This window comes from Furipterus horrens, unplaced genomic scaffold (genome assembly GCF_987537825.1).
Source record: "Furipterus horrens unplaced genomic scaffold, mFurHor1.1.pri manual_scaffold_5, whole genome shotgun sequence".
In the NCBI taxonomy this organism is placed as follows: domain Eukaryota; kingdom Metazoa; phylum Chordata; class Mammalia; order Chiroptera; family Furipteridae; genus Furipterus; species Furipterus horrens.
Genome location: NW_028327175.1, coordinates 64,620,672 through 64,692,760, shown reverse-complemented (window position 1 = coordinate 64,692,760; position 72,089 = coordinate 64,620,672). Strand labels below are relative to the sequence as shown.

At 38.6% G+C, this 72,089-nt stretch overlaps 1 protein-coding gene across 2 annotated transcripts; it reads left to right on the top strand.

The window, feature by feature from the left end:
• The first annotated feature begins 25,255 nt into the window (after window positions 1-25,255).
• On the top strand, window positions 25,256-61,694 carry PCSK1 (proprotein convertase subtilisin/kexin type 1). Of its 2 annotated transcripts, none has more exons than XM_090276510.1 (14): window positions 25,256-25,646; window positions 28,999-29,103; window positions 32,542-32,652; window positions 33,715-33,861; window positions 35,132-35,208; window positions 41,555-41,643; window positions 44,229-44,401; window positions 45,402-45,614; window positions 48,116-48,216; window positions 55,775-56,008; window positions 57,210-57,367; window positions 58,317-58,450; window positions 60,384-60,545; window positions 61,073-61,694. In XM_090276510.1, the coding sequence occupies exons 1-14, from the start codon at window positions 25,467-25,469 to the stop codon at window positions 61,478-61,480; spliced, it is 2,292 nt and encodes a 763-aa protein (XP_090132636.1). In that variant the 5' UTR covers window positions 25,256-25,466; the 3' UTR covers window positions 61,481-61,694. The 2 variants fall into 2 exon arrangements, with proteins under 2 accessions (XP_090132636.1, XP_090132637.1); XM_090276511.1 differs by lacking the exon at window positions 25,256-25,646 and adding an exon at window positions 26,077-26,181.
• The last annotated feature ends 10,395 nt before the right edge of the window (window positions 61,695-72,089 follow it).

Sequence of the window (72,089 nt, the reverse complement as noted above, 5' to 3'; positions counted from 1 at the left end):
CCTCGGACTCTGCCTGTCTTTTTGGTCAAATTTCAGTCATTCGGAATCCAGGATTGCCTTTTTTTTTGCCATATTCTTGTATCACTATTTAACATGTATTATTGCTATAGGCCTATATTATTAATATGTATTATTATTTAACAAATACCTTTATTTAAATTGACTCACTTTTAAGCCTAAAATTATTAAGAAAGGATAACTTATATCACTATCACAAATGGAAACTTAGTGTCAATTGTCATAAATAGATGATATCAATAAAATAAATGCTCTGCTCTGTTGCTTGCCAAAGTCTCTGAGCCAAATGCCTGCTTTCACTTTATTGGCAAATGAGATTATCAGGAGTTTTAAAAGCATTGCAGCCCCAAACTGAGCCATTCTTCTTGATGGTTATTGCAAGGCTAAAACAGAGAATACATATCTCTTTGAGATTCAATAGGTTGGTGAATCACCTAAAATCATTTCAGTTCCCATTGGTGAAGGGCTTAGAAATAGGGGGATTTTTCAAAGAAACATTGTCTGTCTGGTTTACTAGGGAAGGGGGCTGATCTTTCAGTGTTTGTATGTTCCATTAGGCTCATCCCAGAGCTAGATATAGGGTAGATAATCTTGTATTTGCCAGCTTGATGTCTACAACCATGACTGCAACCCTGTATCTGCCAAACAGCCACAAAATTACTTCTTTTGGTTATAAGAATTTGGGCTTTTTTTTTTTTTTTTTTTGCAATGTAGCATTTTTAAAGAAAAAAATAAGTTGGACCTAGGTTCAAATCTAAGCTTAGGAACTTACTAGTTTCAGACCTTGACTAGGTTATTTCACCTCTCTGGCTTTGGTTTCCTCATCTGTCATATGGGTCTGCTAATACCTTTCTCATAGAGATGGTGTCAGGATTAATGAGGTAATGTGATATGAATGTCATGTACTACAAACTCAATAATTTGGAGCTATTTTTGAGGATAACACATAGTTAGGCTGTAATAGCTCTAAGGCCTTATACTACAATTGAGAAAGAAAAAATATATTTAGAGAGTTAGACAGTTAAAAATTCATTTCTATATATACAAATTAAAGAGAAGTCTTGAGGAAATCATGCAGACATTCCTGATCAAAATTCCTGCTCATTACAGTTGACCAATGCCAGTTTGTATTGGTTTGTTTTTGTCTTGATCCATTTGGATGATTTTCTAAATTCTTTCTTTTGCAGAATGGATACAGCTGTAGTATAGAGCAAGAGATGTGCCACTTTGCCCATCCTTGCTTCAAAGATCTTTCTGCATATTGAAGGATTACTTTTAGAGTTAAGGTTTTTACCTAATGCCAACTCATGTTTCTGATTAGATCAATATACCAAAACTTTCAAATGAGTCTAGTTACCTAAAAGGTCAATGAATCATACCCCGTGTATACTTTGGAAATAATTACTCATGCAGACCTCAGCTGCACATTGCCAACTGGGAGCAGCTCAAACCATCACATTAATAGAAAAACACACTTGAATCTCCTCCAACGTTGCTTTTCAGTGATCCCCAAAATACTTTGTGTAGCTAGATTGATGCATTGTTGTGATAAACCCAGGATTGCCATTTTCCTTTTTATATTGTTCCATCTTGATTTCATAAAGAAATTTAATTCTCTTAAATAGAATTAAAATTCACTGTTTCCCTTACTCACAGACCTCTCTGGAAGCATTCTGTTAAGTAACAAAATAAAATTAATTTGGAAAATAATTTTGTAGACCAGTTATAAATCTTATTGTTTATATATTTTTCTTAAATGCAATTTACCTGAGTCAATGCTAATAGGATTCAAAATTGAATTGATGTATACTCATAATGGTGAAAATTAACAGAAAAACAAATATTCAATTGGTATCTTTTAATAGCTGTTTCTGCTATTTTCAGACTCAGAAACAATGACTTTGAGGACCTACTTCTCATAATACCTTGCAGGCCCATTTCTCTATATCCAATCTTTCTTAACTTAAAGTGGTTTTTTTTTCCTTATAATTGTTGGGAGTCATATTTGTTGTTTGGCTGAAGTATTCCTTAGTTACTTGGAATTTCTCTAGCAGGATTTTTAGAAAGGCACAAATTGTTTTTACTTTCTTTCATTTATTCATCATTTAACAGACATTTATTAAAACCAGGTAGTGGTCAGCTCTGGTTAGATTCTTGGAGGCAATATGTGGGTGGTAGGTGGTGCACAAAGCTGTGTAAGTCTAGATACTTCTAGGGATTTGCAACTTAAGAGTATACTGAATTCATAAAAGCAGTTAAAAACATACCACTGAAGTAAGCAATAGATGCACTAGAATGCTGTAGGGAAATTATAGAATAATCAGAGAAGAGGACATAGGTCAGATTTTGGTGAATGGACAGAATGTCAGTAAATGCAGATGATGTAGAAGGAATGCCTCAGGAGAGGCTTTTCTTAATACAAACTCATTCAATTTAGTTTGATGTAACCATCATTTATTGAGCAACTGCTAAGGATTAGGTACCTGGAACTCTGGGAGTTCACTGTCTATAAAATGATCAGGCTAGCCCTAACTAGTGTGGCTTAGTTGGTTGGGCATTGTCCTACAGGGCAAAGGGTCACTGGTTCAATTCCCAAATAGGGCACATGCCTGACTTTTGGGTTTAGTCCCCAGTTGGGGTGCATGTGAAATGCAACTGGTCAATGTTTCTCTCTCACATCAATGTCTCTCTCCCTTCCTCTCTCTCTCTCCCTTCCCCCTCTCTAAAAATAGATAAAGTCTTTACAAAATGAAAATAAAAATAAACAATGACAAGTCTAGGAGGTCTGACATGCAAAACAATAGAAGTTCTAGAAAGAGAGAACAAGTAATACTGATGGCAAGGAAATGAGGTTCTAACTGTCCTTCTGGTTTCCTGATGGGGGAAAATAGACCTGCACCAGGGTATTTTAGAACACTGTGGAAATTTTGAGAGCTCCAGAATAAAATAAAGAAATCAGGAATCATAACGACTTTGGACTTCTCAACAAAATTTCTGGCAGCAGTAAGACCTTGGAGCAATGTTTGCAATATTCCACGGAACATTATTTTTCCAGTGTGAACTTACACATCCAAGTAAATTCTTAGTTAAATGTGAGTGTAGATCTAAAGCACATTCAAATATGTGCCCTTTTTCAGGATTCTATTAAAAGAAGTGCTCTATAAAAACAAAGGGAAATAGAAAGAGGGTAAAAGATCTAAGGTCCAGGGAATTGGTTCCAACTCAAAAGGGTGGTGGAGAGAATGACTGATGTAATGAAGATCTCACAGATGTGCCAGGCATAAAATGAATCCTGTCTAGTAGGGCAGGATGGAAGGCTCTGGGAGAATGTCACCAGGAAGATGAGACTGGTGGATTAGATGACGCATTTGAACATAACAAGAGGAGACTCAGACAAAAGGGTGAGAATTTAGAGATGAATTGTTGAGAAGTATACAGAAAGCTAAGCCAGAGACTTCCGGCCAAGATGGAGGCCTAGATAGACATGCAGCATCTCCCTCCACAACTACGAAGGAATACAACTACCTCAAAACTAGAGACAACCAGAAGTTCCAGAAAATCAAGCTGCATGGAAGTCCAATAAACAAAGATATAAAGAGGAAAGGTAGGAGGGGTGGAGCCAGGGTGGAGAGGATGTGGTGTGGTAGCTGTGGCAGCTGCGGCAGCAGCAGGCCGGCAGAAAGTGCAGTCACACATTTTAAAAGACCAGGAGAAACACCTGGGTAATGTTCCCAGCTCCTGACCAGACTGTGCAGCTCATGGTCCCCGTGCCACGGAAATCTAAACCTCATTGCTTCTGACTGTGTACACCAGTGGGGGTTGGGGCGGAGGAAGAAACTGCCTGTCTCTCAGCAGAGTTCGCTTGTTTAAAGGGTCCCCATAGTCCTAGAATGTCCGCAGACCCACACACTCTAAAAACAATGGCCAGGGCAAAAACTAGAGAGGCACCAGTCCCATACAAAGTGGGAGAAGTGCCTGGAAAAGGGGCAAGTGCTGAGAAAGTGACATTGTTCCCTCTCATACCCCTCCCCCACATACAGTGCCACAACATGGTGAAACAAGTCACTCTCTACTGATGAGGAAACCTAAGGCTCCGCCCTTATGATGTAACAGAAGCTCTACCTAAGACACAGAGGCAAACAAACACAGGAGCCTGTCAAGATGATGAGACAGAGAAGTATGGCCCAAAAGGGGGAACAGATCAAAGTTCCAGTGGGAGAACTAAGCGACAAGGAAATATAATACCCAAGCTAACAAATGAGGAAGGAGATAGCCAACCTAACAGATGCATAGTTCAAAACACTGGTGATAAAGATGATCACAGGCTTGAGAAATATGCTTAAGTATGACAAACGCATAAGGGAAGAAGTAAAGGCTATGCTAAATGAAACGAAGGAAAATCCACACAAAACCAATGGTGAAGGGAAGGAAACTGAGGCTCAAATCAGTGATTTGGTACATAAGGAGGAAAACAACAGTCAAGCAGTACAGAGTGAGGAAACAAGAATTGAAAAAAGTGAGAGACTTAGGAACTTCTGGGACAACTTCAAACATGCCAACATCCAAATCATATGGGTGCCAGAAGGAGAAGAGCAAGAGTAGGAAATTGAAAACTTACGTGAGAAAATAATGAAGAAAAACTCCCCATATTTGGTGAAGGAAATAGACATACAAGTCCAGGAAGCACAGGGAGTCCCAAACAAGCTAGACCCAAGGAGGACCACATCAAGATACATCATAATTAAAATGCCAACGTTTCAAGATAAAGAGAGACTCTTAAGAGCAGCAAGAGAAAAGCAAAGAGTTAACTACAAAGAGGTGCCTATACGACTAACAGCTGATTTCTCAAAAGAAACTTTGCAGGCAAGAAAGGACTGGCAAGAAGTATTCAAGGTGATGAAAAGCAAGGACTTACAACCAAGATTACTCTCGCCAGCAAAGCTATCATTTAGAATTGAAAGGCAGATAAAGTGTTTCCCAGACAAGGTAAAGCTAAAGGAGTTCATTATCACCAAGCTATTATTATATGAAATGTCAAAGGGAATTACTTAAGAAAAAGAAGATCAAAATTATAAACATTAAAATGACAACAAACTCACAACTGTCCACAACTGAATCTAAACAATAAGAACAAAATTCAACTAAGCAAACCAGAATAGGAACAGAATCATAGGTATGGGGATCATCTGGAGGGTTATCGGCTGGGAGGGGGAAGGAGGAGAAATGGGGAAATGGTGCAGGGATTAAGAAGCATAACTGGTAAATACAAAATAGACAGGGGAAAGTTAAGAATAATATAGGAAAGGGTGAAGCCAAAGATCATATATGCATGACCCATGGACATGAACTAAAGTGAGCGGGATTGCTAGAGGGAAGGGGGGTACTGGGCAGAGGGTAGCAAAGGGGAAAAAAATGAAACTACTGTAACAACATAATTAATAAAATATATTTTAAAAAAAGCTAAGTCAAGAACACACATGATTAAGTGTATAAGAAGGGAAAAGCAATCATAGTAGACAACATGCCTCAGGTGTTATTAGACTTCATGCCAACACCGAATACATGCTTGAGTAGAACTGTGATATAAATGCATGAAGAGACAGAAGTTATTGTGTATGGTTGGAGTGCAATGGTGGTTAAAGAGAGCTTGATGCTTTTAGGCTAGATAACTCCTAACACTGAAGAGCATCAAGGGAAAGGAAAATAAGTATTTAGAGATGTAGAAATAAAATGAGGGTAAAACAATGAAAGCTAAGAAAGTAGAAAGGGTTATCTGGGAGGAGGTGGAAATGGGATAGACTGAGGAGGGCAGAGAACATTTTATTTTTCATATACTGAGCAGAAGTACTTGATCTAATTATGTGTATAACTTTATACAAATAAACACCACATATTTTGAAAAGTACTATTTTTTTCTCACAATTTATCCAGAGAGCCTGGGTCTAGAGAATGCTTACATTTTTTTAATGGCATATGACCCAATGAAACAGCAAACAGAAATGCCTCTGAGGGTTCTGCTGGTCTACCTTTTTTGATCAGTGATGTGGCCTTTGTGCCCCAGTGTCTTAGACCAGAGTCCTCCGTCGTGTGAATATGACAACCTGAACAAGCTCTGGATGTTTAGAGATTTTAAGTTGATTTTTCCAAAGGAACTACACCCACCAAGAGTTTCAAGAGTTTAAATACTGACAGAAACACATCCCAATATCCACAGCTTGTTCTGATCTGAAAAAGAAGCAAGTAGCAGAAGCATCTGTAACAGTCACTAGTGTGCATGTAGACTGTCTTGTTAGTAGCTGGCACAGTGCTTGATACTTGGTAAAAGCATCAAAACATTTGTTAAATGGATGAATGAATGAAATATAGCAAATTATGTTTTGTGTTTTAAAAATATTTTATTGTTTATGCTATTAAGGTTGTCCCCATTTCCCCGCCCCATTGTCCCTCTTCACCTAGCCCGCCCCTCACTACAATAGTCAATTCCCACCCCGCTGTCCGTGTCCATGGGTGCTTCATATATATCCTTTATCTAATCCCTTTGCCTTCTTTCAATCAATCCCTGCCTGCAAGTTACTTTTTGGACAGCTGATAGGATAGTCTGTATATGCCAGAGTGAAAAATTTCATTACTTGCTTTGACTTCTTTAAACCTATCAAGGCAAGGACTTTAAGTCAAAAGCCCAAGGGACATAATTAGAAACATTTCATGCACAAATTTCCTGTTCCATTTTGAGTTAAACCTAGGGCTTTAAGATTTATAGCCTATCCACCTCTTAAAACACTTTCTGCAACACATCCAGTGTGGCAATGAGTAGAGCAATAATTTTCAAAATGGCTTTCTTTATAAGGGCTCTTCAATTCCATGAAAATGCTCAGGACTGATGTCCTGAGCTGATTCCTGGTCCCTCATCTCGGCTCAGCCAGAATGGCCCCAGTTTTATGTTTTGTTTTTTCTTCTTTATATATATATATATATATATATATATATATATATATATATATATATATATATAAGAATTCCATTCAAAATGACATCTCTACCACTTAAAATGTTTACACTTGATCTTAGCCAAAAGGCTGACAAGCAATCCATCAATTAAAATGTTTAAAAACCACTGATGTAGAAATGTGATATTCTAGCAGAGTAGGGTTCTATTTCTTGCTGCATCTTTTCTGGAGAGATTAGAAAGAAAATGCTGTCCATGTGGACAGCATTTCAGCCAATTTAATTTAGGCTCAAAGGACAGGCCTCCTCAGCTGACATCTGAGTTTTATAAACGTGTGCATAAGTGTGCATGAGTGCATGCACACACACCTGAGTAAGCATCCAAGAGTAAACCACATCTTCCCTTTTCTATAAATCTTATTTCTATCATCAATCCACACTTCCTTCTAAAATCAGAAAACTTGATCAAATTTTCCCATGTAAACTCTGAAATTATCACTCAATGATTTTAATTTCAAACTCCGGTAACTTTAAGATTCTTCCATTCTATATATCCTCCCCTGAATGGCATTTAAATTTGAAAGAAGGCTTGTGCCGTGTGTGTTTACCATTTATAGTAAAGAGGCACCCTTTGTACCCTTCTATTTAAATGGCCTTTCCTGCCCTTTGAAAATTGGCTCTTATGCCCACTACTTCTGCTATTCTCTGTGGTCCTAACACGAATTCAAGCTTTTAATAGTTCATTGGTGTTTTCCCAGCCACTTCCAAGCCCCCTTGGAGCTGAACACTTTCAGCTATCACCATATTGCTAAAACCCGAGAGAAGCTCAAAGGGGTGTGTCATGCTTTCTCATGTCTTGGCTCATTTTACATCTCCTCAGCACTTCCCTGTGAAACCCATACCCAAGTTAGCTTATTAAGTCTATAAAATAGGCTGCAGTTAGATCTGTTTATGGAGAGTTACTAAATGCACATAAGTGAAAGATTCCCACAGCTGAGGTGTAGAATAAGGTAAATCACAAGTATGTCACAATAAAGCATCTCTGGACTCAGAACCTGGACAAAGCTAGGTGTCAGGATTACTGTGTTGCAGAATTATTACTTTACCTGGTAGAATAGGTTGTTTCTAGGGGTCGGAACAACCTGGAAAGCAGAAAAGAAAATAAGCCCCCACTTTTAGCCCTGGGCCTCTCAGACTTGTCAGATTTCTCACCTGCTCAAGTTGCTAACCACTGTCTTGTGGAGGGGGAGGGGCAGAAGAGGAGTGCCAGAGACTATGTGTGGTCAGAAGCATCTTTGTCAATATTGTTCTCTTACCAGTTTTGATACTTGATAGAGCTTATGAATAGAACTCATTTGGTGTCATTGGAGTTCTATTTCTGTCATTTTTAAAAATCCTCACCCGAGGATATGATATGTTTATGCATTTGAGAGAGAGAGAAAAACATCAGTTGGTTGTCTCCCGTATGTGCCCTGACCAGGACTGAACCTGCAACCTAGGTATGTGCCCTGACTCGGAATCAAACCCACCACCTTTTTGGTGCATGGGATGATGCTTCAACCAACTGAACTACCCAGCTAGGGCTATTTCTGTCATTTTTGAACCCACTTACAATCTTCTCAAATCTGGGCTAAAGACACTTTGACCTTGAGCAAATTGCTTAATCTCTCTGACATTCAGTTTCCTCTTTTATAAAATGGATAATAATAGTAGCTTTCTTACAGATTTTTTCTGGGGAGATTATATGAAAAAATTATTAGTGTACTTAGCAAAAGGGTGAGGACAGAGAAAGTACCTCGTACCTACTACTATTAATGTATTAACCTGTCGTTTTCCACATAAAAATTCATATATTTCCATGTCACTAACTATTCCATGTATTTGCATAATTTTTTTGATTAAATAGCTTTGTATTGCCATATGTTATATATCTGGGGACATTTAGATTATGTCTATTTGCTTGGCTATTATACTTCCAGGTAAAATTAACTAATTAAATATGTATCTACATTCACTCCCAATACCCCTCATAAACTCCTGTAAGATAATTTTTTAAAGGCATAGACTCATAAAATGGGGAGAACAGCAGTGGAAACAATAGCAATGAAATTACGGAAGAAGAAAAGGAAATGATTTAGCAGACCCAAGAAAACTGAATCTTAAACTAGCAGCAGGAAAAGCTAAGAACTAATCTTTTCAGCAGCTCATAAATTCCCCTAAGGCTAGGAATTGGCAGTACCAAATCACTCTGCAAATTGGGATGAAAGAGATGCTAAAATAAAAAGATTACTGGAAAGGCTGCTACAGAAGCAACCATACCTCTAGATCTCATCACTTTCTGCTCTCTTGAAGCCACACCTGTTTGTCAGCCTGGCCAATGACTGAAACCTTCCCTGGAGAGAGTAAAAAAGGGGAGGTTTCATATGGAGTGAAGTAAGACAGAATGGATGCTGGGTCCACAATGGTTCTTTTCTCTCTGGCAGCCCTCCCCTCTGCCTCCATATTGGAGGTTGGGGAGTATTCTCTGTGGGACCTGACTAACCTAGGAAGAAAGACTTAAAGATTCTGGAATTGGAGTTTTCTCAACTCAGCTACACAGCTAGACCATTCTACAGCAAAGTGTATAGTTGTCAGTCCCCCGTCAAAATGATCAGAACTCCAGTCAGCCTCTCCTTGCCTCACTCTTAAATGAGGTCCAGGAACCAAGAATCACCAGAGATGGGAACTGAAACCAAACAGGAAAAACAACAAGTTGGGCTGCCCAGGGGTAGAAGAACTTCAAAAAAGCAAAAAACAGGTATGGATATTCTCAAAGACATGAGAAAATATTGCAACCATGAGAGAAGAGCAGAAACAAATAAAAAGAAACATTCATAAAAAAAAAAATCTCTTGGAAATTAACACAGTGATGGCAAAAATGAAAATGAAAAACTTAGTAGAAGGGCTGGAATATAAATTAAGAAAAATTTCCCAGAAATAATAGCAAAAAAAAAAAAAAAAAAAAAAAAAAGGATTGCAAACGAGAGAGAAAAGATCATTTTTTAGCTATTATAGACAAGGCTTTGGTGGAAATATGTGAAAGAGATTTTAAATTATTAAACCAGCAGGTTTTGCAAAATGAGATAAAATCAGAAGAGAATTCCATTTCTAAGAGGTCTTTAAACTTTAAAATAGGAAACAAAAAATTTTTTCCTAAGTGCCAGAACACCTAGGCAGACAGTAAGTACTAGAACTACATTAGTGAGTGATCTTGTAAATTAAGTGAGTTTTATGCCTAGCACCAACAAAGTGAAAAAGTAGTTACAGGACACTTACTGGCAAATCATGACCTCAATGCACTATTTTCCATGAGACCTGAAAAGGCCTAAACCAGAAATGCAGACCAGTGCAGACACATCCTCTTTATGTAAATCTTTCCAGCTAGTCTTTACAAGCTCCAGAAAGGGTGAGGCGGGGTGAATGAACTGTCAACTCCTGTGGCTGCTTCTATGTCTACTCTGATTCAGCCAAGAGAAATTATTGACCAGCAGACTTAATTGCTTCTTACTTTCATTTTTTATATTACTGAGATTCATTTGGAATGTCCTTGAAGTTCTATATGTTAAGTGTTGAGAGTATTTTGACAAGATCAAGAATCCGCTAGCAAAGTGCAATGGAAAATTGAGACAATTAAAAAGAGATCTTAGGCCCTGGGTGGGTAGCTCAGTCGGTTAGAGCATTGTCCGATACACTGGGGCTGTGGGTTCAATCCCTGGTCAAGGTACATACAAGAAACTCTCTCCCTTCCCCTCTCTCTAAAATCAATAAATAAAAAGTTGAAAAAAAAGAAGTATTAGACCTTATAACTCACTTCTCCTAACATAGGCATGAATTAAGACTAAAATGTTAAAACGTTCCATTTCATTTTACATCAAGTCTTAATCTATACCTATGCCTTGCAGAGGGATATAGAGAGCAGGCAATTGTCAAGTTAATTTGATTCAAGTATATTAGTAGTTATTTCATCCCTTGGTGCTCAGTAGAACCACCTAAATATATTCCATGCCATAGCAATTCAATCATAATTTCTGGGTGTAGGGCCATGGCATCAGTATTGTTTAAAAGCTACTCACATCATTCTAATATGCAACAAGAATTGACAACTGCTCATAATCAAATCTATGATTTGGACTAGATAACACTTTGAATTGACTATATTTCCTTAAAAGCTAGTAATTGCAAAATATCTACTTTCTTTGAAGCTAGGTAGACATAGTGCCCAAATAGATGACTGTGCCATGTTAAAGTGGTTTCTTATTTGGCACTTGGCTCTCTTGTCTAGTTTCCCAGCACCTAGGTATAATAAGTTGGGGGTTGGAGTGGGCACTGAGGACTGATAACATCTTTCTTGAAGTACCTAGTTGACTTGAAGCAAAAGACTGATATGAGTATGATTTCTCTTGGAATGTATGGATAATAATCCTATATCTAGTTAGGCATCAATACAGGAAAGACTTTAAAACTTACTGTCAGGGCATTAAATTTGGCTTCTACATTAATAAGCTCTGGAACCATCCCTGGCCAGTGTGGCTCAGTGGGATGGGCATCATCCAGCAAAATGAAAGGTCACTGGTTCTACTCATGGTCAGGTCACATGCCTGGGTTATGGGTTCAGTCCCCATTTGGGGCACATAAAAAAAGCAACCAATCGATGTTCCTCTCTCATATCGATGTTTCTCTGCCTCTCTTTCTCTCTCCCTTCTCCTCTCTATAAAACAACAACAAAAAAATAAGCTCTGGAAACAAACACGGGCTATTGGACTCTTGTGAGAGGGCCATAGCTCTACAGCAATGTGTGAACAAATTTTCACTTCAAAAAAAATGATTGTCTTCCTAATTGGCTCCAGGAAAGCTTTATATATATATCTTTTTTTTCTTCTTTCTTTCCTTTCATTAATTACTCTGTATTTTTCCTTCATGCTCAGTGGCATTTTTTAAAAGAGATAGTAGGGCTTGCCTAATAGTGGAAAATAACATCAGGCAGTCTATTTGAAATGCTAAGATGAAGAAGAAAAGGATAGAGAAGTGGTTGGGGGAGAAGAAGGAGAAAGAAATGAGAAGATGGATAAAAGGATGATGATGACAATGACAACAACAAAAAAGGAAGAAGGAAGAGGAGGATGGTGAGGAAAAGGAGAGACAGTAGCAGAATAGGGTAGAAGCCAACAATAGTTAAGAGCCTTTTGCAGTTTCCTATGACCGCCAAGGGTATTTGTTAAAGTCTGCAGATTCTTATGCTCCATAGTATCCCAGAATCATAATGGGAAGAGGGATGCTTAGAAATCCGAGTTTTAAACAAGCACCCCAGGTGAGTTTTATGCATAATAAACCATTTGGAAATTATTGGCCTACAATATGCTAGGTGCTAAAGCCAGAGGTGCTATCTAATGTAACTCATTTATTTTTCAGGCTATCAGTCTTACCAAAGCAGCAAAGGGTAATAATATTTTAAGATAACAAAAACCCAGGGACCTAGCACTTCTGGGATTAATCTCAAACCACAGGCAGTTCTCTTTGCTGCAAAGCCAAGAAAGTGACAAGAGAAGACAAACCAATAATCATGACTGCTAACCTTTTCTGAGTACTCAATGTGCGCCAAGTCCTGTTCTCACTGATTTACATGATTTAGTCACCTTCAGTTCTCATAAATAGTAGTTAATATTATTTCCCCTGCTTCACAGATGAAAAAAACTGAAGCTTCAGCTTAAGTAAATTGTGCTAATTAACAACAACTGCTCCAACTATTCAATGTCAAACTATTCCATTGCATGGCAAACAGAGATGGAAGCATTGCTGGCCTGGGTCCCAGCTTTAGTTCTGTCACATTAATTATGCAAACTTGGATGGCCTCACCTGCCTGGATTTAGGTTAGTTGTCTGTGAAACAGGATTCATAATAATGGTGTAATTAGAAACCAGTATATACGAAATCCTTGTGAAAAGTGTAAAGTACGGTATAACTATCACTTATCATCATACTCCTGCCAGAATCATGGTGCACATGGGCTGAATCTAAACATTCCCATATAAAGTTAGGAACTGGAAATGAAGCAGTTGTGTTACTATTCAACCACACAGGTAGAATCTACAGGCTGGTTCTAATACCACAAGGACAAGGTGGAAGTAATTTTTTTTTAAGTGCCCCCTTTGACTATTTTCTCTGTGTGCCTCCAGACCTGACCACCACTTCAGATGTTGACCGGTGGACACACTGACTCATGCTTTTATGTAATACTTTTTCATCATACTTACTGATAATGATATTGAGTCAACATAGTACCTTATTTTCTTTAAGGTGTCATTCTTAGAGAATGTGTTTAGTGGGAGCAACCCTCTAGGCCTTCTTATTACCCTTAACTCAGGCATCATTTCTCCTCCACCATGAAATCAAATCCAACTGTTCAAATTGTTCAGTCAGCTGCATGAGCCATGGGTACATTTCTTTGCTATTCTGCATTTCAGTGAACCGGAGTTAATCAAATCTGTCCTGCTTCACTCAGCAGGCTTATGGGTAAAGTCAATCAAGAATATACAAGAGTATGATAGAAAGATAAAAGAGGAAGGGGAGCACATTGGAAACTAGTGAGTAGGCAAAGAGGAGAGAGAAATATGAGAATTGGGTGTCAGAACTAAACAGATTTAAGCTCCGAAACCATCACCCCATCCAACATGCCTCCACAACCACAGAACTTCTCCCCCTTAAACAACAATTTTGTAACAAACTGTGGTATATCCAGGGTACTATTTTCTCAATAAAGATAATGGTCATTTACTTGCATTAGACAATGTAGGTATATTTTATATAATAACTGCATCAGGCGAGTTATTATTATAGCCTTATTTTATAAATGAGGAAGCTAAAGCAAAGAAGAGTTGAAATTATGTCTAAATCTGCCAGCTAATAGGTGGCAGAACTGGGATTCAAACCCTGGTAGTTTAGCTCTAGAATCTGCTCTTATCTCTGTGCTCACTGCTTTTTAAAATAGTGTCCAGGTTTTTATAGGACATCTCCTGATTGTAAGTGTTAGAAACCAATTTAGGATTTTTAAAGTAATGTGCTGTGGATTGAGTCTGCTTTCGTGGATTTGTTTTCTCTTTCCAGTTAGTGGTGATCAAAGAAGCCCAGGAGGGCAAATCAGAGATAATGAACTGAGAACACAACTGCCCTTGCTAGGATAGGCAGTAGCTTAAGATCCTCTACCCCTCCCAGCATTGGCTGTAGGACTGGTCATCTTCAGGCTTTCTTTCTGGCAGGACCACTGAAGGATAAACAACAATAGAATGATCTAACTTCCCTTTGTTCTCCAGTAAATTCTGGAGTTAATCTGCTTATTGCTTATTGTTTAAATAAACTAATCCTTGAAGAACTGTATTGAAACTGTAGTAAACAGGCAAGAGAAAGCAGGCTTCAAATAACTGTCTCTCACTGTCATTTAAAGAGTGGGTCAACCTTGATCTCTGATATGACAAACAAGAAATAGAATCAGTAAGGCTGAAAAGCAATCTCCCGACATGTGAAATACTAAGTAGCAAGGGTCAAGAACACAAATGTCCATGAAAGTAAATTTTTTGCTTTCCCCAAAAATATAAATCTGGATATTATCAATATACTGCATTGCCCTCATGACTTCAACAACTATTTTTTAATAAAATTTTTCTTTCTCAAATAGTAACTTTATAATCAAGAATGACCTCGCCAATGCCACCTTATCCAAGTGATTGGATCACTAGTAATGAGATATGTCAATACCCATACTGCCTCAATCAAGGCAGTAAAAATGGCACACAATTACTTCCTGCTTAAAAAAAAAAGAAAAGAAAAAAAAATGCTTAGCTCCAATCTAATCATTAGAAAAATTGAAGAGGGTCTGTAGAATAGTTACTATTATAGTATCAATATTAGTGTCCTGGTTTAGCTAGCTGTACTATAGATAGACACAATGTAAACCTTTGGGAAAGCTGAGTGAAGAGTATACAAAAGCTCTGTGTACTGTTTTTGCAACTTTTTGTACTCTAATATTACTTCAAAATAAAAAGCTAGAAAAAGAAATTAACTTTTCATTTCATAGCCCTACACCCTAATTCTTCTTTAAACAATTTTCAAGGAATTAAAGCAATTACACACTTTCTATTAATTTCTCTGAATTCACTAATTCAATATTGATATTTGTGTTTAAATGTTGAATGCTATGTAAATGCATGGACTACAGGAGAAATAATATTCAGAATGGGCAAATATAGATTGTCAATGCCTCTGGATCTGCTAATGGGCATGGTGATTATTGTTTATATTTCTAAACACTTTGCTTCCTTTATTATGGGACCTCCTCCCCATCCTTCCTTGGGGAATTGCTCTTTCCTTGTTGAAAACACTGAAATAATGATGGGTGAAAGTCATAGGAAAGCTAATGTCCTTCCTCCTTTTTCAAACACCAGGTTAACCACATAGCCTACATCTGGCCAATAATAATACAAAAACTTCTGGCTACAGTGATTAGTCCAGGGTGAACATATTTGTCAAGTCTTGCACCTGGGTTTTTTTTCTCTGGGATCTTCATATTGAACATGGAAAGAAAGTTCGTTATTCTCTTTGCCTTATAAACTGGAAAGCAGTGATCCCAGAAGTACCAATAGTTATGTACTTCATCCTATGGAAGAGCCTGAGAAATGAGATGCAAAGATGTAGAAGCTGAAAAGTGAGGGGGGAGGGAGGGAGAGGGGGAGAGAGGGAGGGAGAGAGGAAGAGAGGGAGAGAACACAAGAACACTTGCTAATGCTATTTAAGTTAAGTCTCTGGTCCAAGCTCCTTGGCCAGATCTATACTTCTTTTTTCATGCTATAATTACATAAAACAGTAAACTTCCTATTTCTTGCTTAAGCTAGTTTTTGTCAGAACACAGCTCTTTGTCTTTTAAAACCAAATAATTTTGATTCATATATATATTATATATACTAATATATATATATGTATATATATATTACTGTTTATATTACTACTTCTTGGGGCTGATTCAAAAGGAGGGGACAAGTAATACAGGTAAATTTTAATTTAAAAATAAAGTTATTCTAAAAGGGAGATACTTGAGTCAGTGTCAAAAATCTCCGAAGAATTTTAGAAAGCAGAATAAGGATCAGTGCTGAAAGACTGGAGATGGTCCAAATTTTTCAGAAAAGAAGATATATTCTATGAACTAGATTAGTGGACTACCATCAACTTCAGAATGTAGTATAAACATTTTTGGTTTGCATTACTGACAAAATAAGTATTGATTCCTGACACCCACCCTGACACAAAGCAAGTCGTACTATTGCCAGCAAGAGTCAGTCCTATAGCCCCTACATATCTGGACTTCAGCATATCATGTGATTTAGTCTTTCTGCTATCTTTGAACAGTCACTGGTAAATTAGTAACTGTTTCTAAAGCATAATGATTATTAAATCAATTAACTTGTAGGGAAGTTTCTGGTGGCTCTATATTCTGTCTTTGTAAACCTTTTAAGTAATAGCCTGAATAAAGACGTGATTGAAAAGCTGATTGCATTTGAATATAGCATGATCCTAGGAGCAAATTTTTCATTGATGAAATCAAGATCCTGGAAATCCTGAGAGGCTGAAATTCATCAGGGGAAAAAAATTAGTTTTACACTTAGTCTCCTGCCTCCATACACACAGATAAGCAAAAAATAAAAACAGTGTTAAGGCAGGGGAAAATGTGACTTAATAGCAGCATGTGTGATTACAAATAAAGATTCTAGTAAACTATTACTTAAATAAGAAAAAAATTAATCTAACTCAATTTTAGTCTACAGTGGCAGGATAGTTTCCAAAAGGCGGTAAAATTCTTGCTCTCATCAGCACAGGTTTGGCCAACTATACTGCACTTACATCTAGGTACTATATTTAAGTGTATGTTTAAAAAACATCCTATGTAGGTAAGAGTAACCAGGATGCAATTATTTTTTGAAAATGAAGATTTAACCTAGAGTAGAAAAGTTAGGGAAGACAATCTGTCTTCAAAGTCTGAAGAGCTGTCCTACAGAAACAGGATTGAGATTTATCAGTATGGCGCTATGGGACAAAATTAACATGCTTGATGAGAGGTGGGTAATGAAGGAAGATTTATGTCATAATAAGGAAGGACTTTGTAATTATTTAACCCAATCAAAACCAAAGAACAGGCTGTTTGGAGAGACCCTGAGTTACCTAACCACTTGATAGTAATATTCCCAAGGAGTATCCTGTATTTAGGGAGATGTTAACTAGATCAAAGCTTCTCAAACTTTAATGGCATACAAATCACCAGGGACTCATTAAAAATGCAGATCCTAATTTAGTAGCTCTGGGCTGGGGGATGACAGACTGAATTTCTAACACACTCCAAAGTGATACCTATCATGCTGGTATGTGGACCTACTACAAGAAGCAAGGACAGGATAGTTCTTAAAGTCTCTAATGAAAGTCACTAATTCTCATGGAAAAATACACTCCAGGAACAGAGAAAGCAGTTATACATTGGGTTTTCCATACAAAAATGGCAGTGTTTGAGAGCATAGAGGAAGCAGGAGCATTGCCTGAAAATAGAAGCTGGGATAACCCAAACCTCATTCAGTAAATGCGCATTTTAAAGTAACCTGTACTACAAAACTGGAAGTATCACACTCCCTGACTTCAGACTATATTACCAATCTACAGTAATCAAAAGAGTATGATGTTGGCAGAAAACCAGACACACAGACCAATGGAACAGAATTGACAGCTCAAATATAAACCCACACATATACTGGCAGCTAATTTTCAACAAAGGAACCACAAACATACAGTAGAGAAAAAAAAGTCTCTTCAATAAATAGTGTTGGGAAAATTGGAGAGCCATATGCAAAAGAACAAAACTAGACTGCTGATACCAAGCACAAAAATTGACTAAAAATGGATTGAAGATTTGAATGTAAGACTTGAAACGATAAGATTCATAGAAGAAAATATAGGCACTAAACTTATGGACCTTGTCTCAGAGGGAACTTTGTGAACTTGACCCCAAAGGCAAGGGCAGTAAAAGCAAAAATAAATAAATGGGACTACATCAACATAAAAAAGTTTCAGCACAGCAAAAGAAAACATCAGCAAAACAAAAAGGCAACCTACCAAATGGAGGAAGATATTTGTAAATAATGTCTCCGACAAAGGGTTAATAGCCAAAATATATAAAGAACTTATAAAACTCAACAAGACAAAAAAACAAGCAGATTAAAAATGGTCAGAAGATCAAATGGACACTTTTCCAAGGAAGACATATAAATGGCCAACAGATACATGAAAAAAATGTTCAACATTACTAGCTATAAGGAAAATTAAATCGAAACTATAATGAGATACTACCTCCCACCTATTAGAATGCCTGTTGTCAATAATACAAGAAGTAACTAGTGTTGGAGAGGATATGGAGAAAAAGGAGGAACCTTCATACACTGCTTGTAGGAATGTAAGCTCACACATCCACTATAAAAAGCAGCACGGAGGTTCCTCAATAAATTAAGAATAGAGATACCATAGGCTGGTTTGGCTCAGTGGATTGAGCGTCGGCCTGCCAGCTAAGTGTCGCTGGTTCGATCTTCCAGTCAGGGCACATCAGAGAAGGAAAACTCTGACTCCAAAAAAAAAAACCTCCACTGCCTTGCGGCATACCTCTTCAGGGGAAAGGCTAAGGGAGTAAACCCCGACAGAAAATCCGGAGCCGGAGTCCCTAAGGCGGTTTGACGTTGTAGTCAACACCGGCAACTCCTGCGGCGCACCTGAAGCCAAGCTGTATTGACTCCGTCTTTCCCTTGGACCCTTCAGCTGCGAAGAGAGGGGGGGGTCTGCTGCATGGGCAACAGCAGACCCTCCATATTACCCTGCCCAGGCTCTGTAGCTTCAGCTTCACTGGAGAGGACACTCCAGCGTCATCACAAGATGTCGATTCAACACGGGAGGAGACAGATACCGGGTCACTACCGAGTCGGACTGCACAGCCATTCTCGGCGGTGCAGATAGACTCTTAAGAAGCTACACCATTGTCTCTCGAGACGGATGGCTGCCGATGCGATGCAAGAGATACCATATGACTCAGCAATCCCTCTTCTGGATATCTACCTGAAGAATTTGAAGACACTTACTCATAAAGATATATGTACTCCAATATTCATTGCAGCATTATTTACAATAGCCAAAACATGGAAACAACCCAAGCGTCCTTGGACAGATGATTGGATAAAGCAGCTACTGTACAATGGAATACTACTCAGCCATAAAAAGATGACATGTTGCCATTTCTACAACATGTATGGATTTTGTGAGTATCATGCTAAGTGAAGTAAGTCAGATAGAAAAGGGCAAGAACTGTATGATTTCACTCATATGTAAGCTATAAAATAAAAAGCATTAAACAAAAGTTTTTCTACAGCAAAGGAAAACATCAACAAAATAATGACAATCCACAGAATGGGAGAACATATTTACTGACATCTGACAAGAGGTTAATACCCACAATTTATAAAGAACTTACAAAACTCAACACCAAAAAAAACTGAACAACCCAATTAAAAAAAAAAAAGGTCAAATGACTTGAATAGATACTTCTCCAAAGACATACTGATGGCCAATAGACATGTGAAAAGATGCTCAACCCTACTAACCATCAGAGAAGTGCAAGATAAAACCACAACGAGATACCATCTCACACCTGTCAGAATGGCTATCATCAATAAATCAACAAACAAAAGTGCTGGGGAGGATGTGGAGAAAGCAGAACCCTTTGCACTATTGGCAGGAATGCAGATTGGTGCAGCCACTGTGGAAAGCAGTAGAGATATCTCAAAAAATTAAAAACAGATCTGTCTTTTGACCCAGTGACCCCACTTCTGGGGATTTATCTGAAGGACAAATCCCAAAACACTAATTTGAAAAAACATAAGCATTCCTATGTTCACTGCAGGACAAATCCCTAAACACTGATTTGAAAGAACATAAGCACCCCTGTGTTCATTGCAGCATTATTTACAATTGCCAAGGTATGGAAGCAGCCCAACTTTCCATCAGTATATGAGTAGATAAAACAACTGTGGGACATTTACACAATGAAATACTAGTCAAATGTAAAACATAAGAAAATTTCACCATTTGCAACAGTATGGATGGGCCTGGAGAACATTATGCTAAGTGAAATAAGCCAGTCAGAGAAAGACAAATATCATATGATTTCACTGATATGTGGAATCCAATGAACAAACTAAACTCAACAAGCAAAAGAGAGACAGACTCATAGATGGAGAGCAGGCTGACAGCTAAAGTCAGGGGAAGATTAGGGGGTGGAGGGATTGAGCAAAAAGAATTCATGGATTTCGAGAACAGTGTGGTGATTAAGGGGACTAAATGGTAATGAAAAAATAATAATTAAAAACAATGACAAACAAACAAACAAAAAAAACCCAAAGCCACAAACAAATCAACCAAACAAAAATAAGCTGTTCTAAAGGAAGAAAAATTGTTTATAGATACTCGTATATGACTACATTTAACTATCAGTTATCATTAGAAATGACTTATTATTTTCAATAATTGTAATTAATAACACTAATTTCTTCAGTTCTAATAATTCAATTATATATTAAAGTCAAGACTTTAGGTGTTTGTCCAGTTCATTCACAAAAGTCCTTTATGATTAGTTTTCCACCTCAGAGCCTTTCAGTGTATGGACTTTGCTTTATTGTTTATTCTCTTACCTCCATTTCTATAGAACAGAGATTTCCTAACTGGTGGAATTATAGATGTTCCTCAAGATATTTCATCTTCTCATCCTTTGGGAAGGCCAGGCAAGTTGCTTGATCCCGCACTCCTGGGAAGAAGATCCAACCAGATTATCAATTAGCCAATTATAATTAGTGACACCATCCTGAGCAGTGTGGCTGAGTTTGTTGGGCATCAACCTGCAAAGCAAACAGCCACTGGTTTGATTTCCAGTCAGCATGGTGGGTTCGGTCCCTGGTTGGGGCGCATTCAAGAGGAAACAATCAATGTTTTCCTCTCACTTCGATATTTCTCTTTTTTTCTTTCTCTCTCTTTCTTTCTCTCTCTCTAAAAATAAATAAATAAATACTCTTAAAAAATAAAAATTAGCGACAGTTGGCTCAGTCAAGCTGTATGAGTGTTTATCACCTTGATATCTACTTCAGCAACTTGCTACAAGCATGTCCTTTTCCACCATGGGAAAAGGATCTGAAGACCTGCTGGAGGAGTTCATATTCTAAGTGCTTAATTAACATAGCATACTTATCAAATTTGGCCACAAGAGAATAGGCAATGAGAAGGTCAGCCATGTATTTTTAGGTTGTGGCCCCAATATCAGTCTTTCCATACATTAAGCATGCTTATCTATTTGTGGCAAAGTAGGTGCATGGCAACATCTCTAAAAGGCATGTGTGTGTATTTTTCAAGAATTTCAATACAGGTTTTAATACTTGACATACAAAACTTAGGTGGATTTTTAACCTATAGCATCCTATTATGACATTTCAATGGTAAATAGTAAGAAAATAAAAGGAAGAGTTGCTACATTTAAAATCAAATGTTGCAAATGTTTTGAAGGTTGTAAAAGTTGTTTCAAAATATTTACTCTCTATTTCTGCAAAGAAAATTTTTCATTGACAGCAGCTATCAAGAATTTGAAAAGATAATAATTAAAATGGTTTGATTAAAAATGGCACCTAGGTTTTCAAACATAAAACCTGAGGCAAAAAGTTACATGGGTAGAAGTATATTCATATTTCTCAATTTAAAGTAATCTATATTCAATTTAAATATATTTCCCCAAATATTATATTTTATTTTCTTACCAAAATTGGTTTATATAAAGACAATGTAATAAATCTCTTTATCAAGCCCCATACAAGTGTCCTCAAATCCCCACCCCCAGCATGCCATACAAATATTGTTATTTTCTATGTTGGGAAACACTGCTGTAGGTAAATTTGTCTCTATAATATGTTCTGTTATTGAATATCTTCTAGTTTAATTACAGACTAATTAACTACAGATTTGTCTTAATATATAGTTACCATTACCCAAAAGAAACAGGTAAGTCTGCACAACTAGAAAATGTTAAATGTATGGTATTTCCTCACTCTTTTACCTTTTGAAAATCTTGGAATATTATTCTGAAGGGCTAGCAAAGTTCTTTTTCTTGACCTTCATGGTTACACAGTGTTCACTTTTTGTGATAATTATTGAGCACACTGTTTTGTGTACTTGTTACTTTATTTCACAGTAACAAAAGGTTTAAAATTGTTTTTAAGACTAAAGAAGATCTGTAGATATCTAAACATATTCATACTTAGTGCTCCTACTAGCCTTGCTCCTGTTATTTTCTAAGACATGACACTCCTGGATAATTCGTGATAGAGATACAGTCTTCTTCAGTTTCTGAATTATCCTGTTTTATATATATATATTCACCCCCGCAATAGGTGAAAATCTGCAAAGTAGAAACCTTACATTGATTTTAGTATTGATATATATTTTAAGGCTTTATAAACCCTTCCCTCACATTTATAAGCTGTTCCCAGTCCCTTATTAATCTTTCCCATTTCCTTATTAACCTATTCCACACTTTTATAAACAATACTTATGTTCTTAAACATATTCTACACTCTTAAACCTACATAACTTTAACAACATACCTATATAGGACCACAAAATCCTGTGATACAGCGGAAAAATCTGCGATAAATAATTAAATATAATATTTTTAAAAATCCTACTATACATTGAAGCTGCAATATGTGAACTGCAATATAGAGAGGGACTACTGTATATATACGTGTGTGTGTGTGTGTGTTTATAAATCAGATGAATCAAATGCTATTAAAAGTAACGTAAGAGTGATAATTGGCTCTTTTAATTCATGATATTAAAAAAAACCCTGATGGGCTTGGAAGTTATCACTCTGATCCGCGCAGCAGGATGGGGCTAGCTAGCCATTTATATGACAAAGTTAAGATGTGGTCTACATCTATATATGTATCCCTAGCCTTAGTGAACATTTGGTTCTTCCACATCCCAGAAATTGTGGCAAATACAGTCCATCAGATAAAATTCAGACCATTTCAGAATACATTACTGATATATATTGTTTGGATGGGGGCATTACCTTCCTACTGTAGTTTAACTTATTAAGTACATCAACCAGATGTTTATTCCAGGCTTGCATGGTGCTCCATTTAGGACAAATGTTTCAATAATGCAACACTGGACTCATTGCCAACACTCTGCCAAACTGATTTTCGTGAACAATAATAGGAAAGAGACAAACATATTTCTGTTCTGACCATGCCTACCACTATTTAACATTTGCCACCAGTTTCTTTCGTTTGCTAGCATACATCATCGGTCTACTGTGAGAATGAAACATCCTAGAGGGCTTGGGGCCACCATTCAGGCAGAGGCATGAAGGGAAAAAGAGGATAGTTCACTCAGCCATCAACACTTACACATGTGAATTTACAGAGCAGACAGAAGAGCTATCAATCTGAATCCATTTCACAACATCTCATGTGAGAGTTGCTCTTACTGTTGTGATGCTCTTAACTGCATCACGGGGCTTGTTAATACTGGCATTTGTTTTTGTTAAGAAGCATTATGTGTAAAGAAATTCTCAATGTCACCCACATCTCTGTAAACATGGAGGCAAATGAATAATTAGCACTACTGAACCTCATTCTCCACTAAATGTAGTTTCATTTGCTTCCTGTAAAGGATATCTTTTGCTTCCTTTCTCCACAAGTTAATATGCTTTCTTCCTAATCTCATCCCCTTTCTTTCTCTAAAATAGGCTGCGCCCCCCGGCGGTTGGGAGCTTAGAAGAAAAAAAGAAAGAAAAAATATTTCGCACAAGAGAGTTGAATCCCTGCAATTTTACTTTTGGGCCGAGTCCAACACGTTCTTGTGAGTTCCCTGTAAGTAGTCACGATCGTGAACCTAAATCAGACTTCTCCCTGCGGTCAATTTCTTGTTTTCTATTTAAAAGAGGAGAAAGGCACAGGACAAAAGAAGCACAGCTTGGTTCTGGCCAGTTGCAGAGGGGCAGCAGTCCTTGGGACTCAGAAGTAAGGGCAGCTCAGACCACATGCGCGTCTGGCGCTGTCCATTCCTCGGTGCTGAATACTACACACTGGGGCTTTTCCCGCCACGTTCAACCCCTCAGCATCGGAACAGGCTCCAACAAGATAGACTAAACTCATTTCCCTGGTGTGGGAGGTTCATTTAGACATCTGCTTAGTCTCTTTCCACGGAAAACTTCATTCCACAAAGACATTGTGTATTTTATGGGAAAGCAATGGCATAGCTTCAGTTCAACATCAAAATGAAGAGCTCTAATGTAGGAAAAATGGAAAGTTCAGAGTTAATGAAATCTGCTTTTTCTCTCCTCGAGTCAACACAACAGCATTTGGGTCCCTAGACACCCTGATTGATGAATGAAGAAAATAATTTTGTTTTAAAAAAATCATGTACTTAATCTTTTTTTTTCTGATAAGCGTTGTAAAGTGGGTGATACTGGGCTCTTCAACGTCTGGAATAGAATTTTAGATACTGTTTGGCTGAGATTTAGACAGAGGAAAGAAGAAAGTAAACTTGTTAATTAAGGTGGTTTCAATGGTTTAACGTACATTTTTAAAGATGTTGCTCTAACATTGTCTTCCAGATGTGCTCATTTTCGTAGGCAATTTAGATCACAATCTGGGGAGTAGAAGCTTCCCTCCTACTGTTCTCCAGCCTCTGTCCGATTTGAAAGATTTAAGAGCCCTTCTCTTTATAGCAGGTGCTGATTGACATCCCCAGGGCCATTATAAGAATCTTTCTCCCTCCTTTCCTCTACACAATAGATAATCAAGTAAATATAAAGAAAATGAACAGAAGAGAGGGAAAGTGTGCTGCACAGCCAACTTTTGGTTCTTGGTGGTTATATTCAAATGGGGGAACTTCTCTTTGAGACGTGAAGGTGTTTCTCACAGCTACAGAATTTACAATCATACAGGGACAGAGTTAACTGATCCAAGCAAACGGTTCCTTCCTTTTCATAATCCCTCGCTGCTTATTTTAGCCGCTTCTCCACCCCACTAGGAATACCATCCAGATCTTAGTCCAGGTAGATCTGACGTCAAGAGATGGCTTTCGTAGATTTGACGTATAAACACTCATTTCCATTCCAGCTGGGAAGGGCTGGGGCTCCACTCAGCCGGGAGACGGAAGAACTGCACTTAGTGCTTGCCACCGCCCAGTCTCTCCTCGCGTCCCTCCTATCTCCTTGCAGAGCAACCAGAGCGAGAAGTGGTCCAGAGCCCGAGGGTGGAAAGAGCGAATCTTTCTGGCTTTTTTCCTACCTTGCTTCTTTCCCCCCTCTGCTTTCCACTTCTGTGCAAGCGAGTGTGTGAGCCATGGAGCTAAGAGCCTGGACTCTGCAGTGTACTGCTTTCGTTCTCTTTTGCACTTGGTGTGCACTGAACGGTGTAAAAGCGAAGAGGCAGTTTGTGAACGAATGGGCAGCGGAGATCCCTGGGGGACCAGAAGCAGCCTCGGCCATAGCCGAGGAGCTAGGCTATGACCTTTTGGGTCAGGTAAGAGTTTGCACTTTCAAGAAACTTTCTGGGGCCCAAGGGGACTGGCGGGACTGGAGCGCGATCTCCCAAGTGTGAGCTCTAGGTTGCACTCTCCCGAGCCGTGTGGCAAAGAGCAGGAGCTTCTCCAGCTCTCGCCCCTGCGGGCTTGGAGAGAGAAGGTTTGCATTATTTATTGTTTGGGCCGGGCGCAGCCAGGCTGAACCGAGCCGTTGCAGCTGGGTAGAGCTTATTCTTGCTGTTGTCCGCTCTGGAATTGAAATCCGTTCCCACACGGTTTGAAGAAAAATCCCTCCATGCTTATTCACCGAACTTGAGAGGCACGCAGGCTGCTACCAACCAGGTGCCCCCGGGAGAGGCAGTGCGCTCTGTCCCCTGGGACTCAGCCAGTCTGCGTCAGGAGCTGTCTGTTTCCTTCTTTTCAATATGGCAGCATCAGACCCGCGTCCTGATGGAAGGGACTAAACAGGCTTGGAGGTGTCCGCGGGAAGCCTTTGGGGGCGCGTCCAGGGCATTGGGAAAGCAGCAACTGCCGGTACTAGCGACCCAGAGGCTGGGGGCCGCGGGCGGGGTCTGGGGGACCGGCGGGAGAAGAGGTGGGTAAAAGACGTGAACCAACTCTTCCCGCCCCTATCGGGAGCTTGGGTTTTCACCAAAAACTTGAAGAGTCCGAGCTTCACAACTTTGGTTGGTCAGCACACCCCCCCCCCCCCCACCGGCAGGGTCAAACTGCAGAATTGACTGTGGGGAAAGGATTTCTTTCTTTATTGTTTCTCAGAGAAATGCATAATAGCTTCCCTAAGGGTTTCAGTTTGTGAGGGAAACTATTGCCTCCGAGAGAGGGCTGGATTAATAGATAGCTGGGGGATGGGCGGGGGCTTTAAGGCATCGATCAGGGGTAGGCTGCTTAGCGGGGGCAATTCCGGGGGATCCCAGGGGTTGTCAATTTTAATGTAAGTTTTATTTTTCCTTTGCTTAGAATCAAGCCTTCACCCCTGGCCTTGGAAGTTGAAGCGGGGGAGGAGGGAGTTGTAAAACATTTTGGCGCGGGTTTTTTTTCTTCTCCTTCTTTCGTTTTTTGGAGGTGGTGGTTGAGACTCGGCTGAAGTCACAGATGAGTAATCTGTGTGGGCGTTGGCTGTGCCATAGATTGAATCCGCTGGGGAATACGCTTTCCGTTTGCCAGAGGCTTCATTCTCTAACTTTATGAGTCAAACTGTCTTTGAAATACCCAGCAGGGAAGCCAGTACACAGATTGATCTCTCCATGTCCCAGGAGCAGACCAAGACTTTTGCTTTTGCTCAGACCTTATTCTGTGCCAGGCTCCGTGCTAGAGGCTGAGGACTAATTGGAGGAAAGGACGCTTTCAAAAAATCAAGAAATCTAGAGGAGACTGGTTTAGAAACAAATGGTTGTAATTGCATGTAATTGGTGTTAGTAATAGTTGTACTCAGAGTCTCAATATTTGTTGATTGAAGGATTGAAGATGGAAGGCAATTGGGGAGGGGTGAAAGAAAACAGTGCAAAGGAGGAAACATTTGCACAGTGTTAAGGAAGGAGAGTCAAAGGTTGATACGAGAACAAGATGAAATTGGAGAAGGCACTCCAGACATAGAAAACAGCTTGTGGGAAACAGGGAGTACAAAGAAAGCTGCCTAGTAGTAAATTGGAAACTGCAAGGAATTGTGAGTATCTAATGAAAGTGTATAGTGGGTGAAATTGTACTGGAGTGTACAGGGGCTTCATGGAAATCGTGTGTGTTCTGTGGACGGGTTGGGTTGGGGGAGATTAGGGATTTAATTCTATATCCTTTGAACAGCTAAACAGCACTGGTAACTGTGTAGAAGGAGACTGTGGGAGGATCAAAGATAAATCCCACTTCCTTTCCTCTCCTATTAGCCCCAGGCATACATCCAAACCTGGACCATTCATTGCAGGAATTGCCTTTCAAAATCAGTATTCATGGTAGGATTTTCAAGGAACGGATGGCATAGTCACAGGCATTCCTTATACTTCATTTGCATATGCTAAATGTTCTCTAACCATTTCTATTTAAAATGACATTACTAACAAATTTAAAAAGAACAATTCTTAATTAAAAAAAAACTAATAATGCTTTCCTGGATCTGCTTATTTCTCCCTTTGCTTATGCTAACTCAACATCACTATCCTGAACTCTTTAAGGCCTCAGGATAAAGCTAGGATTGGCGGGGATGAAAACCAGTTTGACAGCAGGAACAGAGCTAAAGCACTGGTGATCTTTTTTATAGCTACTGTTTTTTGTTTTTTGTTTTCCTCCCCAAATCAGCCCAGGCTTATACAGATTCACTCCTTGAGGTTCAGGCTTTGAGCAGAGCCTAAGGATCTCTGTTTTAAAATTCTCTCGGTAATGAGAACCACCAATTTAAAGAATATAATCTTCTGAAATAACCCATTGTCAATTGTTTGTCTTTTAATTTAAAAAGAAATACAGGGCATCTGAAGAATCTCATAGCTTCAAATTAAGTACTATTTTGAATAAAGGGTTGCTAGCTTAAAAGAATAACAAATATAGTTCTAAATAGATCAGAGGAACTGATAGTCACCCAGAAAAAGTTTTTTTGTTCTTTTGTTTTGTTTTGTTTATTTAGTTGATGGGGGTGGGGGAGACATCGATTTGTTGTTCTACTTATTTATGCATTCATTGGTTGATTCTTGTATGTGTCCTGACTACGCATGGAACCCATAACCTTGGCATATTGGATGATGTTCCAACCAACTAAGCTACTTGGCAAGGGCCACCCAAGGAAGTTTACACCTGTTCTAAATGTGGCATGCTGGTTTCACCCCCAAAGCCTTAAACTAGTTAAAAGTCTAATGGTCACTACTAGTAGCTTATAACAATTATCACTATAAATTTAATGACTATATTTTATGACAACAACAAATTATTTTAGCTGAATGTGACGTTGACCATATATAGTAGCCAAAGGGTTTGCCTGCTTTCTGCAAGTATTGTTCTCTGAAAGAATGAATTTGATAAAATAGGTTTGTAAAACAAAAATGTCTACCCACACAATATTGTCACATAGAAAAACAAATGGAGTTTCTCTGAAATGTGTGAAACAGAAGCACCACCAGTCCCCAAGTATAGTGGGAGCCCAAGTGATAATTTCATGAAGCTCATCTCACACAACACACTAACAAGAGAGAAATGACTTCTACTAGTATCTTCCTCATGGAGAAAAAAAATTAACTTCAAGTACAAGGATTTGCTTAATAAAAGCTGTCTCTAATTTAGTTTTGTTTCAATCTGACCCATATATACTTGCGCTGAAAAGTAGATTTTTATTTTAATTTTTTTCTTTTATAGATTGGATCACTTGAAAATCATTACTTATTCAGACATAAAAGCCACCCACGAAGGTCTCGAAGGAGTGCCCTTCATATCACTAAGAGATTGTCTGATGATGATCGTGTAAGTGTTGTGCATTTATCTTCAAACAAGCCTGACTTATCTGCTTTCCCTGATTGCCAACAAGAGCAAGAGCACCTCACAAATACAATTCTTCTTTATTGTGATCACAATTATTTATCTGTAGTGTTCCTTGTTATTTCCATAGGGTTGTAATTGCACATAATCACTGGATTGAATTGAATTGGTTGAATTAATTAAAATTATATATATACACACATGTGTATATATATATATATAATGACACTAGCTCACAAACCCAGTCCAAGCACATGAAAGTAAATATTGAAAATAAAGTGGCAGCACTAATTAAAATGTTTGACAATGCAATCAATCAGCCTTTTATTTTATGCCTATTATGTACCAAGCACTTTAATATCTGATGTGTGGATGCCAAAGAAATATAATATATGAACCTTGCTTTTAATAACATTTCATTGTAATTGAAAACAACATTCTGCCATTTCCATTTAGTTTGGTTGTATAGGAAACTAGTGTTTATGAGGGAGCTTTAAATCCATGTCTTCACAAGGCAGATATTTTCATAAGTATTATATTGTTTGATCCAAGACATTTGATTTTTTTTAAATTCCTGGTTTGAATATATATTCAATGATTAGGCAACAGCAGGAAATGTCTAGAATGAATATAGGTAAATAGCGGGGGGGGGCAATTTGAATGAATATATAATATACCTATTGATTTTTGAAGTCTGTTTCTAAGGTCAGCAAACATATCAATAGAAATGCTGACCATACTGGGAGTATTGCAATTTGCATAACAATGTTGCCTTGTCTTGAAAGTGTGCACACTGATGGAAATTTATTCTGCCTGGCCTGATATCTGTATACATGATTTCTTTTTTTATTAAGATTTTTTTAATTTATTTTTTAAAAGGGGGAAAGCAGGAAGAGAGAGGGAAAAACATTAATTGGGCTGCCTCTTGCACACCCCTAACTGGGGACCTGGCCTACAACCCATGCAGGTACCTCGACCAGGAATCCAACTGGTGACCTTTTGGTTTGTAGGACAACCACTGAGCCACACCAGTCGGGGCCTGTGTACATGATTTCTGTTGCCTGGGACAATCTAGACAATTATAGAAGCTTTGTAAGAGATAGAATACAACCATGTAACTTCCCAGAAAGAAAAGCATAAGTGAAAGAAAGGTGATAGAACTGTTGAAATTACATGGAACTCACATACTTTGTGAAATAATTTGTTATTTCATTTGTTCTGTAACCAATATAATTAAAAAATGATAATAAGAGAGATTATAAGGGTGGGGAATGACCAGATCTGGGTTAATACTGTTTGAATGTAAGAAAAGCAACCATACCTAAACAAAGAATGCTATCTCAGGACCACAAACAGTGACTGACAGCTCATACACACCCACTGCTAGCTTTTACTTAAGTAAATGGCTAGATGTGGGAGACCAAATCAGAGGCCCAGAACATGACTTTAAAAGTTTCTGGTGCAGTGAAGTCTTTCCTTCATCATCCCAAGGCAGATTGTTTATTATCTGTGGGCTTGGAAAAGTAGGACAACTTCCAGGTCTCTGGCTAGGCTTAGTCCTTGGGCAAAACAACAGAGAGGGGTTTCCTCGTTTACTAAATGTATGCTTGACATTAGTGCACAAGGAATCAAACTGGCCTCGCTTCTTATCTTCATAGGACAAGATTGGACAGACTGGAGCATACCTAACTATTGTTATTATTCAAAGTAATCTTATTAAAATGAACAGATGCCTCAGTTCCATTCTTTAGATATTCCCTTAGTAGTTGATTTGGGGGAAGGAATAATGAAGAAGAGCTAAGAATTTACCCTCTATCATACCTATTTAAGAAGTCTGTATGATCATATAAAACTACCCCCAGAATAAGTTAATTGTAGGAAAAATCCTAGAACCCATAGAAGCTTTAGTGGAATGTTGGACTAGGTGATACTTAATGCCCTTTCCAATCAAAAGGAGTATTTACAATTAGGTACATTATACCTATTATGTACATAATAGGAAGATACCAATTTCTTCTGTCCCATTTGGGCTGCTCTTACAGACACTGACATGGGATTTGGAGTCAATGACACTGATCATAACACTGTTTGCAACAATTGGATATTTATGTGATCAGGTGGCAGAGTGCCTCTTCTTATAGTCAATTTTTTAAAAATTGCTTTTGATTGTAATTTTATTGTTTTTTTTTTAAATGGGGGATAACATCCTTCAAATTATCCCTCTGAAATGCAGCAATTCTCTATCTTTATAAGACCATTAATGAAAACTCCTCTCTTCCTCAAAAATTAGTACTTGTTCCCTAGCAGCCCACTTTCAAAGACCGACTCAGATGCAGGCTGTCTATTCCAGGCATTGGGTATTTTAAGCCAAAACAATGAAGCTTGAAAATACAGGCACTTTAAAAATAAATTATAGTGACTAATTTCTAGCTCTCAGGTCCCTCCAATATTTATAATATGTTTGCAGTGTGTTTCCTAATTGAAAATTCAGTGTTAGTGGATGGTTTTATCCTTTAGTTGCAAACTATTTTTCAGTTTTTATTTTTGGATCTGATTTGTAAGTATCCTCACATTAATGATATCCCACCACACGCTAGATTGTCATCGTGTACAATAGAGAGGCTATGTTTTGGGTCGGAGACAGTCATGTTGCCCAGCAAAATAAGAGCAGGGTATTATCTCATAGTGTGTATAACCACAAGGCAGCCCCTTACCCTCGCAGGATCTTAAGTATAATAGGATTATGCGGTAAATGTGGGGCAGGTAATTTTTGTACTGTCAGATCTCTTTGCATAATACATGAGACTAAATTAATGCTAAGTGTTCATGGTCCACAGTGCTCATTCATCACCCTGGGTCTGTTTCTTATATTAAATACTCTTAAGCAGGAGGCTGAAGCACAGGGGAGCCAGAGTTTCAGATTTGCAGTGACATAGCACCTTTCCTGTCTTGTGTAACATGTGTGATTTCTGCCTTTTTGCATAAAGAAAGAGAAATTAATCTGTAAAAGCAACATAACACCAGTCTCTGGGATCTCTTAGCTTGTTGACTGATTCCATGAAAATGGACACATTTTCAGCTACAGAGCCTGGAACCTCAATATAAAAAAATGGGTTATGGTCCATGTGCTGATGAAAGCAGGCTGAACTTTTACTTCCACTGTAATCACACTGTAAATAATTAGAGGCAATCATCACTTCACTGACTCCTCTCCTCCCCCTAAAGGTACACTTCACTGTAACAGAGGAAACGTTCATCTCCCCAGTGGACAATCCCTTCTCGTTGAGCTGCCAGGTTGATCTGTAGTTAAACAAAAACTTTGTGAAGCTGCCTGAACCCTGATGGGAAAGGTACTGGAGGAGAGACGATTCCACAGAGGTGGCTATTTGACTGTTGATTTTCTTGCTATAAAACTCCTTGCAGGTGATATGGGCTGAACAGCAGTATGAAAAAGAGAGAAGTAAACGTTCAGTTCTGAGAGAGTCAGCACTAAATCTCTTCAATGACCCGATGTGGAATCAGCAGTGGTACTTGGTAAGTACCTACAGAGGACTGTGTAGGACTGTGGTTACTTATTTTGTGACATCTGCACAATAGATAGATTTTTTTTTTCCAATGATAGAGAATTCAACAGAGGGCTGTGTTACTTGGACATTAGGGCTGATGGGACCTTCCATGATCTGGATCTTCTCTTCTGCTAGGTGAGCGTGTCTGAAACACAGATCTCCAGCTGCTATGAGAGGAGCAGTTATTGCCTTCCTGTTTTCTTTTTTTTTAATTTTATTTATTTATTTTTAGTGAGAGGGTAAGGGAGGGAGAAGGAGAGGGAGAGAAACATCATCAATGTGAGAGACAAGCAGTGATCATTCACTGACACTTGATTTTTGTTATTTATAGTTTTCTTATTGATCCCAGAAACCTGGCTCTCTTCTAATGCATCTGTCTCAGATGCTTCTCACGTCTGTGTCCCCTTGCTGCCCAGCCCCTCTCTCCTACATGCCCACACATTGCTAACCATTAGAAATGCCATTGGAAAAAGAAAACCCCAGAACTTCTCTCACAGATGCTTGCTCCCTAAATCACTCATATTTGTAAGTAGGCAATTAAATTGCAAGCTCTGGTGAGACCCAGCCTCCTGGGCATTCCAGGTTCTGCTTTTTCTTTTAGAAAAGTTATAAAAAAAACATCAACAAATGACTGTGAACCAGACAGTATAAAGTAGGTTCATGTGGCAATAAAGGCTTAGGATTTGGGGGGAGATGGAAACATAGGATATCAAATAAAGCTTGGGTAGATGAAAAGCTCAAGCATGTCATCATAAATGAAAGACATGTAAGAACAAACTGCTTCTTCGAAGCCATGTGGCTCAAAGAGAGGGGGCACGGGGTGATTCATTCTTCGGAGTGATTTTCCATTGAAACAATTGGGAAAAGAGCAGCACTCTGACGATTCACTTGGCCCTACTCTCAACTTTGTTTTTTTATTTCACCTCATTTCCTTCTTCTAAAGAGGAGAGTGACCCCCTGTGGCTTCAGTTCTCATTGTGCAGCAAGCTAATTAGGATTTTACCAAAGCTTCTTTGTTTTCCTTTACCAGCAAGATACTAGGATGACTGCATCCCTGCCCAAACTGGATCTCCATGTGATACCTGTTTGGCAGAAAGGCATCACAGGCAAAGGAGTTGTTATCACTGTGCTGGATGATGGCTTGGAGTGGAATCACACAGACATCTTTGCCAATTATGTGAGTCCAGACCCTCCCATGACTTACAGCTTAAGCAGTTGTCGACACAGACACACAGTTAGGGCTTTTCTTTCCTCAGGCGGGATGCTGCTTGGGTGTTGGCCCAGGGAACAAGGACCTAGGCTTTGCCACTTCCCTCACCTCCTTACCAGTCCATATGAATTCATTGTATTAGGGGCTTTGAAAGAATTGAGTGGAGCTAAGGACTGTATAAAAACATGTGCATGGGTGGCGGGAAAAGGCACCTACACCAACTAAATTATCAATAGCCATTCAGACTCTTTACCACTCTATATTGGCGGCATTAAAACAAATAAACCAGGTCTGATGCCTGAGACCTTTTCGCAGTCTTCCTCCTCACATCCCTTACATCGTAAAGTTTTTTGAATGTGATTGCTTTCATGCAAATTCAAAATGTGCAACAAAGAGTGCAAAAATGACAGGTTGGGGAAAGAAAAGCTTATTAGAAATGGGAACTAAGTAAATGAAAAGTATTTACTTAATTGTTTTTGAAGCTCTCCGTAATGTCTTGGGCCTTTATTTAGATCACTGTTTCATCTTTAAGATTGTTCCTTGTTCTTTCTCTCATCCTTTCCACTCATCCACATTCTGCAGCTAGAGTAAAGGGAGAGGGAAGGAAAAGAAGAGATAGAGATTAGTAGAGAGTAGGAAGTATTAAAATATATGGAAAATATAAAGAAGTGGCAGTAGTGGTGATAGAGTTCCTATGGGGGAGATGTTTAGGTGTAGCAATCTGATTGGAAAAGGGGGTGAGACCTGGAAGCTTGTCCTAAATGTCAAGCACACTCTCTTTAATTAAATTGCAAGTTGATTTAGTGTAACTGGGGAAGCTGCAAGAGATCACTGTGGACCTGAGCCACCTCTTTGCACCTATATTCATCAGAGAGAAGAGTGTCAGAGTGTTGCTAACTAGCTTTATAGCTTAGTTACATCATTCATCTTCCCTGGGCCTCAATTTTCTCATTTGAAACATGAGGTGGTTGATATAACTGAACTGATTCCTCTGGTTTTAATATTCTAGGAGCTTCTATGAGCTATTGGTTTGGTAACTTTCACTGAGAATTGGATGTTGGCTCGCTTTTCTGTCTCTGCCTGGTTTATGGGTGTAATAAATGATCAGCCACTGAGCCAGAAACTCTGAGCTGCAGACTTTTGAGCTCTCAGCCTGCATGAAAATAGGGTAGGGTAGAAGGCTTGGGAGTGCTGTTTTATTTTTATGATGCTACAGTTATTTTTGTTGTCTTTTTAGGATCCAGAGGCTAGCTATGATTTTAATGATAATGACCATGATCCATTTCCCCGATATGATCCCACAAATGAGAACAAGTGAGTAAATGTCGATTGGGGGAGGGGGTTAGTACTTTAAAATGGTTTTATCTTATTTGAGCTCTCAGAAATGTTCCTGCACACCATCCATATCACAATATTTTGTTGCTTTTAAACCAGAATCCCAAACTTCTCATTTTGTGTTCCTTTTGGCTTATAGAACCATATTTCAATTAAACTTTTTTCTTAGATTATAAAATACTCTCCTCAAATGATACTGAACAGTTATAGCTTTGGAAAGAATGCTTGGGACATAAAGAATAAAAACCTTCCACCTATCCCCTTCCCCCTTCCCCCAACTCCTCTATTAACTTTCTACTATTAGCAACATGTCTGATGTTAGTCACGATAAGAAGTATAGATGCCCAAGACAACACATCCCCACAGCTGCCTAGGGTGGCCACAGCCAAGCTCACCAGTTTCTTTGGGAGAGCATGGCCAGACACCCAATGAGAGAAAGATACCCCAACACCTGGCTCTCAAATTCAGCAGGGTCTCTGGGGCACTGGACTAGTTAGCAATCTGTTCCAGAGCCCCTGTTGGGTATTCTAATTTTAAAAGGAAGAAAAAGAGGATGTCTTCTGACTCCTAAATTAAATCTCTGTAGCAGCCACAGGATGATAAGGAAGGCCAAAGCAAGAGGCCAAATAAAGACCCAGAGGAGAGACAGTTTAACCTTCTTTGCTAACCCCAAAGAAACTTCACCCTGTAGGTACAGGTATGTGGCCTCAACTCTCTGTGTCCACATGCAACTCATCTTTGTGCATGACATCTCAGACATCAAGGTGACATTCTCCACCCCACACAGACATACACCAAAACAGATCAGAGCCAAGGGAAACTTAGGGCTTGCTGCTACAAGTGGGGATGGAAAGAGCAAGCAACAGGAAGCTGTTTGTGGATGCCACATAGAATGCTTGCTTCCCTTTTCTCTCTGTGGCTTTCTCTCTCTTGGACTATGACCTAACTCAGGCCAATCAAGTTCTCTCTCTCTCCTTTTCTCACTTTCACTTTCCCTCTCCTTTATTTCCTCTCCCTTATTCTCTCTTTCTCTCATATTCTTTCTCAGAATTCCCATGTGGCTGATGGAATAATTTTGACCTAAAGTTGTTTCTTGGATGGTCCCCCCCTCCAGAAGGCCAACAAACCCCAGGAAAGGAGGCTGGGCTCATGGACTTGGTGTCAACTTCTGAGTGTATATATCTTCCTTGGGGAGAATTCCAAAATACAGCTTCTTTGAATACAACTGACTTCTTCTTGGGTTTATTTCTTAAAGGGGTTAACTGCAAACACCCACTATAGGTTGGAACATTCCAGTGACAATACAACAAGAACCATGAGGGAGAGTTCTTAGAGGAAAGTGGGGTGTTTCAGGAACTTATAACATGATCTCCAGATAAAGTTTCAGCTGTCTCTGAGTCAGGGCAGTGCCCCAGGAGGAACGTCTGCTCTTTTAGAGCACACGCTTGGGATGCTAGCCTTGCTGGGAGTTGCGGCTTTGCTGATTACCAGTATAGAGAGAGACATGCGGGCATCAACTCTCTCTGCCTCTATCTTGTATTTTGACTCTTAAAGTGGGTGACAAGGCATCTGCTCCCTACTCTCCTGAAAGGAACTTCCTAAGGAAATGGCAATTAGCACTTGGAAGGAAGGGGCACCCTTCTTGAAATTAAGTAAAAACAACAACTCTCACCTCACCCCCTTGGTCAAGAGTAAGAGGAATTATGTTTGCAACCATGTGGGTGCAACAGAAGAGGCTGTTAGCTAGAGGTGTCAGCCTCCTTCCTAGGCAGTGTACCTATGGTCTGGCCCCAGGATCCAGCGTGGGTGATGGATGCATGATGGATGGATATTTGGTGAAATGATGTTTTCTAGAGTTTTTCAACTTATAAGAAAGGAGACTCAGATTTCCCTCTTTTATTTCCCCTAAATGGGAAATCTCACAACACAATGTTATAACAAACACAATATTTATAATATTAGGTTGGCCAAAAAGTCTATTTAGTTTTTTTCCATAAAATAAAAGACACATTTTTCATTTTCACTAATAACTATTGATTTGGATATATTGAGTGTGTCGACTCTCTCCCACATGGTATAATGTTGATTGTTCTCAGTTGATGTCTCAGTTTGATTGCTGTCAACTTCAACTGGTCTGCTCCACCGTGGAGCATCACCCAGTGAGAAATCTCCAGCACAAAACTTTGTAAACCACTTTTGACATGTTCTAGCAGTCACAGTACCTTCTCTGTACATTGCACAAATCTTTTGTGTGTGTTTCAGTTGCATTTCCTTTTTTGAAATAAAGCATAGTATGCTGAAATGTTGTATATTTTCTTCCATCTTTCATATTAAAATGGCTACACAAAAATTCACCAATTTTGATGTTTTGTTTAAATGCATGCTGATATGACAGCTGTCACAATACAATCTTAACAAATTATTTCAAAGGAAGTTAAAGACAACTAAGTGCTACTAGAGCAATCTTATGGGGGGCGGGCAATGAACTTTTTGGCCAACCTAATATAATTCTTCCAACTCACAGAGCTCCAAAGCCCCTAAGGAAGCAGCACATATAATTGTACTTATTTTGTGCCTAAAATCTCTGAGCTTCAGAGCAGAGCCTACTATGGATCTTACACATAGTATAGAGTTAGTGTGGAGTAGATAAATAGTTAGGAGTACAGACGTTAAAGCTAGATTTAGATCAAATATTAGATCTGCCACTAAATAGTTAAGTGACCTTGAGCAAATTATTTAACTTCTTTGTTCCACAGTTTTATCATCTATTAAAAAGGAATAATAACAGTATCTATTTCACTGGGTTATTATGGGGATTAAATGAGTTTATATGAGTAATTGGCTTGGATAGTGCCTCCTATATAAAAAAGTGTTTGCTATGATGAGGATGACGATGACAATGATAATAATTATGATGATGATGATGATCAAGGCTTCTCATTTAACAACTAAGGTAGACCTCTTTTCAGTGAGAAATCATGACAAGAATAATATCATGTGATAGGAACAGAAACAAGAAGTCAATTTTCTTAGCCAGTTCAGAATCAGCTATTTGAAAATTACACAATAAGCAAATATCTCTCAGGGTCCTCTTGACTATCAACCAAAAAGGTAGTAGCCTCCTCACCATTTAGCAAAAGGTATTATAAAAAATAAAATTATCCTTGAAGCATGTTGTCAGAAATTCCTCAGATTTGGAACATGAATGGCCCTTTTTATCTTAGCCTTATAACAGATACCTATTATCTCCCAATTCCTGGGCATTACTACTCCAAACTACCTGTGTTGCTGCTGTTCTTTATTACTATGTAAATGAGATTAATAGAAGCTGCATTTGAATTCTCCTCTGCAAATCAAAAGAGGAATCATTAAATTATAAAATCTTAAAAGTGCAGCTAACTCTTACTGTTAGGCTGGCATGAATCTGTATTCAGTATTTCAATACCAATTACAGATTAGTTTTCTAGTTAAATAACATGTGTGACAAGGATATCTTAATGAGTATAATAGTAGTCTTTAAACCATCTTATGGAATAATGTTCTAAAAATCATTTTATTTAAGTGCCAGTTACTACCATTGTTCTAAGATAGTAGAGGGCTTTTTAATCTCAGAGCCTGATTTAAGGAAAGCAAAAAAAGCTACAAGCCCATAAAGAATGATACAGAACCACTTTGATAAAATCTTCCTTCTTCTTAAGGTATGGAGGTAGGACCTGAGGATAAGAGGAGGAATAATATTATCCTCTATTTGTAGCGTGATCCTATTGTACCTTTTAAGAAAATAGTCCTCAGTATATAAGGAGAGATAAGTAATAGGTCATGTCGCATTGCTTCATTTTTAGGACAGAGGTAAAATGCTGGCTCAGGTTAGAGATTTTGCTGTTCGGGGCCCTGTCTCCCATACTGTTTAAATAGAAATATTGGCATTGGTGACTTTTAGGAGTACATTTCCCAGAGGATGACAACTGAATTTCTCCTTCTGGAAAGGCAAAGAGGGTTAATCCATCAAAGAAGGTGCCATTTATGTATTCATTGTGAATGAATGTCTTAGAAGATGGGTGTATTGGTCAGGATAGCTTCAGTTTCAAGTAAGAGAATCCTAAATCAAAGATTAAGTAATATGGGGATTAAAAAACAAACAAGTTTCAGCCCTAGCCAGTGTGGCTCAGTTGATTGGAGTATCATCCTGTAAGACCGAGAGATCGCGGGTTTAATTCCTGGTCAGGGCACGTGCCTAGGTTTGATTCCCTGTCAAGGTGTGTATGAGAACCAATCAATATTTTTCCCTCGCATTGATGTTTCTTTCTTTCCTCTTCCCTCCCCTTCTTTGCCTGCCTTCCTTCCCTCCTCCCTTCCTTCCTTCCTCTCCTTTCCTTTCCTTTCTTCCTTTCCTTCCTTCCTTTCCATCCTTCCATCCTCCCTTCCTTCCTTCCTCCCTCCCTCCCTCCCTTCCTTCCTTCCTCCCTCCCTCTTCTTTCTCTTTCTCTCTCTCCCTTCCTCTCTCTCTAAAAGCAATGAAAAAATGTCCTCAGATGAGAACTAAAAAACAAAACAAAACCAAAAACAAACTTTCACCTAAGGGATGCTCTGGCTTCAAAAGCACTGCTGCTGCTTTCAGTAATATGCCATCAAGACACCAAATGCTCTCCATCTCCTGGTGCTGCTTTCCCCCACTTAGCTTCATTCTCATTAGACTCCTGTCTGGCAACAAGATTCACACGGCTCAGATGGAACTTAAAAGCTGAAAATTCTGGAGAAAGAATATAAATCTCTTCCCCGGAATCTGCATTAATCCTTGAAAGCTGCCAGGGAGAAGGAGCCTCATGATAGAAAGGATCACAAGAAGTGAGGGAGGGCCATTTCCCAAAAGGGAAAAATTCTAAGAGACAAAAAAGAAGCGGGTGTTCGCTGTGCTGGGAAAGACCTTGAGAATGAAGGATAATTACTGTATATTGTTTTGACTCAGGATTCCTATCCAATATTTGGAAGAAGCAGGAATATCATTTAGTGGGAAACCATCTTTGGTACTTCAGGAAGATGAGATAAGTGAAACAATTATTTTTAGATGACCCAATTACTTTTGGATTTTTATATTCCTTACCAGACTAAATGAATACAGTACTCCCTTGCTATAGCGCGGTTCACTTATTGCAGCCTTACTGTATCACGGGATTAAAAAAATATATTATATTTAATTATTTATCGTGGATTTTTTGCTGTATTGCGGGATTTTATGGTATTGTATACGTACGTTGTTAAAGTTACGTAGGTTTAAGAGTACAATAAATGTAAGGTTCCTATTTCACGGGGGGTGGAGGGGATCTGGAATGTAATACTTGCGATGAGTAGATGTCTCGTGTGCTAGGTTCTAAAGGTAGCAGGCTGATGGAGTTGCTCTGCGCTAGCCCCTCTGCTCCTTCCCTCTGTGTCAGCATAACAGCTCCTCCAACAGCCTTCACAGTGCTCCCAGGCGCGTGGACAGTGCAGTACAGTCATAAAGGAAACAAATTTACATTAAAGTTCTCTTGATTTACAGGCCCTCCTGAGGCCAGGGTTGTGGTGGGATAAAACAATTATTATCCCCCAAATTTGGGCTTTGGTCTGTTTTAGAGATGCATTGTGTTTTTTTTTTTTTTCTTTCAAATATTCTGAAATCATGAATTACCTTTTTTGCCTGATTGCAAACCCAATCTTGTTCAGGCCTCTGGTCCCAATCAATCTTCCAACAAGTCTATAGTGTCTTCCAAAACTCCTCTTGGTTCCAGAAAATGCACAGATGTTTTAGTTTGCTGTATGATTAGAGGAGAGCAGGGTGCCTGGAGAGGGGCCTTTGTTCTAGCATATCCTACTAGGGCTGCTCCAGGATAACTTAATCCAAGGAAGTCCCTGCGGGGGGCGGGGGGGGGTGGTGAGAAGCCACTTCACTACCAGAAAGTATGGAGCAGAAGCCATCTATTTGGAAACAATTTCGGAAAGTATCAGAGTTGCACATAATACTACCCATAGCTAACACTTACTGGGTGCGTGCTATATACCAACCACTATTCTAAGTACTCTATACACAGTATCTCATTTGATGTCGACAACCCTTTGAGGACACTTACCAAAGGTCACATCACTAGTTTGTGGCAAAAGCTAGAATGTGAACTCATATAATCTGGCTCTCATACTATGCCCTTCATATGATACTTATATTTCATCTAATGCTGATGGTAAGAAACCAGAGAAAAAGGCAGACAAAAACCTAACATGTACCATGGATTCATGTGCAAAACAAATGTTTGTCTTCATTTATGTTTTGTAATTCCTAATTTTTAATCCTCAGACATGGGACTAGATGTGCAGGAGAAATTGCCATGCAAGCAAATAATCACAAGTGTGGGGTTGGAATTGCATATAATTCCAAAGTTGGAGGTAAGGCACTTTTAATTTGAGTCTTGCATCACCTGGTGTGAATGAGGTGGGGAGGGGGGCTTTTCAACAACCATAGGAAGAAACGAATTCCACATAAAGTTTGGTGTACAATGTGAGTGTGATTTGCAAATGAATCAATGGATCTGGATTCCTAGAAAATGATAACTGAATATAACCCCAACATATGGGGGAAAGGATGTGTGGAAATGTTGAATAGATTTTAAACCAAGTCTAATTTTCTCTGTTTTCTGATTTAGAAGGATTCGTTATTGAGTGCTTGCTACTGTTGTAGGAGGAGGTAAAGATAGGCAAAGAATTTCCATGCCTCTTAACTCTGCCGTTCATTTCATAGCAAAGAACAGCTTCTAAAAATAAAAATAATACATACTTATTGCATTAAGAAGCCAAAGGTTATCTTCAATAGCAAGAATTCAGGCTCCCTAGTTGTTTCAATTAGTGTCTTTATGGGGAAACATATGGTAAGTTCCACCAGGGCAATTAAATTAAAAAAAACAACAACAACCATTTACTAGCGTTAAAAGGAAACCAACAAAAGCTAACAAATGTAGGCAGGTGTTATCACCTTTAGGCCTAAAGGAGCAAGGAGAAGCTGTCAGTGGAAATGGAGAGAGAAAGCTGTGGCCATAGGAGACAATCACTGGACATGAGCTGTGGCCTTGAGTACAACAACTGAGCTATTTGTAGGCAAAGAGGATTTAGGAGAATGAGCACCTCGCTCTGCCCTTGTCTCCCAACCTCCTGCTGCTGTTCACGGTTGGCTGAACTCAGAGGGAAGACCAGAGAACCCATTGATGCAGTTCCTGTGGAGAAGGGTGGTGGAGACTGGCTATGCAGGGGCTCACAGAGACTGTATTCCTCTTTAGAAATCAAATAAGCATACATCCTGTCATGTATAATACCTATTTTACTAATACAGCACACTCTTAGATTTTGTTATTTCTAATTACTTTGACACTAGCATCATCAAACTGTCATGATAATTTAATGAAAATGATAGAAGTACAAATTATGTAATCACCTAAAAAAAGAATTCACTTTTTAAGTCATAATGAACTAAGTAGCTATAGTTTATGAGAGAATTGTCTGATGCCTTCTTTTTATAAAGGAGGAATCAGAAGCAAGAGTCTCAAGGTGACAGTTTGTGGCAGTGTAGAACTAAAACATAAGACTTCTCGTTCCAAGTCTACTGATTTTTTTCCATTACTCTACCCTTTGATAGCCTAGCTCCAAGTACATTTTTATATTATAATTTTAATTTTTAAGAACTCACCATATGTCTATCACGTACACTACAACACATCATAGGCATTGTATCCTGGAGTTAATAGGATGTATTTGGGTACCAGATTTCTGAGATTCCAGTCCTAGCTTCCCAATTTCAATCTGTGTGGCTTTGGGTAATTCTGTTCATCTCTGGCCTCAGTTTCTCCACCTCTAAAATGGGGAGAATTACAGGACCCACCTCAAATGGTTGTCATAGGATAGATGAGTTCTAAGGTTTAGGCCTGTCGAATGATAGCTGAAAATAGTGTATCCTCATTGCATGTGAGTTGTTATTATCCCCATTTTATAGTTGAAGAAACCAAGGCACAGAGAAGTTAAGTGACTTGCCTCTAAATCACACACCTAGTAAGTATTGTTGAAGAGCTGGGATCCCCCGCTGCCCAACAAATGCATTTTTAAACAATTTTAAAAATAAATAGGGCTTTCACTAATCATGTCAATTAGATGTTCTTTTACTTGTGCTCCATTGTAAATAATAATGTGAAAATCTAAGTCTGTGCACTCGGTTGCATTATCGACCTAAAGCCAGGAATAACCATGTAGCTGCCTCTCTAACTGTTTAAATTGCTTCTGCCTTGCTGGCTCTAGAGCACATGAGTCTGATGGAAAGCACAGCCTGTTGGAAAGCACAAGGAGCTACTGCGTCTGCCTTCTCCTGATGAAAAATGATTCTCCCTCAGGAGCAAAATCCATGGCAATGATTTCATCCTTGAGATTATTTAGAAGAAAGGGAAGCATGTTCTCTGAAAGTGTGTCTTAGCAAACACATAAAAGAACGGCCTCTGGGTTATTTTTAATCAGTGCTTAGAAACAAGAGTTCTTTCCCTATTTGTTAGTTTCTTATTGTGGGTTGACCTTTGCAAGCTGCATGGTTTCCCACACAGTCATTTGTATGGCGCAGGTTGGGCCACAGCCATTTGTGGTATAGTCATGAGTGGATATATCAAGGGAAGGCTGTTTGATTTCTCTTTCTAAAAGCTATCCTGTCATTTTCAGGTCATTGGAATAGGGGAGGGAGGGGGCACAGTTTGCATTCCATAACAACCATGGCCACCACACATGGCATAGAGTTATCTCGAAGGGGCAGATAGTTTATGGAAGCAGTGACTTGATCTTTCTTTTGTGCTGTTAGCAGCAGGCCATAGGCATTTGCAACATACAGTGGTTACCCTGTTTTTGACTCTTGAGAGTCTTTTTAAAAAATGAATATTAAGAGCATCTGTGCATTCTTCATGCACACACTGACATCAGCTTATTTATTTGTCTGCTTTGCTGTTCAGGTATAAGAATGCTGGACGGCATTGTGACTGATGCTATTGAAGCCAGTTCAATTGGATTCAATCCTGGACATGTGGATATTTACAGTGCAAGCTGGGGCCCTAATGATGATGGGAAAACTGTGGAGGGGCCTGGCCGACTAGCCCAGAAAGCTTTTGAATACGGTGTTAAACAGGTGAGGTGCTTAATGCAGACCCACCTGACATGAAACCTAACTATGTGGGCATACAGAGAAGGGAAGAACACTTAGCTTACATGGAAAGAAATGATTGTGACTTTCTCGTCATTATTTACAATTTGAAATGCATTTAAAGAGACAAATCATTCTTCAGACAGATGGAAGTTAAGGGTTAAGAGATTTGTTTTTCTGACATTCAACAGAGATTCAATACTCTTAAAACATATACTTAAAAATACTCTGGATTGTGTCCTTTCTCATTCTCCTGCTGCTTTTGAATTTTTACACTATATTAAACTACTACCCGGACTTCTTTCAAATGATCTGAAAATGCATCCTTATATATACCAGAGTGCTACCTCCCACTCTGCACGTGCCTGGTAACATGTGTGCCTTGGTTGTATTGCTCTGTCACTGGGTTTATTGCATTCTTGCCAGGAGCCTAAGACCTTGTTCTGCACAGGATTAAACAAAAGTAGAAACTCTGAAGAGCACAAATTGAAAAGTCAAAGAAAGAGTAGCCTTGACAATGAGTTGTTTGACTGAAGAACCCCTTTTAATGCAGCTGCAAAGCAGATCTGAATAATGCCTGATTTTGTCATTTTATTAGTCAACTGAGGTTCAAGCAGAAAGAAAGAGAGGAAGTTCAAAGATTCAAATGTAGTGACATAAGCCAAGGGAAGAGTGAAGAAATATGATCAAGTGCTCATGGCCAGATTATAAATCTGCATAATAAAGAAAAAAAGAAAAGCACCAGCTCAGCCCCATCCCAGTGCCGGCCCAGATGAAGGACTGGCAGACCCAGAGCCCAGTGGCTCAATAATATGAAATCTCATGAGATTTCCAGCATTGAGGCTGGAGAACCTAGAGTTGAAACAGACCTGCAAATAACTGTCTCGGAGAACTACATGCATGTATTTGTTCAGGATTTTATTGGGGTGTGACAGTGTCCCTAATAGATGGCAATATATGTGATACATTCTGTTTTTTCTTTCAGGGGAGACAAGGAAAGGGCTCCATCTTCGTCTGGGCTTCTGGGAATGGGGGACGTCAGGGAGATAACTGTGACTGTGATGGGTACACAGACAGCATCTACACCATCTCCATCAGCAGTGCCTCGCAGCAGGGCCTGTCCCCCTGGTACGCCGAGAAGTGCTCCTCCACACTGGCCACCTCCTACAGCAGTGGGGACTACACTGACCAGCGGATCGTATGTTGCTTTTGTCTAACTCTCTGCTTAGGTAGAAGGGCATGGCCTGCATTCAAAAGGATCCTTTGGTCTTTGGTAAAATTGATTTGTTTAAGCTTGATGTCTCATTTGGGGAGAGTCATCCTTTACTCACTTCAAAGGCTGGACTATATTGGGAAGTTTCCTCTCTCTGGGATAATGACGTTTGTGCCAAAATGCTGCTACCTCTTGGTCATTTTTAAACTCAGCCCCGAGAAGCCACCAATCTGTCATTACATATGGCCAAGACTCTAAATGTCTATTCAGCTTGTGTGTTGCCTCCTGAAAACAGCCTTAAAGGAGATTTCAGCGTTGTAGGGGCTTTATCACCCTGTACTTATCGATTCCTTTAATAGCAGAGATATGGTCTGACTTGCCCTTTAGCAGGTGATAAAAATACAGAGCATACACCAGCTATGTCTCTTAAGAACAGACCACTTGCAAGAAAATAGGTCTAAATTTCCCCTGAGGTGAACTTCTCAGCATCCAAATAAGCAGCTCAGGAAGGTTAGATGCTCAGAGAGCATCTCCAGCCCACGCTTGGCTGTGCCTTTGCTTCCGTGAGTCAGACTGCCAAGGATAATTATTGGATTTCCCTTTAAGGACACAAGGAAGAAGGGCCATTTGGGCACTTTAAGAACAAAGAGGTGCTTTTAATTTAAAAATTTAATGACCCAAATTCAACTTCTGACACAGGAAGAACTGACTAGCTAAAGTATGTGTATCCTAATCTCAATGAAAGAACAGGTCATGATCCAATTAGATTGTGGGAGAACCCCATAATTATTAGAACTCAAAATGTTTATAAAATTTATGTTAATAGCATCTCAACAAAATTGTCAGAACTACTGTCTTCTTCATACAGGATCATTATCATACAGGATCACTTCATATAGGAACTCTGCCTGTTTCTCTAACCTACTCTAGTTTAGACAACAGAACTGTGGCCTCAACTGAAAAGCACTGCCCTCCCTCTCGTGCCCATATCTTCAATGACAAAACTTATAGTGATATTCTACCCAGAGGTTCTTTATCGTGGGCATATTTTATAGCCTTTGAAAGAGGAATATCAGACATCTTTTTCACCTGTGTTCAGAGTCCCTGGCTGTTGTTGTCTGTCCCTGTGGGTATCCAGAGGTGCTTTTGGAAAAATGGCCTGTTATGCACTTCAGAGTCACCATTTCATAGACTGTCCCTCACCTGAGCTGCTCTGTTCTGAAGTAGGAGGAAGAATTTTCATCTTTGTAAAGCTCCCTCCTTAGGTACATCAGCCATAGGAGAGACAGCTGGTGAATTCTATTTGAGACAGTGGCAATAACATAGCCTTTGTCTTGTGCAAACCTCTTCCTCTGCACAGTCATCTCCGGGGGCTTACTTGCGTCAACAGGTAAAACGGGCAACCTTGCTTCCACAGCCCTCAGAGGAGCAGAGCCACCATAATTTGAGAAATTCGGCGACTCCAGGTGGCAGCCAAAGGAGGTGATAATAGAACGAATTTATTTTTTACACCTCCCTTCCACACATTGAATTCTCAAGCTAAAAACCATAGTGTGGGAGTGGGTGGTGTCTTGTTAGTAATCCTTTAAACCAACTATTTGTTCAACCAGCAGTACTATGGTTCTTAAGGCAGAATGATTGGAAGTCTTTTCGGTTTCTTCCTTTCGTATCAGCAACCTCTTCAATTAAGCTAAAATTAGCCTGGGTAATTCTTTACATTCAATAATATTGTGTGAAAATGCTTTCACAGACAGGATCTCATTTCAGCCTCAGAATATGACTCAACAAATGTCAACCTCATTTTACAGATGGGAACGCAAGTGACTTGCCCTTGAGACACATCTACTGAATAGCAGTTTTAGAATTTGGACCCAGATCTAAGTCTAGCACACTTTCTGTTCGAAAACCTCATCATTTTCATCAACATGCAAATGTGGACACTAATTCATGGGCATCAAATCACAACAGTCAGCTCAAACTACACACTAAATAAATTTTGTGCAAGTAGTTCAAGTGACCAGAATCAGAATGGCTTTATATTCTTGCACTGACGAGGCAGTCAAATGTCAATCTGAAGGCAAAAGGGAATTTTGCATGAGGCAGAATTTCTAAATATGCCAGACCAAACACAATGGACCTGATGATTAATGGGCCAGCGTGATTCAGAGTGATTTTGAAACAGTCTCTTTTTTTACAGACATTTCGTTTGGGAATCTCAGAGCAGAAAATATTCATAGTGAGAGTTACTTCATCCCCAGAAAAGGCATGCTGGTGCCAGAATTATAGACAAGTTGCATATAGAGGAGAGTGAACTAAAATATCAGCAGATGGCAAACATCCATCTGTGGTTTAGAGGAGGAAGTTGGGAATCAGATCAGCTGAGTTTCCTGATCACAGCAGATGCAGGCGTAGGTACGGTTAACCCCCAGGGACAGGATCAGGCTCCTTACATGTTCTGTGTCTCTTTCCTCCCTGATGCCACCCAGACGAGCGCTGACCTGCACAACGACTGCACAGAGACCCACACGGGCACCTCGGCCTCGGCACCCCTGGCTGCTGGCATCTTTGCTCTGGCCCTGGAAGCAAAGTAAGGCCCACAAAGTGCCTAATAATCATTACTAAGGCTGCTGCTGGTTTTTCTTTTTAATAACCTATAGTGTTTTCTGAATACTAGATAGTTACAGTAGAAAACTACAAAAAAAAAAAATAAGCTCTCTTCCTTTTAATAGCTCAATGTAGATTTATTACACACATATACCTTACATAATTGGGACCTTAATATACACATTATTTTGTAATTTTTAAACCTACCCTATAATATGTTAAGAGCACTTTTTCATCGCTAAATCAATGTTTCTTGACCTTCAACTGATGCTCTCCTCCCAATTTTCCTCCCACTGAGCTGCAAAGCCTTCTCACTTCTTTTTATTCCCACCAGGACAGACTTTGTCCAGATAATCTCTTGTGGGTAGTATTAGAAATGACAAGTTTATAAAACATCCTTTTTTCATATTATATAAGCTAGGTCTTAGAGCCAATATAACATGTCAGAGAACATGAGAATTAAAAACAGGATTTTAATTTTTTTGTAGTATTCTATTATAAAAATGCAAATTTTATTAAAGTTATCTAATCAAAGTTAAACTCCGTTGTTCTTAAATACTGGTTGTCATCTCATAATTTACTCAGGATAAATACTCGTAATCGGAATTTCTGGGTCAAAGGACATATATGTTTTAATGATTTGATACATAATGACAAGTTACTATCTAGGAAGACTACAGCATCTTATATTTCCACCAGCATTATATATGTGAAAGAGCTGTTTTCTTAAACCCTTATTAAAGCTACTCTTATTATCTTTTAAAGTATTTGCTATTTTGATACATGCAAATGATATCTCATCTTCATACAATTTTATTTCTTTACTAACGAAGCTCAATATTTTATATTCTTTGGCCATTTATCATCAGTGATTGTTTATTTATGGCCTTGATTTTGTTTTATGGCCTTACTTCAGAAAAGTTATTAATGCTTGGTTAATTTGACACCTACCTTTTCATTTTATTTATATGTAATTTTTAATGTAATGAAGTTAATATATTTGTCAGCCTTTTTCTTTAAGGTTTTGTTTGTTTTTACACTCAAATATTTACAACCCAAAATTAGATGAACATTTATGTATATGTCTTTATTATGATTTCTTTGCCATATTTAAGTCCTAAATCTCCCTGGAATTTACTTTAGTGTATGATATTAAAAAGGGATGTATCCCTGGCTGGTGTGGCTCAGTGGACTGAGCACTGGCCTGCAAACTGAAATGTTGCCAGTTTGATTTCCTGTTCAGGGCACATACCTGGGTTGCAGGTCAGGTCCCCTGTCGGGGAAGTGCAAAAGGCAACCAGTCAATGTTTCTCTCCCTCTTTCTCCCTCCCTTCCATTCTCACTAAAACTAAATAAATAAAGTCTTTTTTTAAAAAAGAGAAATTTAACATTTTTTTCTAAATCCAGCTGTGTCACACTGTATATCCACAACTTTTTATTCATCCTCATTTCTATTTTCTAATGTAGTGTGGTGAGAAATATTTAAATGTCAAGTCAGGTGCTATGGTTGCATGATACAGGAAGCGATTAAACTTGTAACTTATTATTACTCTTCCTAATAAAGAGGATATCCTAGAAGAACATCCATGTTCTATAGAAAAGACAAAGCAGTCCACTCATGTCATGTTCAGTAAACGAGATGCACAGTCACAGCAGAGAGGAACGCCTTGGCTCATGCACAGCTGGAAGAGCCAGAAGCTGCTCAATCTTTGTCCAAGAGAACCCAGAGTAACTCCAGGAGCCCTGGGGCCACCTGTGGAGTTAGGATTTCATCACTGGTATCTCAGCTATAAGATGGCCACAGTGGCTAAGCAAGATAGGCCTAACAAGGCTCATACCAAGAGTCTACCTCCTTGGAGGGGCTGGGAAGATATCTGGTAAGGGAACAGCAATGAAGAGCTCAATCAGAAACAGAGGAACACTAAAACTCCTGGGTCCCAAAGAAAAGCTAGATTTAGAATTTTGAGTTCACTTATAACAGGAAGGGGATGGACAGAGGGCAAAGCTTATGAACACAAGCTAAGACTGGCATCAGCAGATCCAAACCTAATTTGAGAAAAAATCATCTAATGTGCCAGGAACACCTAGCTTCAATTTCTAGGCATATCACTACTTCATGACCTTAGGCAAGTTAATCCCTAACTAAGGGCTCAATTTACCATCTATAAAGTGAAGGGGTCAGATCAGATGATTTGTTTCAAACCTCTTCCCTATGTAACATTCTCTAACTTGAAATAGAAGGTATCAGCATATATAGATCATCCAACATGAATTGTTAAGGTTGGTGGTGAGCGATTCTGAGTTCAAAAAATAAGGTCCTGTGAAGGTAAGTGGTTACACATGGGTGGTTAATAGGCTTATGATATTTATGATTTCAGGATATAAGCTGTTAGCTCCAGGGACCTGTTAAAAGAAACACATCCTTAAAATGTTAAGTCTTTTCTGTCCAACACCTCTAAGGTGCATGGAAATAGAACTAGCCAGGCCTACCCCATCCTTGTCCAGTGACCAGTATAGTAGAAACACTCATAAAGGTGCACAGATATAATGTTAATTTTACATTAAAATTGAAATTTAAAAATTTTAATATCTGATTTGTAAAATTTTAAACTTCCCTTTCTGTACAAGGAGAAAATGATCTAAGAATGACCTAGCCTCATTAATTGCAGTTAATTTCTAAAAGACTATTTATAAAACAGGGGCTACATGGATTGCTATCAAATACATGAATGAGTTTCCAGGGGTATCTGAGCCTTTTTGAAACTAGATGCAGAATTGTTTGTGAGTGTGTGTATGGCATTTTTCAGGGGAATGGTTCATAGGTTCCATCTGATTCCCACCCTGTTCAGTATTTGAGACATTAAGAGGCTGTGATCTTCCTGCTGCACATAATAAGAATTTAATTCCTTTTATTTTGATTTAGTGATCAGTAAGATGGACATAATCTATCTTAATATTTATATATACATTCTGCCAAACTACATAGAGATTATTGAAATGTCTTTTCCCAAGTAGACAGCTTTTTGAACCATATTCAATTATCTATATACCAAGACAATTATTTCAGAAAATCTGAATGCCAGAATTTCTAGAAGTTTCCCTAGTCAGTCAAGATTGGGACAATATTTTAACTATGCTAGTCCTCAAGGAACAACTATGGAGGCTGAAGAAAAACTATGGGCTAAATTTATTGCGAATAATAACATTCAATATTTATCAGGTACTTACCATGAACCAGACAGATACTGTGCTAATCTCTTTATATATAGTGCTAATTTTAATCCTTATCACATCTTTGTGGCATGGAAATTATTAGTTTCATTTTACAAATAAAGAAACTGAGGCTTACAGAGGTTGAGAAACGTAACCAAGATCCCACAAAGAGAGTCAAACTCTGGTCTGTATGACCCCAAAGCCTGTACTATCAGCAGCTATACACTATGCTGCCTCCCATGGCCCTGATGGAGAGGAAATGTTGAATGGTAGTTGATCATCCTCTCAAACAAACGGGAGTTAATAAGACAGACTGACAAAGGAACTCCATGACTCTCATGTGTTTATGAGTTCCTCATAAAAGACACCTTGTCACAGCAAATTACTACTTACTATGTTGCATTAATTATGACTTAGCTAGAGCACTTGGAAATGGGAAGTGGAGAGTGAAGGAGAAAGTATGGTTTCTGGCTCAAATATGTATAGAGGAATTTTCTTCCCCAGAAGAGTTTTTCTTAAATACCAACATACATAATAATCACCTTGGGAGTTTATGTAGTAGGCAGATTCCCAGGTCTTATGCCATCAACTCAGATTCAGAATTTTCTGGTATTTGGCCTAGGAATCCCCATTTTAAACAGGCAGTTTGAATGCTAGTTGTTACTGTGACCAAATTTAGAGAAACAGTTCTATAAAGAGTTAATTTACAACTGTTTTTTCCTGTACCTCATCTAGCTGTAATTATGAAGATGCCCATTCAGGTACTTAATAGGCATTAAAAAGACAGAAATTCCTTGGATCAGTGCCTATGGCACATTATTATTATTATGCAGTGAGTATATATAAGAAAAATGGCAGACAATAACCTCAGTATTCTGTAGAGACAGCAAAGGAATCAGAATAATTTTTAATATAGAACACAAATTCTATAGTGAAACACTGAATCCCTTTATATCTTTGGAGGTATTAAATAAACAGATGAGCCAATTGTCTGTTTTCATTAAAGGCTGGAGAAACGAAAATAAACTTTCAATGCTGCATGAAATCTTTGGGTAAATTACATTAAAGAAATTCTTAACTCAGTGGGTTGTGAAATGCTGGACAGTCTCCAGGGTAGAAAATCTTCAACATACTAGGCTTACTTAGGTGTGATTAGAAGCTGAGTCAGATAGCCTCTAAGACTTTCATTTTAGAATTGTGTTTCCAGGTTACTTTACCTATGCTCTCTAATTACAAGCAATGCTTAATTTCCATGTTTAATTCCACAATCCTTATTTTCTATAAACATAGCCTTGATTAGCAACCTAATGCAGCTTTAAAAATTTTAATCACTGTGGATGCTGTTGAGCACCAATTAACAAAGGGAGGCTGTCAGCAATTAGATGTACTATTATTAGCAACTCCTTTTTATTTATGAAATGCAATCACACAAATGAAGAATAGCTGTTAGGAAAATGGGCTTAATTTTCCAAATTGCCTGGTAATGATGCCCCCCTGAATATTTTGCAAAGGATAGGTAAAAGAAATTAAAAAACAATAAAACATGCAATTAAGTGTACCAGGTGATTACCGTGCAAGCAATCCAGAACCCATGGGAATCACTGAACGAGTCTTAAGGCCTCCATCAGTCACTCTCTAGGTGGTATGTGTATCAGGAGCTCAGCTGAGCTGAGAGCCTACTGAGTTACTAGGTGTCAGAGTAGCCAGTGAAAGCAACAAACAAAAACGAGAGAGGTAAGCCTTTAATTGCTCACTGTGATAGTAGAACCCAGAGTCTAAAACGAGGGGAAACCCTGACTCCCCTGGTTCATTTTCCCCCAAGGAATAGCACACCAGTCAAGGGGAAGAGATGGGACACCACATTCTTGAGGGTCTTCTCACTGTTGAGAGAGCCCCAACAAAAGGCTCTGGCAGTTTTATGGACTCTGGGGGTGCAGTGGGGTTTGGGGAGAGGCTAGGAGTGGAGAAGTACTGGGTACTGGGAGTGGGGAGAATGTCTTCAACGTTTCTCCCACTCCTCCCATAAAGAGGCCTCAGCAAGGACACCTCTGCCCAGGGCTTAGATAAGGAGGCCTAAGAATGAAGGCTTGGGGGATAGAAATGTAAATATGGGAAGAGCTTAACCAAGGAATGGGGCTGGGTCCTTGAGTTGCCCAGGATCTTCAAAGGTGAGAAATGCTATCTAAAGAAAAAAGTATGCCAGGATCAAAGAGCTCAGGAACATGTGGGAAGAATTGAAATTTTAAACAGGGTCATTGGAAAAGGTTTCACCTGCATTATAATAGATCCAACAATCCTGTGCACCTCTGATTTATCTTTATATTGTTGCTAAATTAATTTATCAAGACTTCTGATTATATCATATCCTTGCTAGGCAACTCATTTGTTTTGTATATTATTAATGTCTGTCTCTCTGCTAGGATTAGGTATGAGAAGGGCTGAGATTTTAATCAATCTTTTTCTCTGATGTGTACCTAGTACTCGGAAGAATTCCAGGCACAGAGTATATGCTGAGTAAATATTGGATGGTTGAATGATTGAATGTGACTATGTGTTAACTAGCCCCAAATATAATTTTAAAACTTGTTGCTGTTAGTCTTTAGAGTCTTCCAAGATCTCAAACTTTCCTGTATCTTTGAGACCTGCATTGTTTCTATTAAGCCAATGAAGCATTATTTAATAAATTTCTCAATGATTTCCCAATGCCCAAATCATAAAATATAAGCCCCTTTCCTGGCAGTCAAGGACCTCACTATCTGGCTCCAGCAAACCAGAATATTCACTGTACTTGGACCGCATCCTGTACTTCCCCACGCCCCTGACACAACTTTTGCTCCGTTGTCTGACCTTTTTCTCTCTCACTCCACCTCTTGATATTCTACCCACTTTTCAAAGTTCAACTCAAATATTTCCTTCCAGCAAAGCCTCCCTAGATCTTCCTATCCCAAAAGAATTCTTTCTCCTCTAAACTTCTACAATGCACTATGCCATTAACAGAATTCAATAGATGTATTACAATTATTTTTAAAAACTTAGTTCTTTTACTGGATTGTAAGCTTCTTAAAAACAGCAACTACCTCCTCGAATATCCCTATAGTATTAAGCATAGTATTAAGTAGCTAAGAGTTTCTTGACGCCTTTGATACATGAAAAAAAGAGACAGAAAGTTATTTGAGTAGGAAGCCAGCCCATGTCTTTAAAATCTGAGTCTTCTTAAGAAGGAAGTCAAGGCCTACAGCAGAGGACTGGGAGACACAAAGGAAGTGTTATCAGAAAGGGGACCTGGCCCTGAGGGGGGTCTGCCCAGAGCCAGCAGGAAGTGTGTTGGGTTCCTAAACTCATGTAGGAAAAATTTCACAACACGAGTCCAGGTGACTAAGAGGGTACATTTATTGAAGCTCAGGACAGTGAAACAAGGAAGGGTGTAGGATAGAAGAACCAACAAGAGAGAGCATAGGCTGGGCTGCCTTAGCTCACTGGGAAGTCAGAGAAAAAGGTACCTTGGAGACAAGTTTAGGGGATTAGCCTGGGATGAACTGCTGATGCCCATTGCTCCCCTGGTTGCAGTTTGGTGGGGACCTTTAGAGTTTAGGAGATGTGTGCCTGTGGGGGAAGGAGAGGGGCAAAGAGAGGGGAAAGGACAGGCTCAGGCTGCTTCTCAAGAGGGAGAGCATGTGCTGGGTTCATCATCTTGAGTTTTTATTTCTCTTGCAGATAGGAATTTTAGGGGAGGGTTTCAGCAGAATATTCATCAATTTTCCAGCTGTGCCCTTTCACGGATGTGGTCTCCACTGATTGGTCAGTGCCAGGGCAGGGGGCCATTAGTCATTGCTGCTGGACCTGGCATTGCCCACCTGATTTTGCTGCTTTTTCTGGGCCTGGAGCTGAAATACAACTGAGGCCTGGATGTTATCTCTAGGGAGGTGGCCTTTTGTATCTGGCTGTAAATTGCTCAGCCATTTGTTCAGCTCTGTCTCAGTTTCCCTACTCCACTTGTCCTGGCTTACTGGCCTGTCTCATAAGTGCTCTCATTTAAAATTTTTGCTCCAGTTAAATTGAACTAAGTCCTACATTTCTACAATGCAGAACACAAAATTTCACTTACTTGTAGTAACAGCTTAATTTATGTGGTACAGGGAGAAATTTTCTGTACCATATTTTGAATTCTGAATGAAAAGACATATGAATAAAAACAAAATAGAATTACACAAGTAGAGTTGCAAAAGGTACTCCATAATTTCTGAATGGAGATGCTTGTTTTTAGCACTTGTTTTTGCACGAAACTTCATTTTGTCCCTGAAGGATATTTTGGGTCACTTTCTATCCAGCCCAAATCTCACCTGGCGAGATATGCAGCACTTGGTTGTCTGGACCTCTGAGTATGACCCATTGGCCAATAACCCTGGATGGAAAAAAAATGGAGCAGGCTTGATGGTGAATAGTCGATTTGGATTCGGGCTGCTAAATGCCAAAGCTCTGGTGGACTTAGCTGATCCGAGAACCTGGAACAGTGTGCCTGAGAAGAAAGAGTGTGTTGTAAAGGACAATGACTTTGAGCCCAGGTAAGTAAGTGTCTTGGGAATTGTGAACAAAAACATGTTCCCATGACACTATTTGATATAATATTTGTCATTTTGCCTGACCTTTTTCTCACCTACCTTTCAGAAGTAGATGCATGTAGCATTTGCTAGAGTACCCTATGGGGTCCAGAGGAAATATTGAGATCAAAGATCTGAAAATCATGTTAGCATATTTGCATTTTCCTTTCATTGACTACCTACCATCTAGCATTAAGTTTAAGGTAACCATTGTTTTATGTAGCACTAAGAATAATAATTGCTAATTAAACTATTATTAATCATCATGTTTAAGATTTATCCCAAATTCAGAGATGTCAAAATGTTTACAAAATGCATCTTAGAATTGATGAAATATAGTACTTGCCAGCCAGTACTATAACCAAAACTCAAGGGCCTCACTTCATGCCACAGTGCTATATGAGTAATGACTGTTCTTCCATGAAGGGATCTTTATCGTACTGCTTTTACATAGACCACATCAGACCCAACACATCTGGCCACAGAATTAGAATATGCTACGGTTGTTCTGTTGGTTCTATCATAACGACCGTGATTATACCGAAGACCCACTCACACAAAATACCCAAGGATGGGAGGTGTAGGAGAGATGCATTAGGAAGACAAAATTATTTCTTAAAAAAATTATCTTAAGAGGGTCTGTTGCAATAATAGACCGCCTTTTGATGGGTCCAAGGCAAACTGTCTGAATTTGATTCCATAGTAAATAGCATTTTTTTCAAGTATCTGTGTTTTTTACCATTTCCTTTTTGTTTAATTTTGGTAAGAACACTTAACTGGGTTCTCTATTCTGTCCCATTGGTCTGTATATCATTTTTTTTACCAGTACCATACTGTTTTGATTATTGTAACCTTCTAATATTTTGAAATTAGGAATTACGATATCTCCAGTTTTGTTCTTCTTTCTCAGGATTGGTTTGGCTATTTTTGATATTTTTTGTGGTTTCATAAAAGCTGTAAATTGTTGTTGTTTTCTATTTCTGTAAAAACCTTACATCTTTTATGCATTAAAATGCATTTATAGCTAGTTCTGAATTGGGTTCTACTAATAATAGGGAGAGATAACAAGCTTAGTTGAGGTCTTGTCAAGCCTGATGTGTACATATTTGCATAAAATGCAAGGAAGAAAAGATACTGTTCAGTGATGTTTCATTAATATATTTAGAGCCCTGAAAGCTAATGGAGAAGTTATCATTGAGATTCCAACAAGAGCTTGTGAAGGTCAGGAAAATGCTATCAAGTCCCTGGAACATGTACAGTTTGAAGCAACAATTGAATATTCTCGAAGAGGAGACCTTCATGTCACACTCACCTCTGCTGCTGGTAAGCTTTATTAAAACTTCAATAATTTCTTTTAAACCATTTGTTTACCTTTTTAACTGTAAACTAGATTTCAAATCAATGAGTATTTTTGTTTCTTTATAGAACTAAGTCTGCCAATAGATATTTTCAGGTCTTAAAAAATATTCTGTTGCTGATACCCTGGCTGGGTGGCTCAGTTGATTGGAGCATTGTCCCATTCACCAAAGGGTTATGGGTTTTATTCCTGGTCAGGGCACGTACCTAGGTTGCAGGTTCAATCCCTGGACGATGCACATATGGAAGGCAACAGATCGATTTTTCTCTCTCACATCAATATTTCTCTCTCTCTCCTTTCCTCTCTTACTAAAATCAATAAAAAGATGTTCTCATGCTTTTACATTGATGGCCCTATAATTCATATAACCCTTTCACTTAGAAAGAAATATTTATTGATCTACAGAAAGTTTGAATTTGAAAATTGAGTTGCTCTTACTACTAGTTTTATATGATGAGATTATTAAATTCATATAGCTTTATTTATGTGTACACACAATTATAGACTCAGTTACCTGTTAAATTTTCAAATTTTCCTCTTAAGTTTCAAAATGATAGTTCCATTAAAATGTATTTCAGGTCTTTGACGCTCTTCTTTAATGTACAGTGGTTTTTAAATGTGGTTCTCTGAGTTCTCCTTATTCAAATAAATCTTAGTATATTCATTATTTTTTTTTCCATAGTATTTATTTAGAACACATTGTATGTCAGATAATATGCAAAGGACTGTGGATAAAAACGTGTGTGTGTGTGTGTGTGTGTGTGTGTGTGTGAGTGTCTTTATCCTGGTCTTATACTCAAAGGGAAAATTTGGAGGGCTGATCTTGCCCAGCTTTCATTTTCAGTTATCGGATGCTGGAGTGTCCTATCAGAACTGTTAGAACATTTATTAACTTGTGTTTTCATATGAAAATAGGAACCAACACTGTTCTGTTGGCTGAAAGAGAGCGGGATACATCTCCTAATGGCTTTAAAAATTGGGACTTCATGTCTGTTCACACATGGGGAGAGAATCCAATAGGAACCTGGACTTTGCGAATTGCAGACATGGTAAGTAAGAATGAGAGGCTACAAAAACACAAGCTCACTTTTCAACACTTTGAGGGAGTTTTAAGGTTGATATCATTAATTATGGCTCTAAGGAACTTCTGATTACTCTTTAGTTGAAGTAAGGAAAAGATGTAGTGTTTCAAGTCCTACCCACTTGGCTACATAGATTAAAAAAAAAAAAAAAAAGATTAGGCATTGGCCATAGAAGAAGGAATAGCATATATTCTGATATACAATGTGACAGACTATGGGACAAATCCAAGTGTTCCCGTGTCATAATGTTGCCAGCCACATGATCTACTCAATAGAATGAGCTATACTCACATAGTTAAATGCTAGATCAGCTTTGCTTATGACACTGCTGGAGTCACATGAGGGAATTATTACAAATATTTACTGCAGTGGCTTTTTAGAAGTAGCTTACTTATTAGACAAGATACCTTATTTAACATGACTTTGTTTTAGTTATGAAACAAACTAAAAAGCATTTCTCTTTCACTCTGTTTACTTACACTCTATAATTATACAGTCACAAAAATAAAGCAGAATGTCTGAGCAAAAAGCCAAATATTTATACGGCTAAATTATACAACTGAATTATTTCTTTTTGCATCAATTCTCCAGCATTTTCTATAGGGGAGCATGTAAATAAATAATGTTTTGGTCTGAGTTCTTTTAGATGTCTTATAAGTATCAGCAGCACTAGATTTCAATGTCTAAATTACTTTTTTAAAGAAATGATTTTAAATCCCTGAAGATGTCAATTAAATTAATATAAATTTTACAGATATTAACTTTTTTCTCTGAGAATAGCTTTCTCCTAAAGACAGCTAAAATTGTAATTTAGAAATGAAAGTCGTAAAAATTCCTGCTTTCATAGGTAGAACAAGAAAATTTTCTTAGTAGATGGTCCGGCTTATGAGGCCTCCACTCTAACTCAGTTTCACCATCAGAAAACTAAGAAAATCTATTTACCAAGATAAGTCTACAAAATTTGACTCTATACTTTTAAATACTTTGTTAGGTATTTTAGATTTCAGCACATTTTTAACATAGTTTTAGAGGCTCTGAAAAATATTACTCTTCCCGTAATGTACAGTTTTAAGAGCTGATTAATGCTGAAGGCTACTGCTAATGCTCCATAGAGGCTGACTTTTCCCCCCAATACTGATAACTGGTAAATATAATTCTGTTTATAGAAGGTACAGTCAACTTTTTAAGAACACATCCTCCATAGGAAAGGAGGTTAATATAGAGAGTTCTGCTTTTTTAATTAAATGAAGCAATTAATCATATTTTGAATCCTCGAGTCTGTAAACTGTCGATTTTCATACTAAGAGTGAATCCAGTGATTTCTTTTATTTCCTTTTTTCTTTTATTATCTTCTTTTTAAGGACTCTCTCTTGAGGATATGTTTATTGCAATTAGAGACAGAGGAAGGAAAGTGGGGATGGGGGGGCGGAGAGAGAGAGAGACATGTGAGAGAGAAACATTGATCAGTTGCCTCCTGTACATGCCCCAAATGGGGACAGAACCTGCAACCTAGGCATTGCCCTGACCATTGATTGAACCTATAACCTTTGGGTGTATGAAATGATGTTTCAACAAACTGAGCCACCTGGTCAGGGCTCTCATTTTTCTTTTGTCTTATTGGGGTGACATTAGTTAATATAATTATACAGGTCTCAGATGTACAATTCTGTAACACATCATCTGTATACTGTATTGTGCATCCACCACCCCAAGTCAAGTCTCCTTCCATCACCATTTATCACCCCAGTGATTTATTTCTTTTTACATAGAGCCCTACACGTGGAACACACAGAAATTTTAAATTAGGTTTTAACTATAAAATCCTTCATAGATTATTTTGAAGGGGCTTGTCTTATGTTACTCAGAACACACATTAAAATAATGTATGCTTATTCATCAGTCCGGGAGAATGCAAAATGAAGGAAGAATTGTGAACTGGAAGCTGATTTTGCATGGAACCTCCTCCCAGCCAGAGCACATGAAGCAGCCTCGTGTGTACACATCTTACAACACCGTGCAGAACGACAGAAGAGGGGTGGAGAAGATGGTGGAGTCAGGGGAGGTCTGTGTGGCTACCTTCTTGGCATGCTCTTTTTTGAACTGTAGATTGACAATGTGGTGAGTGAAGCTGCTCCTGTTAGGTGGGCAGTGAGTTAAACATGAGCAAGTAAGGAAGGGAGTGGGTGTGGCAAATTGTTCATTTTCCATAGGATGAAACCCTACTGTTTTATTCACTTATTTTTTTCATCCAGAATTGACATTAAACTTAACCAATTCAAAATGATTAAATTCCCTAACTTGAACTTCACTTATCAAAATGAAGGAGACCAATAAGTATGAGCACTTAATAACACCATTTTAGTCTTCAAATCCACCAGAAACGGAGGTATTCTTATTCCCATTTTACAGGTGAAGTTAGGGAGACTTAAAAACGTGCCATGGGCACCTGCATTAGTGTGACTCTCAGTCACATGCTCTCTGCTCCCCAGCTGCCTCTCCAGGGGCAGCGGTGCGCAGGTGCTGCAGCTGTCCTGCCCAGCACTAAATAATGAGACTTCTTCCCTTTGTCGGTGGATTTCTGTGTTTCAGGAGCAGCCCACAGAAGAGAACCTGAATGAAACCCCTCTGACTGCAAAAAGCGGCGGCAGCGGCGGCAGCGGCGGCAGCGGCGGCAGCGGCGGCAGCGTGGAGAACAGAAGGGATGAGCTAGTGGAAGGTGCCCCATCTGAGGCTATGCTGCGACTCCTACAAAACGCTTTCAGCAAAAACTCACCACCAAAGCAATCACCAAAGAAGTCTCTGAGTGCAAAGCTCAACATCCCTTATGAAAATTTCTATGAAGCCCTGGAAAGGCTGAACAAACCTTCCCAGCTTAAAGGTGCGGAGGACAGTCTGTATAACGACTATGTCGATGTCTTCTATAACGCCAAACCTTATAAGCACAGAGACGACCGCCTGCTGCAAGCTCTGGTGGACATTCTGAGGGAGGAAAACTAAAATAAGCCTGTGTGTGGCCCTTGCTGGAAATATTCATGCTTCTTCCCCTTAGATTTTGCCTGTGCCTGAAGTGGTTGTTTTTGTTATTGATTCTTATGCTTATAATGGCCTTTGCGATACTTTTTCTTTTTCTCCCCAAACTGGACATGTGAAAGAGATGAGCTCATGTAGTAAATCCAGCTTCCTGAATGGATCCTAGCTCTTTCAAAACATCCCTGCTGACACAAATAAAATGTTTGTTTATTTCTAGAGCCACAGTTCACACGTGGTCCTCAAACCACATCAGAACGCCTCCTTAGGCCCTCCCATTTCGTTTCTCAAAAGAAAAATCATAAGCTGGGCAATGGATTAATCTGAAAAGTGATCTGCAAAAATTGAGAGGAAAGAAATCTGTTCTGATCGCTATCCCCTGTCTTTGCCCTGTGGTTCTTTGAATTTTGATGCCAAAGAAGGGTTTGGAAAGTCTCTGATGAAAGTTCACAATTAGACCCATACCCCATCTTTTCTATTCCAAGTACTACTTATTCAGGGAATGACCATCTGGTCATTTGGGGTGGGGAGGAAAGCTGGGTTATTTAAATCCATAAACAGACCTCAGAGTCTGCATTATCTGGTTTGAGCAATGTTAGAACATTCTTTGCTTGGCGTGCCATGTGAGAGGCCTCTGTGGATCTAAAGGCTACCGAAACTCATCCTATATGCTCTGGTCTTCTCCTCTTTCCTCCTCTGAAGGTTCTCCTCATCTGTCTTAGCCACAACCAATTAATAAATATGAAGAGAACTAATTTATACTACTTTCTTAGAACAAAGTTACACTTGGGAATTGGCAAATTCCTAGCCATAATTTTTTTTAAGCAATAATAACACAAAACCACTCATAACACAGAGAACCAATCTAATAACAGGAAAATATTCATAAGGGAAGACCCAATGGGAGGTTTTGTTTGTTTTTTAAATTGTATGCATTAGAATAGGTTTTCCTGGATCTTTGAAACTAAGTGATCATTCATTGACATTAAAGGCTCTTCCCCAATCTTCTAGCTGAATAGTGTCCAAATTCTCACCAAACTGCTTCCAAGCTTCAACTCAGAGGATACAAGCTGGCAGTCCACAGACCACATTTATTCCTCAGGTAGATTTCCTTTGGCATGTAAAATGTTTTAAAATGTGAGTGATTATTGAAAATATGAGTATTCACATAAAACCTGATTCTCAGACTCATCTTCCCTCGTGGCAGCAGTTGCCTGGAGCTAACAGCTTCCCAGCTAGACTTAAAGGCCTGGTCCCCAAGGTCCTCTGCTCCATGCTGCTTACAGTGACCACCTCACTGGTGAACACTCAGTAGGCATTTTATTTTGCCCACTCTTGCACTAAACAAACATTTTCAAAGTGTAAATGGATTAGAAAAAAAATCTTCAACTTCTTTCAGGAAGGCTCTGTATAATAATAATAATGAGAATTTTCCATGGCTTAGTTAAATTATTGGCTCCCGAAATGGTATGTTAAACTGAAAGTACCTCCAATACCTAGTTTGACATGTTCCTTTAATATCACCATCCCTGAATCCCCATTTATTCTAATTCATTACTGCCAACGTCCCTAGCTTCCCGTTCTCTGTGCTCACAAAGACTCTAGTCCCCTCTGGTGGCATTCTCCCACTGGGTGTGCTGTTCGCAATTCTTCCATGAAGTTTGAACTTGATCAGGCTACACATGAACTGGACTAAGAAGAGAACATTAGAGTCTGTCACTTGCTTTAGTTTGAAGTACAGTTAGTATGACAAAATTTCACCCCCTATTCTACCATATGAACTTGTGCAGAATAAGGGTATTTCCAGAGCAATACCCATGAAGCTTTGAAGACATTCTCCTAAAAGAATAGTATCACTTTGTTTTTGGAAGTTTCATGTGCTGTTTAGTATGGAGTTGTTAGATAGAATTTTGAAAATTGCAGTACATCAAAAATGTTATAAAGCTGAAAAGAACCAGGGAGTTAGGAGATTAATTTTCAACTGAAACAAAGCTAAGGCCTAAAGAGGCCATAAAAAGTAATAAATGAAAACTCATCCTTTCCCCATTCCTAACCTAGGGCTAATTGAATGAAGCTTTCTTTTTCATTCTTCTAACAGTATCTTTTCCTGGTTAAAACCCCAACCAATTCATTGGATTGTAATTTGCACATTCAAATATTTAAATAAAGTCACGTTTGAATGTTTCCAACCTTAAGTATATTGTTCAGACAAAAAAATATTTTTGTCAGTCTTTCTTAGTGCCTGTGTGAATTTTTGTGAAAATGTAAAAGAGAAAAATTATATAATATTTCCCTCAAAATTTTAAACTATATATTTCTTTACAGGTATTTATAATGTACCAATGCTTTTATCAATTTTAAAAGGCATAATAAATTATATTAAAGAATCAAAATTTTCATGGGAATAAGAAAGTTTCATCCAATAAAATATTTTTTGAAAGGCATGTTCTTCTGTCAGTAAAATAAAAGTATAATATGTATGTATTGTGGTATTAAAAGTGACTTTTGTCTCATAGCCTAATATAATATGTAGCTGAGTTTAATGTGTGGTCTTAGCATTCTTAAGGAAACTCCCACATTATACATTTGATGTATTAATCAGTATATGTAAAATATGCTTATAAATCATAAGAATAAATGATTTCTCACTAAGTCAAAAAGAAAAACAGCTCATGTTTCCAACAAAAATAGAATCTTCTCTTACTATGTTTTCCAAATTAACTGTCAAAAAGAATATTTGAAGGTTTATATTAAGAAGTTAATTCCTTTTTAGGAAAAAATGTTCATTGCAACATTATTTACGATCACCAAGATTTGGAAGCAGCCCAAGCAGATGAGTGGATAAAACAGCTATGGCACACTTACACAATGGAATACTCCTTGGCCATAAAAAAGAAGAAAATATTACCCCTAGCAACAGCATGGATGGACCTGGAGATTACTATGCTAAGTGAAATAAGCCAGTCAGAGAAAGACAAATGCCATATGATTTCACTCATATGTGGAATCTAATGAACAAACTGAACTAAGAAGCAAAATAGAGACAGACTCATAGAGAGAGCAGGGCGACGGCTCTGTGGGGGAGGTGGGGGTAGAGGGATTGAGCAAAAAGGGAAAAGGACTGACTCATGGGCATGGATAACTGTGTGGTGACTATAGGAAGGGTGGGGGTGTGAGTGGAGGTGGAAGAGGGTGTGAGGGTGATAAATGGTAATGGAAAAAAATACAATAAAAAATGACAAAAAAAGATAAATGGACTTTCTTAAAGACAATTTAAGAATTGCTTGAATAGGTATATTTTATTTTTCTTTCTGTCTCAGTCTTTCACTTTTTGACAACATAAAAAGTTGTATGACTGGGCCTTAACTGAAGTGTTGAGAAAAAGATAAAACCCTAAAGGGATCTACTACATGTGAGAGAAATGATCTGCAACAGTTCTACAGGCCAGATTATTGCAGCTAAGCATTAAATCCTCCCCAGAAGTGCCCTCATCAGAAGCCCCCAGTTCCCAGCATTGATACCTGTGCCCAGGCCCACTTTTCTCTCTTGCTTTAAACCTCTATCCCTGGACTTTCCACCCACTGTTTCAGAATCTTACCTTCCTACCCAGGGTCGGTGGTTTTCCTTCGGACAGCATTCCTTTCTCCTAAGTCATAATTATTCATTCAAACTAAAATATTTTCCCCAGAATTCCAGAAAGACTGTTTTAAGCAGCTTTGTCCTCCACATCCAGCTGTTTTCAGTCTTCCCACCAGAATGGTTCAAGATATGTCTCTGTTTTTCTCTGAATGCCTATTGGTAACTGTCGGATTAACCCTGTGCAAGCTGCGAGTATAAACACTAATACATACATGTTCCAAGGATAAATATTAATTCTTAAATACAAATTTAAACCCGTAAGGAGGGAGAGTACTGTTTTCTAACTGCCTCATAATTTTGCAAGGTTATAGCACTAATACTCATGGTAGCAATTATTCTTCACTCTATGCCCCCTGCTCCTATGGAAGAGGGTGCTTTTTCTTGGCCCGTTGATGTGGAGCTTGACCACGTGATTTGCTTTGGTCAGTGGAATATTAGTGGATATGATGCAGGCAAGGCGCCTAAATGCCCTTGCACAACTTAGCTTGGCTCTTGTTTCCAGTGATCCAGGACTATGCAAAGACTATGCCCCAGAAAAATACTGCCCCTTCAGCCTGTTTCTAGAACAAATGTACATGCAGCAGCTCCACATCCTAAACCTAGCCAACTTACAGCATGAAACAGCATCTAGATAAGTGCAGTCTAAACAAGCCGATCCTGTGATCTTGGCAACTTGTGAAAATGAGAATAAACGCCTGTTGTTTTGGGGTGGTTTATTACATAGCCTTACTATGTCAACAAGACTCACTAAAAAATAAAAGTTCCATTGTTTTCATTGCACTACCAGTACCACCCCTTTCAAATTGTGCCTTGTTGAACCTAGAATACGATAAAAGGAGCCAGTATTTAACCATACACTTCTTAATGCTCATCCCATAGCTAAACCAAGACCCTGTCCAAGCTTTGAAATTTTATTTTTAAAGGTCTGTCTTAGCTTAGTTCCTCCTGTAAGCAGAGCCTCAGATAATGAATGACTTGGGTATAGAGTCTATTTAGGAGGTAATAGCAGAGAGCAGAATTGATTCACATATACCCATGAGTATCATTGATCAGCACAGGACTTTAAGACTAGAATGGGTATTTCACCTAATGATGGCATTCACAGAAGATAACTCAGAACAGACATGCTTTCCTCATTCTCTCATCTCTACCCCACCCACAGCCTTTACTTCCATTAGCCTCTCTCAGAAGTTAGATGCAACCCTAGGGTAATGGAAGAAAACTTGCTGATAGCACATTCACAACACTTACTAGAAAGGCAACTTTTAACAGAAACAAAGTTCTGTTACTAAAAAAAAAAAAATGAAGTAGTTTTTGCTTACCTAAGTTTTGGCTTGCAATTTGTATATTTGTGCAATGCGTGTTGCCTGTATGTTACATGTAGATATAACTGCTCTATCATCAATGGATAGACAAGGAAGTGACTATAATCACTACAAAATGCTTCCTGGATAGTTTAAATTTTGAACCAAAAAATTTTAAGATAAAAGGGGTTTGTAATGAAAGAGAAATGTATGGGTTGTTTCAAGTTCTCTTGTCAGAGAGAACCAGAATGAAGAAAGCCCATCTGGGAGATCTTATCCATTTCAATAGAGTTCCCACAAGTGGATTAAGCCCATCTTGTTTATCTGACAATCCATTTCCTGTCTCTGGTCATAATTTACCAGCATTCACTAAGTCTTCATGACATGAATGGCCCTAAATCTGCTGCCTTCTTGTCATAATGTTCCTTTTATTTAAAGAGGTGAAACACACACAAGATTTAGGCTTATCAATTACTTGACATAAATTGTATGGTTCCAATCATTAAAGAGGAAAAAAGTTCTGAAAACAACAGCAACAAAAAGTGGCTAGAAATGTGGGTTCTTAAATCAGCCACAGGTGACTTTGAGTCCTGGCTCTCCCATCTCTCAGCTGTGTGCCCTTGAGCAGGTTACTTCACCTCTAGGGCCTCATTTCCTCATCTATAATAATGATGTCTATCATTAATGGATTTGCTGTTATGATTACATAAGACAATGCAAATAAATAATTTATGGTTATGGTACTTTATGGTATGGTTTCTGGACCTAGTAAATATTCAATAAATATTAGTTTTTATTATTAGTGAGATTGTTGCTATTGTTATTATTGTGATGTTGTGAAAAGAACATGGAATTTAGAGCCATACAGGTTTGAATTTGTAGCTCTTACCTACAAATTTAATAAAGGAGAAAATATTAGAATCAGTGAAGAAGATGGAAATACCATAAACTGTCACTAGTCAAGATAGTGTTGCCTTGGGAATTGTCATTCCGATGTGAACCTTCTTCTCCTAAGGCCACATGAAAACCATTTAATTGTAGCTAATATAGACTAAGTGCAATGAGAAGGGAATGCTCGAAGTGACAGCAGAGAGGGAGAGAGCAGTTACCTAGGCCAGGAAATGACAAAGGTAACAGGAGAAAGATGATAAAAAAGAAAATCATTTGTTCAGTTTTGTCTTATGTCCAATCATTTTTTTTTTGTTGAAGTACCACTTTTCAAATGCAAACTTTTCATAAAACATTGAGATATGTTGATATTAACAATGATGAAAAACAACGAGTTCTTAAGTATATCCATAGAACAGTGTACAATTTAACTGAATTCTCACAAGAACTGTAAAAAAATATAGGGAATGAATAATATTATTGTCCCAATTTGTAGATTAGAACATCGAGGCAGTGAGCAGTAATGTGGTTTGCTCGCAGTCAGAGAGCACATCACAGAGTTAAAATATTCACCTGGCAGTTATTCTAGAATCCAGGCTCTGTTTTACATTACCAAGACAGAAAAAGTGACATCCTGTTAGAAGATATTTATAGCTTAAGAATCAAATGAATACTGTATATCTTATACTACCAATTCTTTTCTGCTAATCAAAATAAAAGCTGTTTTTATTAATTGAATATTTACTACATGTTAAGCATATATATTTTTCACAATGATGATATAATAATTCATGAGAATGTTATTTCTAATACTTGCATTATTCTGCAAGTGAAGTGTTTTTACAGATATGGTAACTGAAGTTCAGAGAGGTTATGTCAGTTGCCCAAGGTCACAGGGCTAAGCCAGGATTATAAAACTAGTCTATCTGACCCCATCTTTTCATTACGTCACTCCCACTTTTTAGCTTTACTTGCAAATTTTTCAAACTGATACGTTAATAGGCAATCTCATACTTCCAGGAACAACAAAATAGATTTTATACTGCTTCTTTACTTCAGATTTTGGAATTTAAAAGTGAGAGAGGCAGTTGTCCTCATCAGTCATCACTGCTTCACTTGAACCAAAGCTCTTCTCTTAAGGGACCAACAGGCTAACCCAACAGCTCAGGCAGCCTTTGAAATGATAATTAACCTGATAGGAATTTATGTCTAGTGCAGACTCAGGGTTGCCAAAACATATCAAGAATCGGAACATTGCAGTCTAGGCACTGACTCAGGAGTTTTCTATTATGCTGGGTCATTTTATTTCTCTCCCCACTGCTTGACCTTCCTGCCTGATGCTAATGTGTCTTTCCTTTTTTTAATTTCCCAAACTGTGCTCTTCGGCATATTGATTTAGTTCTGTGTGTGTGTGTGTGTGTGCGTGCGTGTGTGTGTTGAAAAGGATTCTTCGGTCATGTACATTTGTCAAACACGTAACGAAAAATTGAATTATTCATATTTTTTATTGTAGTTCTCAGAAGTTCCTTTAATATACAGGTGTGCATTGTGACTCTTCAAGACGGGAATGCCTTTCTCCAGACAGAATTATTTTTCCTGGACTGTATTCCAGTACCAGTGATCTCTCTGCTCACTTGAGAAGACATTTTCTTTCATGTAGCTATCTTCAGTTAATAATTTCCAAGCTTGATTCTGGGCTCTATCAGAAGTAAGGCTTACAATCAACACATGCCTGATTATTTCTGAGAGATTATAGCTCATGCCTTTTCCTTGCCCCAGTACAAAATGTACAAAATGTTGCAGCACCACACAACTGACAGAAGAAAAGTTACCAACTGTCAGGTGACTCAGTTGGTTGGAGCATTATCTCATACACCAGAAGGTTGTGGGTTCAATATCCAGTCAGGACACATACCCAGGTTGCTGGTTCAATCCCTGGTTGAGGTGTGTACAAGAGGCGACTGATGGATGTTTCTCTCTCTCTCTCTCTCTTCCCCTCTTTCTCTCCCCCATCCCTCTCTCTCAAATCAATAAACATATCTTTGAGTGAGGATTTGTAAAAGAGAGAGAGAGAGGAAATAAGTCAGAGTCCACCAACAGTGATACAGGTGAGAAAGCTAGAACTTATCTTCAAGGGGGAAGACAACTGAGATGTGGGAAAAAAGAAGAAACCCACCCAGTCACTCATGTCCACAACAGATAGAGTGGTTATTGTTTCACTGTGTTGAGAGAAGCTCAGTTTGTCTGTTTTCTGAGAATAAATTATTACTTCAAAAGTATCCTGTTGCACAATAATTATAGGTTGTTACTAGAACATAGGTATGGACTGCTTTCTTGGCTTACAGATAAAAATGCATTTATCTAAATTTTCTTCCCAACATAATCAGTCTCAGAATTGGAAAGGGTTGTCTGTTTCTTTTTGTTTGTTTGTTTTTACCCAAACTTTTACATTTGAGAGAAATACAAAGGAAGCCCTTCCTCTTCATCCAGTCTTCATTGTATTTGCATACAATGTCTGGGACTTAGGGGCCTTTCTTTATAAAGTAAATCCATTTCTGGAAGAGCTCTCCAATTTCATCAGCTTTAGGTCCCATAAAACCAGGGCCTGCCTCCTGCTTATCTCCCTGATCTAAGTCACCAAGTCTGTGAACTCTACCTTTCGAATCTACCCACTTGTCTCTCTCGCCAATGCTGTCAATACTATCCTGGTCCACACTGCCATCTTCTTTCAGCAGAGCCCTCACTGGTCTCCTTTCATATTGTGTTGTTTCAAAGTTGTATGTTATCACACCACTCTGCTTTAAAATCCACTGTATTTAGAATAAAACCAAAATTATTAAACTGTTTTGGAAACTCTGGAAATTTTTGTCCCAACTTGGATCTGTAACTTCATGTGATCTTACTGCAGTGCTCTGCTCTCTCTCACTCTGCCCCACCACCACACACACACACACACACACACACACACACACAGTCTGGGTGTAGCACACTGGTCTTTTTCTTTTACTGCAATGCCCCAAATTAGTCTTGAAAACACTTTCTGCAAGAAATTCTCTTCCTCCATTTCTTTTCTAGTTAATTTTCTTCTACTAACTCTTCAGAGCTCCATTTTAATATCCCTTCCTTGTGGAAGCCCTGTGATTGCCATGCTAGACTCAGTCAGAACCTCTGCCATGTGCTCCCATATAGCATTCTCCACAAGGGCGATCCCATATACAACTCATTGTTTAGTGCCTACTCCTCTAGTAGAATGTTTCACTGACATCTCACATGTTAACTGCTATATCCTCAAAGATTAGAACAGACAATGCACAAGAAGGTGCACATTTAGTGTATACTTGGGGAATATTTAGTTGAGCATTTGTTTTACATGCAGGGCAATTAGAAATTGGACAGGTGAATTCACACTTCTCAAGCAGCATGGATAGCTGGTGTGAGCACATCTTTCCTTGAGATGCGGCACAGGTTCTGGCTCTAAGCTAAGGCAAGTCAAGGTGCTTTAAAGTCTGATCCTATGGCTTTTTACGTGGATGAATTACTCTCCCTTCCTAAGTTGCAGTTTCTTCATCTGTATCTTCTAATGTTTGTTGTTGGGTTACTGACACATATTTGTTAAACATCTACTATATGTCAGGTGCTCTGCCAGAGGCCAGAAATAGAGTGATGTGCTACATGGACAAAGCATCCGCTCTCTTTTATTCATTGTTGTATCCCCAGCCCATTACAGTACCTGCTATGTAATAGTTTCATATGTATTTATTGAATTACCCAATACAGTTTTTAAATTTTCCCATCCATTTAATGTACAATTAAGAAAAAAGTGACAATGAGTAAAAGTGGATAAAAAAATAAAATAATAAAGGACACATTGGCAGAAGGCTGAGCATGGTACATGGATAGTTTCACTTAAATTTTCATTCAATGAGGTAGACCCACTTATTACTATCCCATTTTACAGAAAGGGAAATAGAGTACAAACACCTGAACTTGCTCCATCAAGGTCACGTAGCTAGTGGGTGGTGATAATGCATTGGAACACAGGTAACTTCACTATGCTGACAGCACCTTCACTTATGTCAAACTCTAAGTGAGAACCCAAAGTCCCAGGGAGAGGGAAAACAAGGACACACTCAAAGCTCAGTAAGGGATACACTGGCATCAGAAAAGCAGCAACAACTTTTCTTTCTCTTGCTATGTCCATCCAGCAGCTTAGTTATCTATGAAGATCTTGTCCACCTTTTTCCCACTTCTGTTTTCATGTTCTTCATCAGGTAATAGTAGACTTAACTATGTTGAGCTGTACAGTTTTACTCAACTTTATATTATATGTCCTTAGTTGAAGCACTGAATCCTAAGACTGACATATAATTCTATGTATTTTGATAAGGAAAGGCACTTAAAACTGAATTGTAATCTGCTGACTATTCCTCATACTGATTTCAAAGTACCCTGATGAAATAACATAATAAAAGGCAGACAAAGAAACAGGCCATATGTCAGATGTATTAAACACAAGGAAGTCAGACAGTAGACTAGTATCTGAGATATTAAAAAAAGCGCGCGCGTGACATGGCAAAGCAAACAGCTTGCCTAGGAGCCCAGCACGGCATTCACTAGCGCATGTCGGTCACCAAGTGCAGCACCCTTCAGCACATATGAACCAAGTATTACAGAGGCTTTTTCAAGCTTCATTTTTCTTTTCAACTTCTCTTAATCTATTATTTATGTGACTGTTATTGGTCATTATA

Excerpts from the sequence above, each read along its gene's own strand:
- PCSK1 (XM_090276510.1), top strand. The coding sequence starts at position 25,467 with ATGGAGCTAAGAGCCTGGACTCTGCAGTGTACTGCTTTCGTTCTCTTT. Across the intron at positions 25,647-28,998 it reads GCTATGACCTTTTGGGTCAG|ATTGGATCACTTGAAAATCA; the intron begins GTAAGAGTTTGC and ends TTTCTTTTATAG. Across the intron at positions 33,862-35,131 it reads CAGACATCTTTGCCAATTAT|GATCCAGAGGCTAGCTATGA; the intron begins GTGAGTCCAGAC and ends TTGTCTTTTTAG.